The sequence below is a fragment of the Solanum dulcamara genome, chromosome 3 (genome assembly GCF_947179165.1).
Source record: "Solanum dulcamara chromosome 3, daSolDulc1.2, whole genome shotgun sequence".
In the NCBI taxonomy this organism is placed as follows: domain Eukaryota; kingdom Viridiplantae; phylum Streptophyta; class Magnoliopsida; order Solanales; family Solanaceae; genus Solanum; species Solanum dulcamara.
In genome coordinates this window covers 34,938,844-35,010,932 of record NC_077239.1, presented here as the reverse complement: position 1 = coordinate 35,010,932, position 72,089 = coordinate 34,938,844, and the positions used below count along the sequence as shown (strand labels likewise).

At 37.6% G+C, this 72,089-nt stretch overlaps 1 protein-coding gene and 1 non-coding gene across 2 annotated transcripts; both read left to right on the top strand.

Annotated features, from left to right (window-relative positions):
* Positions 1-31,103: 31,103 nt before the first annotated feature.
* LOC129882528 (protein DAMAGED DNA-BINDING 2) lies at positions 31,104-61,623 on the top strand. The gene is made up of 11 exons (XM_055956862.1): positions 31,104-31,417; positions 31,502-31,592; positions 31,689-31,807; positions 32,981-33,103; positions 33,213-33,301; positions 33,406-33,526; positions 50,273-50,364; positions 59,522-59,651; positions 59,820-60,068; positions 60,188-60,384; positions 61,188-61,623. Exons 1-11 carry the CDS (start codon positions 31,232-31,234, stop codon positions 61,405-61,407), a joined length of 1,617 nt encoding a protein of 538 aa, XP_055812837.1. The 5' UTR covers positions 31,104-31,231; the 3' UTR covers positions 61,408-61,623.
* On the top strand, positions 47,059-47,165 carry LOC129883781 (small nucleolar RNA R71). Its single transcript, XR_008765931.1, has one exon. It is a non-coding gene; the product is annotated as a small nucleolar RNA R71 (small nucleolar RNA).
* Positions 61,624-72,089: the final 10,466 nt, after the last annotated feature.

Genomic DNA, 72,089 nt, shown 5'->3' with positions numbered 1-72,089 from the left:
TACCTGTATCTTAGCACACGTAATCATATACATCATCATATGATGTGCCCAACCCTCTAATAAACTTAGGGTCATAATCATTTCCTCATATTCACATGTCATCGTATCATCATGCATTTTATTTCATCATATCATTGTATACGGCATCATATCATCGTATACGGTATAATCTTATCATGTATGTCATTGTATTACATCTGGTTCACTACGGGGCTCAGGGTCACAAATTTATCACTCTACTCTCATATGCATGCCTACATAAAGTGTCCGGCCTTTTAGTGAGGGACTCGGTGAATGGAGTGGTGTACGTCTATAGCATACCATCATAATATACATATTGTATCCGGCCCTCTAAGGAGGGACTCGGTGTTCCTTCCTTATTTCTCCACATATACCATCATATTACATCCAGCCTGGGACTCAGTGAATAATCGTATCGTCATAACATATAACATATATCACACCTCACGTACGGAATCGTCTCCTCGTGCGTGAAACTGTACAAATCCGACCCGGGACGCGGTGAAAGAAATAGTAAAACTGTGCACGATAACTATTCTCGGCCCATCGTGGGATGCAGTGAAGGATAGGTTATAGTATGCATGAGTAGAGTAGTGGGAAACCATATGCAACTAAGTCATTATCTGAGACTCGATGAAACAGTCAAGTGAACCATCACCTGAAGACTAGGGGAGTAATTATCCGAGGTACCCCTTTAGATGTCATTAGGGCTTACATCAGTTGGGGATTCAGGGATCACAGACATGCATCAAGATAATGCCACACAATTTATGCAATCAGAAATATAGTCTATGCAATCAGAAACACAATTTATCTAGTTAAAGACTCAACTTATGCAATTAGACGCATTTATCATTTCAGAGCCTTTAAAATTAAGAGCTGGTACCTCCACTTACTATTCATTATATAGCAGGCTCGAGAATAGTAATTTGATTACTTTTAGACTCTGAATGTTCAGAAGTGACTACATAACTGGAATTACCTCTAAATCCATATCATATATCATTTTACTTAAAATTAAGCCATTCCAAAGGAAAGAAGAGATAGGCTTTACATATACTATTTTTCATCACATAGAAGACTTAAAGGCAATAACCCAGCTATTGTAGGAGTTCTAACATCAAAAAGTAAACGAGAGTTTCATCTTATATTCAGGGCTTTATGAATGGATTGAATCCCAAATATCACATACATATCATTCATAACTTACATCTAAGACATGCCAAAAGAAAAGAAAGATAGCTCTACATACTTATTCCAAAAACACACCAAAAGAAAGCTTCACATACCTCGTATGAACTTCTCTTAATCACGTCCACATCGTCGTCCTCCAAACCTATTTAACATGGAAGAAAGGAGAGTATCAAAAACGTTAAACTTTTCAGCGCCTTCGATTGCACCTTAGTATTCACATAACTCATTTCCTCGCTCGCCTCTTCGACTAATTCCTTAACTCATTTAAAGAGTTACCGGAAATTGGGCATCATCTCCCCTATAATATACCCTATCCGAATTCCCAATTACATACCTAATTACCACATCCAACCAAAAACAACAACCTGCAGCTCATATACAAGTAGAACATGTCAGCATTACACAATATAAACTCCACCCAACTTGCTGAAAATTGTAATACCAAAATAGGGTTTCTAGTTTCTATTTTGCGAAACCTTTAACCATACGAAGAGTGGAATCCTGTGGCTGCAACCAGAAGCTCCAAAACCTATTTTAGAACACATTTAGACCCTCTAACACACACCACACAACCATAAGCAGCCTCCAAACACACCACGCCTCACTTCGACTACAATTTAACTACGGCGACTTCAATTTAGATTGTTTCTTTCGCTGAGCATCCCCACGATTTTTTCATACTTACAGCAGTATAAAAGGTACATAATACACTCCATAAAAACATTATAAAGTCCAAATTTAAAGGAGAAACCTTACCTTTTCCGAAATTGGCCAAAACACGCCAAAATCTGCCTCGGAAAATCTCTTGATGTGCTGAAATGGGGTGGACTGTTTGTTGTCCGTTTGGTTCTGCTCCGAACCTTACATTTACATTATAAACACCCTTATAAAATTTAAAAACCCTTAACAAAACGTGGGATAAGAGAATCAAGCCATAGCTTATCAAATGGCCTTCCAAACACGCTGAAAATTAACTTCGGAACCTCCTTGACGCGGATGAAATGTTGTGGCTGCTTGTTAATCGTTCTTGCTGCCCCAAATAGGTAAGCTACGTTTTTAACCACCTCCACTTGATATAATAATACCTTATCTAATTAATTTACAGTGCGAAATCGGGACGTACCTATTTTTCTCCTCCAAGCCGTCATGTTTTTCTCTCTTGTTCTAGGGTTTGTTCTTGAGTTTTTGCTGAAGCTTAATGGATCAGAACTGAAGTATAAGACACATATACATGTATATATGTGGTCCTAGGAGGTGACACATGTCATACCCATATGCTGACACGTGTCCAACCCCTATTAGGCCACGGATCCATGCCTTACCCCTAGGCTGCCACGTGTCCTTGTGGGCCCCACCTCCCAAGTAGGTGGGTCACCTACTTGACCCTAAGTAGGTGGGTCACCTTCTTGCTTGAGGGGATGCCACGTGTTGCTCCTCCATTGGCTTCCACGTGTCATCTTTTCCCCTTTCTCGTGGGTTCGTAATCTCGTCTTATTTTAGGAGCCTATGTAATCCATGCTACGTAAGCTTGGTATGTCCTTAAGCAACTCAAGTATGTAAGACGTCTAAGTTGGTAGCTTACGTAGGTAAATCGAGTCCTACGACTCATTATTTGGCCTCCAATTCCTTCCGAATTCTTATGACTCTATTTCCAACCTTCTCTACTATGGGGTAACACATTCTCCTTTTCTTGGAGTCGTTTGATAGTGTCGTAGCTTATACGGCTCACATGATAATGTCTAAAGAACTTAAGAGACAGTTTGAGCTCGAGAGTGTGGGGTGTAACACCTATAATCTATAGGTCCCATTCGTAGGTCACTCCAACAGCTTTTAATTTAGGGAAAAGTTCTCATCGCTTTATGATGTAGCCAGGGTTCCATACATGGATAATCAGGTTATAAAATATGCAGAGAGACGAGGATATGATACAGTACCAAGTAGATTGGGGAAGGAAATTGAACACAATTGAGACTGGACATAGAGACGTAGAGCAAGGGATAAGAAGATAAAGGTGTAAGTACCCTCTAAAGGGGGGAAGTCAATGAGAAAAATTTCAAAGGTAAGGTAAAGGCAACCGATATGGCAACATATTTGAGATGGGTAGTTAAGTTTCAATAAGAAACCGATTGAACCAAGTTAGGAAGGTCTGGAAGTCACCAATAATTGGATAGAAGTCAGAATGCTATGTAAGGCAGTGTCAAGAAGTTTTTAACAAGATATTGAATGACATCATGCTAGACCGAAAGCCAAAATATTAGCTATAGGGTTGGTCGCAAATGATGTTGTGATAGATAAATAACCAAGGAGAAGGAATAGAAAACCTCCTACGGTACGAGATGAGAAGAGCAAAGAGTGAATAAGGTAAAAGAAAGAAGTATAACAAGATGGAACAAGCAAGTCCCAATGTGAGTGAGATGTGTATAGTAGAATAAACCAAAAAATGGAAAGAGTACATCTACCACCTACAAGATACATCAGAATGGTTGTGCAACCTACGGATATGTATATATAAGCGTCAGGCTAAGTGAGTAAGTACATGATAAAAGGAATAGGGGCTTGATAATGACAAGGCAATTATGATATTTTGGATACCCCACTAAAAGCTACGAAGATAGGTTAAGCCAAACTATCAGGATGAAATTAGTACCACGGGCAAGGTAAGGCATGGTCACAATTGGACCAAAGGTCTATCCCAATACTGATTGTAAGATGAGGGGGAAAACAACAAGGTAACATACGAGACCTAGCGAGACAATGCTAAGGTATTTCTTGGATTAAGTTGAGCACCTTCTCGTATTCTCGTAAAAGTAAAGGATGACACGAGATAATGTATTTAAAGTGTTACAAGTGGGGACAAGCTGGGATAAGGAAATTGTGAAATGGTTTAACCAAGGGGAATAGGACTAATGGGTTACTAGAAGATGGTGGACTTATATGCCAGATTTCTTCATAATTATATCAGGTAAAGATAGACGGAGCACAGAATGACTATGAAAGCCAACTCTAAGGGTTAAAAAACAAAACCCAAAAGGTAGAGTGCCAGGTAAAGTTTTGAAAGGAGTCGAGAAGGACTATACGAGACTAAGGAGTCCTAAATTATCAACGTCACTATGAACCTATTTTATACTCTGCAAAAGTAGGGTGCTATGTGGGTTATTGTGAGTAAGCTAATGAATCAACCCATTTGCTTTCAATCAAGACCACCTATGTAGCTGAAACTAAGTGAAGTTATAGGTCGAGGAGGTAGTAAGACTCCATGAGGTTCCCCCAGCTATAATTAACATCTGGAGATCATTCCAAGAAGAGATCAGGAACACAGGTAGGTCTAAGTACCGCATTTTTCCCTTGAGCAGCTGGACAGACTGAGCGTACTATTAAAATGCTAGAAGATATATTGCGAGCCTGTGTGGTTGGCTTCAAGAGTAACTGGGATGATCGTCTACCACTTATTGAGTTGCCTACCATAATATCTACCACTCCAGTATCCAAATGGCCCATACAAGGCTGGTAGGGCAGGGCGTGTAAATCCTCTATTGGTTGGGTCGATGTTAAAAAGACTAAGCTAGTAGGCCCAAACATAATTGAGCAAGCTATGGACTAGCAGCCCAGAGTCGGCAAAAATGATATATAGATAATCGATATCAATATTCAGAATTCAAATTGATGATTGGGTATTCAGAACAGGGTCACCCAGAAAGGGAGTTATAAGATTCGGCAAGAAAAGAAAACTTAGCCGAAATGTATTAGACCTTATTAAGTTGCTCATGAGATGGACAATGCTGCCTGTAAGTTGGACTTACCACCTGATTAGGAAATTATATACCCAGTCCATCAGATATGGATGCTTCATATGGGTATTAGTAATCCACTCAGAGTATGTCCCATATATAATACCCACGAAATGGAATCCTGCGAAGAACAACCTATAGTCATCTTGGATAGCCAAATTAGAAGGTTGCGAACTAGGACGTGACTTCCGTTAAGGTATTATGGCAAAATAAAAACCAGAAAGAAGATAACCTGGAAAGTCAAAAAAATAGATAGAGAGAAGATATTCGTACTTGTTCCCTATACACAAAGGTAATCTAAACCCCTATGAGGTAAGTTAACATTCGAGGATGAATGTTTTCAAGGAGGGAAGGATGTTACACCCTACATTTCTGAGCTCGGAGTGTCTCTTAAGCTTCTTAGAAGTTATCAAGTGAGTCAGATAATCTACTACACTATCAAATAACTCTAAGTAAAGAAGAATGCGATACCCTATGGTAGGGAAGGTTCGAAATACGGTTATAAGAATTTGGAGGAAGTTGGAGGCCAAGTAACAAGTCATGGGACTCAAATTACCTACATAAGCTACTAACTTAAAATTCTTACATACCTAAGCTACTTGAGTATATACCAAGCTTACGTAGAAAGGATTACATGGATTCTTAAAACAAGACGAGATTACGAACCCACGAGGAAGAAGGGAAAATGACACATGGCAGTAAGAGAAAAGCACCATGTGGCAGTAGGAGGAGGTGCCACATGGCAGTTGTTGAAGCGAGCAGCTGACCCACCTGCCTTCTTGGAGGGGTGGACCCTACTGCCATGTGGCAGCCCTTAATTGGCAGCATGTATGTGTTGGCCCAATGGGGGCTGGACACATGTCGACCTTAGGAGATGACACATATCACCCCCTAAGGCAACATATATCTACATTTTAAATGACTCTTAGTCTCATTTGTTATCCAAAACTTCAGCCAAAGAGAGGAAAAAACGTGAAGAAGAAAAGAGAGGCAGCTTGGAGAAACTAAGGTAATTTCTCCAATTTTCTTCCGTAAATTAATTATCTACGATGTTCCTAAAGCACATGGATATGTATGTATATATATATATATATATATATATATATATATATATATATTATGATGTATACAAAATCATTTCTTCAGTTGTACACCCAGAAAAGTGAGAAAGGAAAAGAGAAAAACGTTAGGAGCACAAGAAGAGGGAGCTACGGGTTTGCTTCAAGAAAAAGGTAAGGCCCGATTTCGTTATGTGAATTAATTATTTAAGGTGTTAAAAATTTATATAATGGTGTTTGATAACATAAAATTCCATTTTGGGGCACAAAGGAAGTGATACAAACAATCCTCTCAATTTCAGCATGTTTAGAGAAGTTCTGAGTCATAATTTGGCAGTTTTGGCCAATTTTGGGTAAGGTAAGGTTACTCCTTTCAATTTGGACTTTATGGTGTTGTTATGTAGTGTGTTACACTCCCTATATGTTTATGGAAATGTGAAAATGTCATAAAAATGCTTGACGTTGAAGACAATCTAAATTGCAGCCATACGACCCCTCGTTTGGTATAATTAAAGGTTTTCCAAAATAAAGACTAGAAACCCTATTTTGGTATCGTAATATTCAGCAAGTTATTTGGAGATTATGTTGTGTAATGTTGCCATGTTTTATTTGTATATGAGATGCAGGTTGTTGTTGTTGGTTGACTGTAGTGATTAGGGATCTAATTGGAAATTCGGATAGGGCATGTTATAGGGGAGGTGCTGCATGATTTTCGTTAACTCCTTAACTAGCTAAAGAACTAGTCGAGAAGACGAGCAAGAAAATGAGTGCTATGAATACTCGTGTGCAACTTAAGATGCTGAAAAGTCAAGGGTGGTTGATATTCGTATTACTTCCATGTTGAATAGGTTCAAAGGACGATGAGGCGAATGTGATAAAGAATAGCCCGTCAGAGGTATGTGAAGCTTTCTCTTGGCATGCTTTTGGCATAAGTATGTAAAGCTAACTCTCTTTCCTTTTGGCACATCTTAGCCTTAAGTGAATTGTATGTGAATTGTGGGGATAATTCCATTCCCAGAACTCCAAGTACACCTCATAATCCCTATTCACTACTTAGTATTGGAACTCCTGCAATAATTGAGTATTGCCCAGTCAAGGCTTCTACGTGTTAAAAAGTAGTGTGTGGAAAGCTACCTCTCCTTTCTCTTGATATGTACTAGGTATGAAAATGAGATTATGATGCCATAGATGTTCACTGAGCCCCAAGATGGGCCGGGTACAAATTATGTACATGAGAACCACATGAAGGGAAGTATAGACTAAATAGAGCTTATTCTCTTTCTTGTTTTGGCATGTCTTAGTTGTAAGTTAAATATGATATGAGTTCCAGGGTAATTCCATTCTTAAGAATCTCCTATTTACTTTGGAAGATTGAACTCCTATAACAGTTGAACTATTTTCCTGGAAACTTCTATATGTTAAAGAAGTATCAAATGTACAGGCTCCAAGTCTTAAAGACTATATGATAACAAGTGTTTCTGATTCCATAAGCGACTTGGCCTTACGTTGGTACATCTTTAGGATCCCTAAGATTACAGTTGATATAGCCCATAATGACATTTAGAGGACACTCGAGATGACTACACCACTACTCGAGTCCTTAGGCAAAAGCTTAACTTTCTTATACGGTCGAGTGTCTAATAATGTTTTAAATTGCATATAGTTACTCACTACTCTACTCGTGCATATTGTAACCTTTCTATCACCGAGTCCTGGGCCGGGTATGTAGACGTGCGCAGTTCACTGCATTATCCACCGAGTCTCTCACTAAAGGGGCTGGGTACACTATATGAGAACATAATAATGCAATGACATAAAAACTCACTGAGTCCCTCACTAGAGGGACGGGTACGTATGTATATATATGATGATGTGTTGTAATATGGTAGTGATGGCGCCGGGGATATGATGGTCCTACAGATACATTCACCGGATCCCAAATAGGGCCGGCTATATTGTATAATTTGAGCATGCATGCTTTTACAATTCACAAGATACAGGTACAAGTTTCTGACTTGATATTTTATCCCCTGCTTCTCTATTTCAGATATGCTTCCAATTGTATTATATTATGTTTTACATACTCAGTATATATATCGTACTGACCCTCTTTCTTCGAGGGGATGCATTTCATGCCCGCAGGTACAAATACAGGTTTTGGGAGTCTATCAGCTTAGGATTCTGTTCAACTCACCTGGAAGAGGCTCCATTGTATCAGAGCCTAGATTTTGGCACTGGCCACTAATGTATACAATTGTTTTTATCTATTCAAGAGTACGGCGGGGGCCCTGTCCCACCATATATTGTTATTAATATTTTTAGAGGTCTACAGATATGTATATGTGGGTTGTGTATATCAGTTTGATTCAGCTGGGTCTATATGATGTATTGTACGTGTTATTATGTTATGGCAGCCTTGTAGGCTTACGTTCCCTTCATGTTATAATAAAAATGAAAGAGGCTACAGATATATGAAATGTTATGACCTATGGGGGTTCTCATATACGTATTATGTTGTTTGTAGTCCGGTTTAACTACACTTGATTTATAGGCATTATGTGCCTATAAATTTGGCTTGACCATAGCTGATAAATATGTATACGAGGGTCCAGGTCGGACTCCAGTCGCATCCTATGGAGTTGAGTCGTGACACCAAGAGCTATTATAAGTGATGGTAGATCTCATTTTTATAATCGTATGTCTGCATCATTACTAAGAAAGTATGGCATCACTCATAAGGTGGACACGCCATATCATCCATAAACTAACGGCCAAGTGGAAGTGTCGAATGGTAAAATCAAGAATATCTTGGCCAAAACCGTGAATAGCAATGGGTCTGATTGGTCCCAGAAGTTGGACAATGCTTTGTAGGCTTACCGAACTACATACAAAACACCGATTAAAATGTCTCCATATTAGCTGGTGTTCGGTAAAGCTTGTCACTTGCTGGTTGAACTATAATATAAAGCCTTGTAGGCATTGAAAGGAATAAACTTGAATTGGGATACTGCATCGAAGGGGAGAGTTAATCAACTTCAACCCTTAGAAGAAATTCGACTTTAAGCCTATGAGAGTTTTTCTATATATAAGGAGAGATAAAGTAAATGGCATGATGCAAATATCCTCAAACGAGACTTTAGAGTAGGGGATTTAGTGTTGCTTTTCAACTACCATCTCCACTTATTTCTCGAGAATTTAAAGTCTAAATGGTCTGGGCCCTTTATAGTGGTTCGTGTGTTTTCAAATGGTGATATTGAGGTTGAAAACAAATATAGATCAACATTGATTGTTAATGGGCAGTGCCTTGAGTTGTATTTTGGTGAATTCTCTAGTTTAGGAATAATTGAAGTGGTGTATTTGGACGACGCTTGAATGTGTGTCCACTTCATGCCACGATCTTAAATAAGGAGCTTCTTAAGAGGCAACCCAAGTTTATGTTTTTGAATAACTGTATGTGTGTTATGTAGGTTAAAGTTGGACTCTATGGAAGTGCCTCAGTGGGAGAGTAAAGGGAACCATTTGGCGAGCCTCCGAACCTAATAGGTGAACCCATTGAAGATCGCCTTCTAGGCGTTAGGGTGGCTAAATTATCTCTGGAGGTTTTGATCTTTTGGGCAATTCAAATTAACATTAGATGATCCGCCAAAGTACTAAGGCAAGCTCGCATGATATCACCTTTAAGACCTCCAGAGGACCTCAAATCTACTAGGTGTTCTAAAACTATTAGTGAGATGGTTCATATGTTAGCGACTTGCCTACTTGTGTCGTCGAGTTCCATCATTCTTGTTGACTCACTTAACTAAGACCATAAGGGTTATAGCACATTCAGCGAGCACAGGACAGCTTGGGCACCTCGTCATTCTCTTCGGCGACATTATGTGCTACTCGCCAACTTGAATGGCCACTTGGATTTAAAAGGAACCTATTTTATTTAAATTCCCAACTCTTTAAATTTTGCTCCTTTAACTTCCTACACTGTTCACCTTCCCAATCACCTCTATTTTAGTTTATTTTCTTTCATCTGATTCTCATTTTTACATATATCTATGTGGATTGCTCCAGTTCTCTCAGCCATCTCTCTCTTCATCAAATCTAAATTTTACAGGTGTGCTTCCTAGGTTTATGTTCTATTTTGCCTATATTGATTTGGTAATGCTATGAATAGCTTTCTAGCACGACATGTAGGTCTGAACGATCGTTTGGGGGTGAAGTCTGAGTAACCCAAAACCCATAAATTCCTAATTTTGCCTAATGATAGATGGGTGATGTCATTCATAAGGGCGAATCTTGTCGAATTATAGTGGGTTTGGTTAGTCTTGAGAGAAGTATGGGTACCTTGGTCTTTGGGTAATATGTGGGCTATATGAAATGACTACAAGGGGAGTTGCTACGTTAAAAGTTGGGATATTTCTTTTTGTGAGCCTTTACATGATCTTATGAGTGCTCGTCGAGGTGTTTGGTATGTCGCCAAATGGTTTAGCTTGCTCTCCCTTTTTTATCTCAATTGCTAGTTCTTTATGAACTATTGGGCGAGCTACAGATGGCTCATCTATACACCTTAGCGACTCGCCTTTCTGTTTTCTACTTTCTTTTTTATCCTTTACCCTGAGATTTTGGTCAAATTATTACTGCGATCTTTGGCAAACTAAATCTTGCTCGTTGAACTATTCTGGCATCTCACCAATTCAATATCTACAATGCCCAATGTGTTACCACTTAGACCTCCTAAGTTTAGCGAGCTCGACTGAGCCAACCTTTCTTCACTCGGCGACTCACTATTTCCTTTAGCGATTATCAGCCTTTCTTGGTTCATTTATTTTTCCCAATTGCATTGTTACTTGAGTTTGAACTAACCTATCACCCAATGTTCTCTACTAGTATATGTCTAGTATACAGGAATGGCCAGGGACAAGCACCCGGTACGTCATATTATTAATGAAGTTGATACTCTACCTAGAAATAGGGCTTGAGGTATCTCTATAAATAAACCATCCGAGCCTTGCCAATCTACTCAACGCCCACCTCAGCATGTGAGTATGAAGGAAAAAGGGAAAGAAAACTATTAAGTGGTTAATAACTCTAATTCTCATGACTCTTCATCTTATGATGAAATGTCACACGTCAAGATGAGGGGTCCACAATACCAGTGCATGCTCCTACCATGGTATCCCAGTCTGGTCCTTTGGATAAAAAGCAAGGCCATGAGCGTGCACGTATTAAAATGCACTCTAAAGCAGCTCATGACCCAATTGCTAATGAGGTAGTCCCTGTTGTTACTCCTTGCTCAATGAACAGGTTAAAGGTTGCTGGTCTTCGTACTATTTTAGAAGATAAAGGACTCTCTACTGATGGAGTAGTCGACAGATACCTGATATTTGGAGGATAATTCAGTTCCATTAATTTAAGAGGTTCACTAGAGCTCGAATTCCATATGGCGCATCGTGGGTTCACAAGTTTTATGTAGCCTATGCAAATGCGCTTTTGAAAGGCAAGGAAAAGGAGATTGCAGCAAACCCACTGGAAGTTGTTACTTTTCAAGGTAAAAAATTTAATTATAGCGATACAGACATCAACAATACATTGAGTTGTTCAATTAGAGTTCATCACGAGTTGGTAAATAAAATTTACCATCACACATTGGATGACTTGTAGGGTTGGTTGGCACCATTGATTTTCGATGTTACCCCTACATGGATTGAAGGAGGTGCTATGATTGAATAGAAGGACATCAACGTAGCAGTTCGTTAATAGTTTGGTTTCATCAGTAGTATGTTAATTCCTAGTAAAAATGAGTCTATCCTCTGTCGCCCCAAAGCAGTGTTGTTGGGGAGTATTATAGCTAGGGAGAAGTCGAACTTAGGTTCAATCATGTCCCTGACATCGTTTTTAGGGTTCGGCAGCAGCAGACATTATTACTATTCCCTATTTTAATTATAGATTTATACGAGTGAGAAGGAGTTCCATTTGTTGAGGCTACTAATGTAAGATTGGCTCCCACATTGTCCAGTGACATACGCCTGATTAAGTTGGATTACGTGCGTGATGTTAAGGTTAGAAAGAGGCCTCCCTCGGTTGACACTACACTAGTCATTGACACGGAGTCCTTAGATGCTGGACTGTGACTCCTACACCTGATATGTCGGGTCCATCATCTACCCCATCTTCTTCCATAGTTTCTCCATCTGGTACTACACGTCGGCCTCTATTGACACAGGCCATGATATACAAAATGGGCAATTTAACCTATTCAGCTAATATAAGAGCCTCGATATTAGAGACTTCTAGCCCCTTTATGATATCCACTGCGATTGAGGCTTCTCTTGCACCATTACGAGCGGAGGTAGTGGGTCAATTATCCAAATTGCTAGAGATAGCTGAAAAGTTAGCCACTCTCACCACTCGAATTGAGGAGTGTAAAAATATTAAGGGATATTCTACTGACTTGGATTCCATTTGGACGGATATTGTTGGGTTGAGAAAGGATGTGGATGAGCTTAGGTCCACAGATTTTTGATGTAATAGGGAAGTGTTGACGCCCATGAGGGACCAGTTCTGAGCTTCCTCCTTCTTAAGGTATAGTTGGTCCTACTGTCCTTCTAGCTTCCTTGGCCGGAACTGATCTTGTTGTTGTTATTGATGTTCCTCTTACTACTATGAACAGAGCTTATTCTATGGTTGGTGATGATGAGGAGAAGCCTCCTGAGGAAGATAAGAAGGATTTGGGGTCGACTGAGTTGAGGGCCAAGGATACTTATGAGGGTCTTACTGATTTTAAGGATGTGCAGCTTCAAGTAACTGTGGCGTGGTCCCTTGCCGGCTTAGCCCAATAGGGGGACACTTCTCTCATTCTCATTTACTTTATGTTTTTAATTTTTGCTTTGAGGACACTGCTTACTTTTTTTGGTAGAGTTAGGGTACCTTAGGTACCTAAACCAATTGGTTTTAGTAATTTTTTGAACTTTTTTCATTTTGGGTTGCAAATAATTTTTTGTTAAGTTGGTCGTTTGTATATATTTGATTTTGGAAAGTTGGTTGGAAACTTATGGATTGCACCCCTACTTAAATTTCTATGGTTGTGTCCATTGTTCACTTGCACATTTGAGAATCAGTTTTGATCAATATCGGTGACTTGAATAGTTCTCTTGATGAACGACATATTTTGTGCGATTCTAATGAGGCCAAAACTAGAACGCATAAGTCTTGTGTAAGCTCTTGGCATCTCATTGTAACTGATCGAATTTCAAGTGTAAGTCTTATAATGATTGGTGCATGCGAGCTGAAACTCTAAAGTTATGTTCTATATTCATAATTGGAATGCCATGTATGGTGAGATCTACTAGAAAGACATGCATGAGGACACCTAGAACTTGACATGTTAGTCCGATTAGTTATGATCGGTGATTGAAAAAAATGATCTTAGGGGTAATTTCGATGAGTGAGCCCGAAAACAGCCTTAAACTCTTATGATCCCTTTGTGAGCATATGAACCCAACTTGGCACCATTTGAGCCTAACGCTTTCCTTGGATGAAACTTATATCTAGACTACTGAGTCAACTTTGGAAATCCCTTTATTTTACCTACCTATAAACTCCTTAGAGCATTAGATATGTTGAAAAGCCAACTTAGTCCAACCTAAGTTGGGGGTGTGGTAAGATTGAGGAGGAAGACAGTAAAGTAGTGTGTGAGAGATCACCCTTGGAGGATCAATAGAAGAAAATGGAACCCCTCCATATATAAAAAAAAAGGAATAAATGAGGCAAAGTTTTTAGTCTTTTCAAATGAGTAATACAAAAGGAGTGTTCCAAATGAATAAGGCAAAGATTTGAGAGTTACACAAATGAAAAAGGGAGATCCATGATTTCAAAAGAGAAAAAGAAAGGAAGAAGAGAAATGTTTGAAATTGATCCATGCTCCTAGAAAGCTAAGTAACTAAACCAAACTGATCACACCTTGCACTCGACCCCATTAAAAGCCTTAAAAGCCCTTTTTGATCTTACATGATCCGATTAACTGATTGATTGGAAAATAAGGGCAAGCCTATGGGTGGAGTTATGTATATTTTTGTCATTTTGAGTGTGAGAGTAGTGTTTGATTCCTATGCTATAACCTATGAATGGCATGTTGAGAGTGTGGAAAGGAATCACTTTTTTGATGTTAGGGTATTCTAATATGGGCATTCGCATAAATTTGCAATCTGGAGCGAACATTTGAAAGCATTAACTTACATTGGGAATTGATTAGCCATCATTTGAGGCCTTGAGTGAATGATTGAACATTGCTTGCTAACTTGAACCTCGTTTGTACTTCTTGTGTTAAGTCTCAATTAACACTATTTGTAGTCTTTGGTTTTGAACTGATTGGCTTCTTGATTTACTTGAGAACAAGCAAAAGTTTAAGTTGGGGGTGTTGATGAGTCGGGAATTTGGACTCATTTAAATCTCAAAATGCAATAAATTACTAACCTTTTTGCCTTCATTATGTACAAAACAGACTTTAAAGTGATCATTAACAAATGCAAGGAGTTAAGGACCATTCATGGGCTAAATATTGAACAAAAGAGATAAAAAAGGATAAAATTTAGCAAAATGAAAGTTGAAGCTCGCAAAGAGCTATTTGTGAGTCACCGAATGCGTCAATAATTCGCCAATCATATCAGATCTCAAGGCTAACATCTTGAGCATTTTGGCAAAGAAAATGGAATTCGGCGATTTGCCGAGTTATTATGGGAAAGTTGCATCGTGCTCGCCTAAAATCCATTAAAAGATAACCATCAAAGGAATACTAAAAAGGGGAGAAGGTAAGAAACTCGGGGACTCACAGATCAGTAAGGCGAGCTTGTTTGATCTCGTCCAAAAGATCAGAACTTTAAGGAAAGAAAGTGATTAAAGAACTATACAAAGGGCAAAAAGGGAGACTCGCCTAATATGTCGGTGAGAGAGGTCAAGCTCGCCAAATTGGCTAATATGAACTGAAGGATAAATGCTCCAAAAGGGGAAAAATAAAACAGAAATATGACTCGCCGACCACTTCGGCGAGCACAACTAACGTCACCAAAGTGGTCCAAATTCACAGATTTTGCCTAAGTTTTGCACACGTATAAATAGAGTTTTCAAAGACAAATGAGACATGGTTTTACACTACTAAGACTCAGAGATACATACCTTGAAGATATCTTGGGGTTTTGATTTTATTTTTGAGATTTTGGCTTTGGAATTTGGAATTTAGAGTTCAAACTTTGCTGAATCGAATGAAGGATAATTACTTTGGTATAACTCCTTTAATTTTTGTAATGAGTGGCTAAACCCTCTACTTCTATGGGGTGCTATTGAGTTAAATTATTGTTCTAGATTTGGTTTTTTGTTACGGCTCATAAATTGTTAATTTAAAATGGGTTTTGCTAATTTGGTGTAGAATCAATTATGAATTATGATTGCAAGCATGTATCTATGTTAGATCTTCATTTTTAGGTTGAAATGGTAATATGAAGTGACTAAATTATCAAATAGCCATTGATTCTTATTTATCAATTATAACCTCTCTCATGAGAGGAGGTTTTGCTAAGGATCGAGTTAGCTTCGTTAGATCGCATGTTTAGGTTCGAAAGTGCTTGTATGTATAGACGAATAGCGATTGATAGATTCTATCTCATGCTATTCATTAACCTTTGCCTATCCATTGAGGATTAACAATGTTGAGTTGTGTATTTACCCTTATTAGAACAATAATTTTAACTTTGCACCTCTCCTAGAATCATTTGTTACAACCCAAATTGTTGTAATCATGCTATTATTGAATCTTGTTAACTCTCCAAACTTTGAAAATGAATCATATATATTTAATTTATTTCACAATTAAATTGTTTTTATGCTACAAAAGTCAAGAGCACGCTCTTACTCCTTGATCGAAGTCTATTTCTAACCGTTCCTTGTAGGATTCGACCCCAACCTTATACATTGGGTTTATATTGCTAACGATCGTCTTCACTCTGAATCATAAGAAGTGTAGTTTGAGCATTATCAGGCAACACTATTCCATTTGGGTGATTATTGACCGAATGACTAAGTCGGCACATTTCCTCCCAATTAAGACCTCATATTCAGTAGAGGACTATGCTAGATTGTATATTCGAGAGTTGGTGAAACTCCATGGTATTCCTTTGTTTATTATTTCTAATCGAGGTACTCAGTTTTGGAGATCATTCTAAAAGGGTCTAGGTACCCAAGTGAAGCTTAGTATCGCTTTTCACCCACAAATGGATAGTCGGGCTGAGCGCACCACTCAGACATTAAAGGATATATTGAGAGCATGTGTCATCTATTTTAAGGGAAATTGGGATACGAATTTTTCATTAATAGAGTTTGCTTATAATAATAATTATCACTCTAGCATTGAGATGGCTCCATTTGAAGCCTTGTATAGTAGGCGGTGTAGATCCCCTATCAGTTGGTTTGAGGTAGGTGAAGTGACTTTGATAGGACCCGAATTGGTATTTGAGGCTATGGAGAAGGTTAGACTCTTTAGAGATGGAATGAAAATGACCCAAAGTCGATAAAAGCCCTAGTTAGATATGAGAAGAAGGAAGCTTTAATTTGAATTCAATGATTGAGTTTCCTTGAAAATTTTACCCATGAAGGGTGTGATGCATTTTGTTAAGAAACGAAATCTAAGTCCTCGTTATGTTATACCATATTAGATTTTGAGGTAAATTGGTAAAGTGGATTATGATTTGGATTTGCCTTTAGATTTGGCATCGATGCATTCGGTGTTACGTACGTCATTATAGAGAAAGTTTGTTGGTGATCTTAGCTACATTGTGTCATTGGGCAACATTAAGATTTAAGAGAGTTTTTCTAATGAAGAGGTTTCAGTTGAGATTTTGGATCGACAAGTTAGTTAAGAAACAAAGAAATTGCTTCAGTTAAAGTGTTATGGAGGAATAAAGAGGTTGAGGGTGCTATATAGGAGGCCAAAGCCGATATGATGTCCCGATATCCTCATCTTTTTCTTTCTGTGCCTACTTGAGGTATTTAGTTCCATCATGATCCAACCAGCCCAAATCATGTGTTTTAGCTGTTCTCATACTTTCATATGCATTCATGTTCATGAAATGAGTTTTAAAGTTATGTTTTGAGTTTAGATTAAAGATTACATGTTTTATGCATTTTTGAGATGCTTTGCATTCATGTTGGGTTGTTATGTTCCTTTCCTATTCCATTCATGCTAGCATGAGTCCCATTCGAGGATAAATATTCTCAAGGGGGAGATATTGTAAGACTCCAAAAATTTGGAAAATTGGAAAATAAGGATCAAAACATGAAAATTCAGAAAACTACAATTTTGGCACCAGGTGATGACCAGGAAGGCCATCACGGGCCAGGGTAGGCACCACGGATCATCGTGAGACACCGTGGTGGTAACCCTGAGATTCAGTCCTACAATGTGAGGTCCAAGATAAGGCACCATGGGTCGTGAAGCCCTCCGTGGTAGCCCCTCCCCTAAGACCTCAAAAATGGATCCCAAGGCAAGGACCACGATTGACCACTACGTCCCATACAGAGCTTCACGGACCATGGTGGATTCTGTGGTAGTCACTCCTGCAGACCAACTTGCAGGGCCTACATCAAGCCAATGTTTCATGAGCCATAATGCACTCCACAAACTGTGAAGGGTTTCAGGGAGGAAGTTTTGAAACCTTTCCCCTGCAACTTCAGAATTCTAATTCCAAGTCAATCATCACGGACACCACCATGGGCCGTGATGGGAATCACGGACCGTGATGGTTCCTTTGTGGTGAGTTCCAGTTCTAGTTAAATGAAGGGTATTTTAGTCATTTCCCAATTCTTTCATTAATGTATATGGATGTTTTTGGGATTGGATTTGTTACAAAAATATCCTAAAATGCTCCTAAACCTATTATTCTGCCTCATTAATTCCCAATCAACTTTAAGACTTATCTCTCAAGGATTCATTTTATTCATCAAGTTTGGCTAGGGTTTCTTCAAGAACAAGTCTCCTTTTTCAATTCGAAGGTCAAATTCAATCAAGGTATGTAGGTATTGATCCATGGGTCCCTTTCACCCATAGATTCCCAAGGTTTCTACTCAAAATCTCATGAATTTCCATTGGGTTTGTAACCCTAATTTGATGAATTACATTAGGTTGTTTCAATTATATGTTTGATCAATATAGATGATTATTATAAGTATGTTATTACATGAATTACATGATTTTTAGTTCAATTATGATTGACCATGCATGAAGCTATTTTCTATGATGATATTATGAAGTATGATTATGAATTCAATAATTTAAAGGTTATAGCATGGTTTTCATTCAAATTGACTATGTATATGAGTTTTGCTCTAAATTCAAGAATGAATTATGATCATGAATTACAAGTATATTCAAGATATGAATTTCATACAAGTTTTGAAGTAAGGTGACTTAGGACCTATGTGGTGACCTAGGACCTAATTACATGAATTATGCAAGTATGATTTGTAATGATGAAAGGACAATACTCACATTGCAGTTATATTATGAAATGAGCTATTCTACGAAGTATGAAGTTTAAGAACAAGTTATGATATATTCTAACCATGTTTGCTATGTTATGTATCCATGGAATTTGACTTAGCACTGAGTGGACTTTGAGGTAGGGGCCCTACCAAAAGCCTTAGTAGCAACCTCAAGTCTCTTAAACTGTGTGCCACTATAGGTTTTCTTTATGTCTTAACTAATTAATCCACAAATAGTGTATGTACATGACCCGTCTAGCGGGGTAGAGTCTATCTTGACAAGTAGATTCCTCTTTCTTTCATTGTATGGGGAGAAATCGGGATTCCATATTATAGCTCGCATGGTCTTATTGCCGGTTATAGTTCTATCCCACATATGTATGTTCTTTTATTCTAAATCATGATTTCTAATATGTCCTTTTTATGCTTTGATCATTACGGCTTTCTCATGACTTTACTTATCCTCTTTATCATGTATTTAAAAGATTGATCATTACATCTTATAATTTATATTACATGCCATGCCCTCATACTTAGTACATTCAAAAGTACTAATGCATATTTTTTTCCTACATTGTCACATAATGTTGGGGTTGAGAATCACACTCTTATCACACATGGCCAGTAGAGTCCCTTATATGTGAAGTGTTTGGTGAGTCCTCATATACTAGGGAATAGTTATGAGTTGCTTGTTTCTTCTTTCAAAAACGTTTATTTCTTTCATGGTGATGGTAAGCTAGGGATATGTCTTAGCCCCCACCATTTTCATATAGTAGAGCCATGTTGTTTGGACATATGTTTAGAGTCTATGTTCTCGAATTCTCACTCTTTATGATTCATAATCTAGACTCCTTCTTATGTTATTTTCCTCACTTACTTTACCTTATGTATGCTTTATGATATGTCAAGAGGCTTGGTTGGAGCCTTCAGGGTTTCGATCATCGTGTTATGATTAGGCCCTAGGTTGGGTCATGACAAACTCTCCTTAAAGTTGATCTAACAAGTCATCAATTCTTGGAATGGGATACTTATTCTTAATAGTTGACCTAGCTCAACTGCCGATGGTCAATGCACATTCGAAGAGAACCATCCTTATTTCTAACAAAGAGAACCAGAGCACCCCATGGAGATATACTCGATCTAACAAAACCCTTATCCAATAAATCTTTCAATTCATCCTTCAATTTCTTAAATTCCGCCAAGGCCATTTAGTAAAGAGGAATAGAGATAGGTTGGATATCAAGGAGAAGATCAATACCAAATTCTATCTCTCTTACAGAAGGGGTACCTGGGAGATCATTGGAAAATACTTCCAGAAACTCATTAACAACCAAAACTGAGACTCAAGAGTAGGAGCTTCGGAATTCGTATCCCTAATGCGAACTGGATGATAAATACAACCTTTGAAAATCATTTTTCGAGCTTTAAGACACGAGATGAATTGTCCTTTAAATACATAATTGCTATCTTTCCATTCTAGGACTGACTCATTAGGAAATTGAAATTGACCACACAGTTTCTACAATATATGGAATCATAACATAAATAAAGCCAATCCATATCAAGAATAACATCAAAATCGGTCATATTAAGATCTATAATATCAATTAAGGTGATTTTATGAAAAACTGAGACTGGCAATTTCTGTAGACTCTTTAGGCACAACTGAACCACCAACAGGAGTATGGATCAAAAAAGACTCTAGCAAGATCTCGGGACTAATAATGAATTTTATAGCAAGATAAGGAGTAACAAATGATAGAGTAGCATCGGGTGTATCAATGCATATACATTAAATTCAAAGACTTTTAACATACCTTTAACAACATCAGGTGAATCCTCTAAATCCTGATGGGTCTGAAGGGTATAAAATCTGTTTTGGAGCAGACCGCCACATGAAGTAGTACCACACTAATTTGGTCGGCCCGTAGTAGTTTGAGCTTGAGTTTGGGCCTTAGGGTTGAACACCACCTCTACAATGGTTCACCTAATAACCCAACTTCCCATACCTATAACATGTATTCAATCCCACCAAGCATTTTCCCCGATGGTTCCTTTCATACTTCTTGCATAAAGGAATTACTTAGCCACTTGGAGCTCCTCCTTGAACCTTAGGGTTGGGCACCCTATCCTTGTGGAACTTGGGAGATAGAGAGTTTGAAGAATTTTGACTAAAGTACATTTGGCGAAATTGATGACAGCCACCATTTCTGAATTTACCATAAGAAAACTCTCCACTATCGGTTCGAGCCTTCTTAGACTCCCTTCTAGACCTTTCCTTCAACTTCTCTACTTCTATTTGTTATGCATGTGTCATGAGTCTAGAGATGTCCATATACTTGATGCACATGGCGGTTCTACATTTCTTGACCACTAAGTCCGACAATCCCAAAAGAACTTACTCTTACGAGCCTTTGGATCAGCAACCTAAAAGGAGCATATTTTGACAACTTAATGAACTTGAGGACTAACTCCATCATACTCATATTACCTTGTCACAAATTGATGAGCTCATGCACTTTAGCCTCCCTCAACTCTAAAGGGAAGAAGTGGTCAAGGAAAACACCCTTGAACTTTTCCCAATCAATAGGGCCATCATCTCTACCTCTCTTACTCTTCTATAGTAGGAAAGATTGAAAATATAGTTATAAGAATCCAGAAAAAGTTAAAGGCTAAGTAATGAGTCATAGGACTCGACTTATTTACGTAAGCTACCAACTTGAAAATCTTACATACTTAAACTACTTGAGTACATACCAAGCTTAAGTAGCAAGGATTACATAGGTTCGTAAAGCAAGATGAGATAATGAACCCACGAGAAGGAAAAGAGGGTGACATGTGGTAGCAAGACGAAGTACCATGTGGCAGCAGCTGGGAGTGCCACGTGGCATCATCTGCAGTAAGGGGGTGCATTGGCCCTATGAGGGCTTGACATGTGTCACCACTTAGGGGTTGATATGTGTCACCCCCTAAGGTGGACTATATATATATATATATGTTTTATGACTTTTCAATTCATTCTTATCCCATAAGTTTCATCTTTATTCAAGAAAATTCTAGAAAAGAAAAGAGAAGAGAAACTCTAAACTAGAGAGAGGGAACTACGAATTTGGGAGAAAAAAGGTAAGTTCTCCTATTTCGTTCCATGAATTAATTATATAGGGTATACCATGATGATATGAAGGTGTTAGTAATGAAAATTTATGGTTTGGAGCAGCACCAAAAGGATAACAAACAACCACGAAGTTTCAGCGCGCTAAAAGAGCTTCCGAGGTGAGTTTTGGCGAGTTTCGGGCAAGGTAAGGTTTTCCCTTTTAAATTGGAGTTTATGATGTTGTTATGAAGTATATTAAATTTCTTAAATGAGGTTGGAAGTGGAAAATATTCATAAGGATGCTTGACGTTAGAAATAAACTAAATTAAAGTCGTTATAGTTAAATCGAAGTCGAGTAGTGTGTTGTGATTGTGGTGTTGTGGTTGCAGCTGGGTTGGTTGTGTGTTTCAGGGCTGGAAATTGTTCTAAATAGGGTGTGGGTTCTGCTGGTTGCAGCCACACGACCCTCCGTTTCGAATGGTTAAAGGTTTTACGAACCAAAGATTAAAAACTCTATTTTAGTATCATAGTTTTGGACGAGCTGTGTAGAATTTTTACTTCATCGTATTGGAGTGATTTGATTGTATATAGCTGATGGTTTTTGTGGGTAATATGTCTAATAAGATTATAATTGGGATAGGGCAAGTTATAGGGGAGATGCTGCCCGATTTTCACCAACTTCGAAACTAGTAGTAAACTAGTTAAGGGAAATGGATAAGAAATAATTACTATGGATACTTGGTTGTGGATTTGGAAGTTGGACAGTGGAAGGTTATTAATCTTAGTATTGCTTCCATGTTAAATAGGTTCAAAATACGACGAGGCGAACGCGGTGAAGGGTAACCCATAAGAGGTATGTGAAGCTACCTTCTTTCTCTTGGCATGTTTTTGGCATAAGTATGTCAAGTTACCCTTCTTCTCTCTTGATATGTCTTTGACATCTGTTCTGATGTTATGATGAAATGTTTATGGTACCGAGTTCCTTGATGGTCCAAGTAGGATATATGTTACTATCTAAGGATCGGGCCGTATGTTCCACGGCACATATGTGTATGACGACTATGTGAGGGGAAGTAGAGAGTATGTAAAGCTTATCTCTTCTTTTCTCTTGGCATGTCTTAGTCATAAGTGATTGGTATATGTACTGTAGGGATAATTCCATTCATAGAACCCCGAGTATGGTTCATAAATCTTATTCACTTCTTGATGTTAGAACTCCTGCGATAGTTGAGTTATTATCTTGTAAGTCTTCTACATGACAAAAGGTAGTACACGTGAAGCCTATCCCTTCCTTCTCTTGAAATGACTTAATATAAGTGAAGCGGTATATGATATGAGTTAGAGTTAATTCCATTTATAGGTTCTAGGTGTAACTCATGGCTTGTACTCACTTCTGAATGTTAAAGGTCTTAAAGTAGTTGAACTACTACCCTCGAGCCTTCCATATGTTGGGTAGTAACTAGATACGCAAGCTCGTATTCCTAAGGGCTCTAGGGCGATGAATGTCTTTGATTACGTAAGCTATGTAACGTTACCTTGATGCACGTCTATGACGCCTGAGGCTCCACTTAATATGATCCCTAATGACCCTCAGAGGGTACTCAAGACAATTACTACCCGGATCTTCAAGTGACGGTTCACTTGGCTATTTCATGGAGTCTCAGATAATGATTTAACTTGCATATGGTTACTCACTGCTCTGCTCATGCATATGGTTAATATATCTTCCAACGATTCCCTCATAAGAGGGTCGGGCATGACCGAGTCTCATAAAGGGTTGGGTACGATATAAGATGATATAAGTATTCACCGAATCCCATAAAGGACCGGTATGACTAAGTTCCATAAAGGGCTGGGTATGACAGAGTCCCATAAAGAGTCGGGTATGATATATGTGTACGATGGTAAGATGACATGATTATTGACCGGGTCCCATAAAGATTCGGGTATGGTATATATACGCATATGATGATATAATGATATATTTGTAACACTGAGTCCCACAACGGGCCAGGTACGGAATATGACACTGAGATGCGTAACTTCATCTTACAAGATGCAGCTATAGTGATTTATTAATTGTTATACTTGTTCCATGTATCCCTATGTCAACTGTGCGCTCCTTGTGGTATTTATGCTTTACATACTTAGTACACATATCATACTGACCCCCTCTTTCTGGGGGGCTGCATTTTCTACCCGCAGGTACAGATACACACTTTAGGGATCCACCAGCGTAGAAGTCCCACTCAGCAGTTCAGAGGCGCTCCATTGTGCTGGAGCTTAGATTTTGGTACTAACCCTTGATGTATATATTTATTTGTTCACGGGTACGGGGGGGGCCCTGTCCCGCCTTGTGTTACTATTCTTAGTCTTAGAGGTTTGTGGACATATATTTGGGTTGTATATGTACGTGTGTACAGTTGTGCCTATATATCTTATGTTTTGGGTCATTCCCTTTATCGTGACAGCCTTGTCGGCTCGCGCGTGTGTTCATTATGGAATGACCCTACATGTTATGATAGCCTCGTCGGCTTATACGTTGTGTTGCCTTATGCTGTCTGTTGGTACGTTATAAATCAAATAGGAGGAAGGTTTACTTATAATTAGTAGGGGTACACGTGAGTGTCCAGTTAGAGAACCCGTCACGGCCCGCGGGGTTGGGTCGTGACAATATAAGAGAATGAATTCATAAGGAATAATGTGAAATATCAATGTCTTATCCTCGAATCATGTGGACTCACCAACGATAGAAGTAATTAAGCTCAACTATAGCCACGATTAAGAGGTGTGTGATGCTCGTTAGACCCTATATTATGATATAATGTAGGCAAAAACTATGTGTCAGTACATAAAATGCACTATGTATGTGAGAAGCATGCATGAACAATGATAATAGGACATAGTCAATATGAGCATGGGATGCATGACCAATATCTTAAAAGCATGAGTAAAACTTGAAAACATTTGAATATCAATCATAAACCACGTGGTCAATGCATCATAAACATCATGAGAACTTATATCATTTCATATACCTCTGTGTAGGATAGGATCTTAACCGACATTTAAGACTATGCGTGCTATAATATGGAATCTGATGTAACTCCCACATTGAGAGTAGAGGCTACTTGCCAAGGTAGACTCCGTGAGAACTTCTTAACTTGAGCTATCAGTGGATCTACTAAGTATGCCATATTGGCAAACCTACGCAGGCAACGTAGTTAGGGACTAAAGATTGCTACTAGAATTTCCGTGGGTCGCTACTTGAGCTTCTGGATTAAACCCCACCTTAAAGTCCTCTCGGTTCTTAGTCATTATCCCAATGAAATTCATGAAAACATAGTCATTAACATCATTAGAAAAGGTTATAATAAATGTCGATCCAATCATCATAAAATAGTCATAAGTGTAGCTCATTAACATGATTAATTCATACAAGAATAGGAAAACCTTTCAATCCTTATGAATTCGTAATTAGGTGAGAAAATATTTCACCTCTTTAACATGAGTGTGAGAATTACTTTTCACAAACATAGATACTTGCTTGAAATATCATTGAAATCATAATTCATCATCATCATAGCTTTTCATTAATACTTCATCAATTCATAATAATAACTTCATAGTGTCATACTTGAAAATAGCATAATGCATGGGTCCATAGAAATCAACTTGAAATCATGCAATTTAACTTGATTCATGCATAATTAAATCAATGATATCGAAATAAACCATAATTGAATTGACCCAATGCAATTTCTTAAGAATTAGGGCTTAGAAGGAGAATTTATAAAAAGAGAATTGAAGAAAACCTTGGGACTTCATGAATGAATTCCCACATACCTTAGACAATTAGAGTCCTAAATGCACTTGAATTGGAGAATTGAACTTGAATTTCCTTGAAACTTGCTTGAAGAGGAAGATGAATTTTGAGAGAGAAGATTTCTAGAGAAAGGATTTGTGTTTAGGGTGTTAGGGAGTGAATGAGGGATATAACAGATTTTGGAATAGTTATTAGAATAGGATTAATCCCCAAAAACCATCCAAATACATTAATAGAATAATAGGGAAAGATTAAAATACCCCTAAATAAAAGTTGGGCGAGGACACCTAGAGGAAGGTCACCACGGTCTATGGTGATGGCCTTGAGTAGGAGGAAAAATTCAGGCTTCAGAGGTTGACTTCTGCGGAGGCCACCATGGCCCGTATAGAGATCCATGGGTCATGGACCCAATCGTGGTCATCACTCGAGTTTGGGGTCTTGGGGAATTAATTTCGCGGATGAGTCTACAGTCCATGGAGTCCACCCCCCCCCCCCCCCGTAGACCCTATTGTGGACTTCTTCCCCTTTTCTTCAAATTTCCAGGACTCCACCGCGGTAGCCTTCCACGGCTGTGGTCCTTTCCACGACTCGTGAAGAGCTTCATGAAGGACCCCAAAAAGATGCAACTTTGAAAACTTTCCTTTTAACTCCGCTTTCCGACTTTCCAACTTTCAGGGTCTTACAGCATGTCATCACCAACACCTAAACAATAGCATCTAAACAACCAAATGTACATAACTAAAATCACACATAAACCCATAAATGCCTTGTAGCCGCTGCGGGAAAACTCAAAATGCTGGAAAAAAAGGAAAATTCATAAATGACTAGGAGGGTCATTATAAAGGGATTGTTGTGATCGGAATATTTTCTAAAAAAATATTTTTTTTCTTTTTTCTATTATTGAAATAATTTTTAAAATTAATTAAATACGTTTAAATAATTTTTTTTATTCTTATAATTAATTTGTTAATATTTGTGTGACCTAATATATCACATGCAATAAAATAATTGGCTACTTTATCGAGAAAATAAGCTAAAAGAGGCACATGAGAGTTTAAATAAATAAAATGGGGTTTTCATGATTTTTCTTATTTTCTTTATTAATTATATAGAGATGGGGTTGAATTAGAATATTTAAAAGTTTAGGGCAAAAATAAAAAAGATTAAAACCCACGCCCCAAAAGTCTTTTCTTTCATATTTAAAAATTCAAAATTTCTTACTCCCTTTCATCTCGTTTTTATTCATCTGCCTTTTTTTTCCTTTTTCCGTTCTTAAAATTGTGAAGAATATTTGGTGAAAAAAAATTCATATAATGAAGAAATTTTGTAGTTTGTTGAAAAATAATTGAGAATTGTTTAAACAATCAACAAATGTTGTTTAAACAAACGAAAGTTGTTTAAGTAATCGAGATATGTTGTTTAAACAATTGAGACTTGTTTAAACAATCCTAAGTTGTTTGGCTCAAACAATCAGAAGATGTTTAAACATCAGATAGATATTTAGGTGTTTTAAGCATCGATTGAATGTTTAGAAGTTTTTATGATTGTTTAATTAAAACATCGACAATTTTTTAACTATAAGCTAGTTGTTTGGAGAGATGTGGAAATATTTATTAGTTATTTTGGAGAGATGAAAATATTTGCTAGTTGTTTGGAAAGATGTTTAAATATATACTAAATTTTGGAGATGATGGTGACATGGAGGATGGGAGGTTGGGGGATGGGGAGGGGGAGGATGGGGCTGAGGGGTGGATGAGGAGCGGGGGAAAAAAAGTGTGAGAGACTTGAGAAAAGTAATTAAGAGTGACAAAAGAGTTTCAAAACTAAGAAAAAGTGATACAAGTCTTAATCATTGAGTCTATGTGACAAATTTAAAATTAGTGCTAATGACATTAATTTTAAAATCCTTAAATTTTATTATTTATAAAAAGCCCTATCTTCCTCATCCCACCCTCCCCTTCTCCACCCTTCTACCATTGTCATGCCCTCCCATTCTGACGTCGCCGTCATCACCACCACCTCCTCCTACTCCTCCATCACCTCTTTCTCTTCCTCCTCCTCCACCACCACTTCTTCCTCTTATTCCTCCATCATCACCACTTCCTCCTCTTCTTTCTCCTTCAACACCACTTTTTTCTCTTTTTCCTCCATCACAACCACTTCTTCTTCCTCCTCCTCCTCCTCCTCCACCACCACCACTTCCTCCTCTTCCACCATCATTATTACCACCTCCTCATTCTCTTTCATCGCTGCTGTCACAATAACCACCACCTCCTCCTTTGTTGTCACCATCAACACATTTTCTGCCACCATACCTACTCTCTCCTTCATCAATTCCTCCTTCACCTCACTTTCTGTTATAAATATAATAAATATGTTATTGTTGCTAGGCATGATGGTATATTATATCCTTAATGCATGTTTTAATTTTGGTATTGCTTTTAGTATTAAATCTATTCATTTAAAAAAATCTAGTTAAGGTATCATTACTCACTGATTTAGTGTTAATCAAGTACGTCCAGCTTCTTCAGAATATATGGATGTCTTTTAGATAAGAAATGTTCACAATGATACATTAGAAAAATATAAGAACAATTAAATTTCATTTTGTTTTAGAATGCATAACACACTTCTTTTTTCGATATGCTAAAAAGAAATTTTAAGAATATGGTTACACATCTTTTTCTACTCTTAAAAGAAATTCAAGGATGTGGTGACGCACTTTGGCCAAATGTTTTAATAATTATTTTTTAATTTTTTTTAATCAAGAGTTGTAAATAAAAATCATTAGGTGCGATTCAAAAAAGGCAGTTATGCCTCTAAATGTCAAGACCAAAAATGTAGTTACACATCTAGGTTGGGACTAATAAATTTCAATAATAAAAAATGCAAGCAAACTATACGATGTAATTATATATCCAAAAAACTAATAATTTAAGATAAGTATAAGTCGATAAAAGCGACCATGCCAGAACTACGGGACTCAAGGGATGCCTAATACCTTCCCCTTGATCAGCAGAATTTCTTACCCGATCTTTTGTTTTTGCAGACCAATATAAAGAGTCATTTTTTATTAGAAATTCAAAAAAGGTGACTTGGAACACCAAAATTCATTTTCAAGTGACAACTCAAATAAAAATAGTCCCTTTTCAATACCGTCACTTAAATTCGAAAAATTCATGCGAAAAGGGGTGGGACACATAGAGGATGGGAGGTTGGGGGAGGGGAGGATGGGGCTGGGGTGGATGAAGAGCGGGGGAAAAAGGTGTGAGAGACTTGAGAAAAGTAATTAAGGGTGACAAAAGAGTTTCAGCAGGCGTCTTTGTTTTGGCTCTCAAACAAGAACGATAAATAGGCGATGCACCATCCTTGCTGCTACATACATTTTCCTTGACTAAAGAATCAAGTTCAAGTACCGAAGAGATTTATTTGAAGAGCTTTGGTTATGAATGAATAGGCATGTGGGAACAACATTTTCGGTGTGTTCTTTGCTTAATTAAAGGGCATCCCCCTTCTACTCCGATGCACCTTTGGATACGAACACTATTCCATTCTCAGCGAAAACTCGCCTAAGAGATTGAACGACAATAAGATAAGTCAACATTCAATCTAAAACAGCAAAACTAAGAAAAAGTGAAACAAGTCTTAATCATTAAGTTGGTGTGTCAATTTTAAGTTTAGTGCTAATGAATTAATTTTAAAATCCTTAAATTTTATTATTTATAGAAAGACCCTATCTTCCTCATCCTACCCTCCCTCTCCCCACCCTTCTACCACTGTCATGCCCTCCCATTCTAACGCCGCCGTCGTCACCACTACCTCCTCCTACTCTTCCACCACTTTTTTTTCTTCCTCCTCCTCCACCACCACTTCTTCCTCCTCTTCCTCTATCACCACCACTTCCTCCTCTTCTTTCTCCTTCACAACCACTTTTTCCTCTTCTTCCTCCATCACAACCACTTCTTCCTCCTTCTCCTCCTCCACCACCACTTCCTCCTCTTCCACCATCATTGTTACCACCTCCTTATTCTCTTCCATCGCCTCCGTCACAAATAACCACCTCCTCCTTTGTTGTCACCATCAACACATTTTCTGCGACTATACCTACTCTCTCCTTCACCAACTCCTCCTTCACCTCACTTTCTGTCAGAAATATAATAAATATCGAAGTTGTCGCAATAAATGTTCTGAATGATGACCCCTTCCCCTTCCTCTTTTTTTCGTAACATAAATCCGTGCGCTCTAGGCCATTCACTTCTTAATGAAATATTGCTTTTTTACTCGAGAGCCCTTTCAACTGTTCCTGATGTCAAATAAGTTCATCATTACATTCATGCTTCACCTAAAATGCGGGAATGCACCGCTTCAACTTGACTGACTAGATATAAGGTCTCGACCTACGTGAATGTATGCTGCAAAAATTCGATAGCTTGATCGGCTCGACAAGCATTATTACATATCTAATAATAATACTCGAAGAGAGAAAAGTAGCTTCCTTTTACGGCTCGAGTCATGAGATCTAAACTGCCAATATTCAATGCCATGAATCAAGAAATTCAGGTGATATACATACGAAAGCATTGGTCCATAGGTGCCTTAGGGAAATCATCTACGGTAGTGTAAAAAAAAGAAATTCAACATTTTGACAATAGCATGGAGAAGAAAAGGAGTTGGCACTGTAACTATTTTAATAATTGGTGCAACAACTCAACTAATTGCTAAACTTGCTGCAACAATTCAAATAACTGCTGAAGTTGCTGAAACAATTACGATAGCTATTGCAATAACTATGATAGTTGCTGCAATAGCTATCTTAACAACTATTGTAGTTACATCAACAATTACTGTAGTTGCTGCAACAACTATTATAGTTGTTTGATTTTCTTCAGATCTGTTTCAATGTACTTCAAAAATTATTCTTCAAAATTTTTAAAATCAAAGAAAAACAATCCATAAAAATAAGGATAAAATGAGAAAAAGATGAAGAGTGCAACAAAAATGATGAATAGTGATAATGGCAACAACAAAAACGACAAAAAAGAAGAAGAATATGAAGAAAAAGATGAAGGAATAGAAAAAGAAAGAAATAAAGAAGAAGATGGAACACTGAAATCTTGAAAGACAAAGAAAGAGAGAGAAATAAAAAATTGAAAAGATAACGAAAGAGGGAGAAATTTCAAAATTTGATTTCTTAAAGGGGGTGGAAGACTTTTCACAATTTTTAAAATATTAATATACACCTCAAAGTTCTTAATTACTCTAATCAAATTCACTTTTTATTTAATCTCATTTGACCAAGTCAATTTCACTAATTTTAATTTGAAGACTTAAATGACACCATTTACTCATTTCTATCGCGAGACGTATTTGAATAGAGATGCTTTATAAATTTTTAAAATACATGATATTATCACTAATTAAAAAAAATCCATTTTACCATATAATTATTAAACTTTGTGTTCTATTTTTATAATTTTCACTCTCAAGGTTTCTTTTAATTTCAAGCCCCTTTGTCATTTTATTGATCAGTGTATTACACTTTTAATTTTGTTTTTATATATTTTTTGTAAATTGTCAATGGTAAGTGTACTAAATTTAGACGGTGGAAAATGGGAAGTCGTGTCAATTTGTTCCGCCATGGGTTAAGCTTTCCATTAGTTTTTGTAATGTAATGTAAAGTCGGTTGTTTGTATTTTTATGGCCCCAAATTCAAATGAATTAAGTGTCCAAAATGCGTAGAAGAAGTTTGTTTCCGCAAGTAGTGATCGATAGAGACACCGAGTCCGAGGAAAGCTCGTCGGATGATGAAGAAGAAGAAGGAGAAGCTAATGTAGTTTTACCTGAAGAGGAGACAATAGAAGAGTCTAAGAATAAAGGGAAAACATCCATCACTATTACTCTCAAGAAAGTTTGCAAAGTATACCCCTTTTTCATATTTGCACAGCCTTCACGGCTGCTTAACAGTATAGTTGTGGGGTTTCTGAACAATGTTTTTTTTCAGGTTTGCAAGAAAACTGGTCATGAAGCAGGCTTCAGGGGTGCAACTTATATTGATTGCCCAATGAAACCATGTTTTCTCTGCAAAATGCCTGGTACTTATTTACTTGTGTAACATTTTCTAGTTAGAAATATTATCACTATCGAGTTTCTTTTTCTACTTTACACTGTTTTCTTTATTGGGGTTGAAGGCCACACCACAGTGACTTGCCCCCACCGAGTAGCTACAGAATATGGGGTGCCACATAAGAACACAACTAATCCTTTGGAATTTGTTTTCCAACGCCAGCTTCACCCACGGGTTTCTCCAGTAAGTAACAATTCCATTATCATTGGAAATGCTATCGTCATATAATCACATCTTTCCTCTTGTATCTCTTCTGGTATATAATGAGGTATCATAGTATGCCAATAAAACTGATCTTGGATAATACTAGTTTGTAAGCTTTACAGTATGACTAAAAGGTTTCTCTATCTGTTTTCAGATAGATATCTATTCAGGTTAAATGGGCAATCTGTGAATCTATTTTCCTTCTTCACTATGAAAATAATCAGGCACTAGTTTTAGTTTCCCTCCATATATTTATGTTTGATTTCATGGTCTCATAATATTTATGTTTGATTTCATGGTCTCATAATATTTATGTTTGATTTCATGGTCTCATATTATGAGATTGACCTACTATAAAAGGGAAGCGGTGCACTAAAGCTCCCGCTATGTGCAGGGTCCGAGGAAGGGCCCGACCACAAGGGTCTATTGTACGCAGCCTTACCTTGCATTTCTGCCAGAGGCTGTTTCCAAGGCTTGAACCCGTGATCTCCTGGTCACATGACAACAACTTTACCAGTTACTCCAATGCTCTCCTTCGAGATTGACCTACTATGTTCCTCAAAAAATACTACATTGATATTCTAGCTGTCAGTAATGTACTTTTGTCAAATTTGGCTCATGGTTTTGCTCCTTTATACTCCCATTGTGCCATTTTATGTTGTACCCTTTCCTTTTTGACCCTCTTTAAAAAAGAATGACACCTTCGATATATAGAAGCTCTTAACATTAGGCTTCCCCTTTTACCCTTAATGATTTGTTTGTATAGCAGCATAAATGTTATGATATGTTTTTAAGGTCACAACTTTCAAAAGTCTTCATTTTTTAAATCTCTCTGTCAAGTAAAATAGTGCCACATAAAAATGGAACAGAGGGAACATGTTTCCAGGTTTTGTTCAAGTCTTCATATAATTTTATGTCTTGCATCTTGCATGTGATCATTGCCACATAAAGTATTTCGCAACATATGTGAAATATAGTTTTTACTTTGGTCTATGCTTATAGGGTAAATTTTCATTGTGACGTCTTGTACCTTAATTGATTACCATTCCTTGTTTATTATAGTGCAACATATTTTGTCCAAACAGTAAAGTTACACAATATGTATCTTCAGAAAATGTGCTTCATATTTTGCTTTCTTGGTTTCTTTAATAGATTAAACCAGCGTATGTGATCCCAGATCAAGTCCACTGTGCAGTTATCAGGTACCACAGTAGGCGAGTCACATGCTTGGAGTTCCATCCTACAAACAACAATATTCTTTTATCTGGTGATAAGGTCCAAGATCTCTCTGCAATATAGCTCTAAAGTGTGGCTATGAATTGAGTTCTCTGTTGCAAGGTCACATAATTTGTGGAGGTTAATGCTATATTACTTTGTGTTTCAGAAAGGCCAACTTGGTATCTGGGATTTTGGGAAAGTGCATGAAAAGACAGTATATGGGAACATACACAATTGTATCCTTAACAACATTAAGTGAGTATTTCTCTCTCGTCACATTTTTCGATATGTTTGCATTTAGATTTCACCTGCATTACTATGTCCTCAGTCAATAAATGAGTTGTTTTTGATTCATTTAGGTTCAACCCGACAAATGATGGATCGATATATGCTGCTTCATCTGACGGAACAATCAGTTGTACTGACCTAGAGACTGGGATTTCATTTTCACTAATGAACCTTAATCCAAATGGGTGGGAGGTGATTTTCTGAAATCATATTGTTCTGTTTATATGAATTATCCTGTTATTTCAGTTATTGTGGTTGGACGAGCCTACGGGATATTTTTTACCTTGTAAACATGGTGCTGGACACTTTTTATTTCTGAACTCCCTTGTCCCCTTTTCAGTGCCCATAGATACATTTTAGCAGCAAGGACACAGATCATTACATGAAATTTCAACCTTGCTTATATAATGAAAACCTATCACATTTGCATATTTGATTCTTTTTAACTTTCGTGTTATTATTGAGTTGTGTAAGCACAATATTACACAAAACCCTATTTATAGACGCTATAAAACAATCCTTTTCCAAGTAGGATACTATAAACTATTCTTATTTCTATTCCTATTCTAAGTAGTATTGTGTACACCTATTCCTATTCTAACACTCCCTGTCAAGCTGGAGCATACAAATTATATGTACCTAGCTTGTTACAAATATAATTAATACAAGGACCGGTGAGGGACTTGGTGAAGATATTTGCAAGTTGATCACTTGACTTCACAAACTTTGTAACAATATCTCCCGAGAGTATCTTTTCTCTGACAAAGTGAAAATCAATTTCAATGTGCTTAGTCCTCTCATGAAACACTGGATTTGATGCAATATAAATTATCACACATAAGTTCCATATGATCGGTTTCTCCAAATTTTAGTTCTGTCAGCAACTGTTTGATCCAAACTAGCTCACAAGTTGCCACAACAATTGCTCGATATTCTGCTTTTGCACTAGATCGAGCAACCACATTTTGTTTTTTACTTTTCCACGACACCAAATTACCTTCTACTAAAACACAATACCCATATGTGGAACGTCTATCAGAGGGTGATCCTGCCCAATCAACATCTGTATATCCAGTGATATGCTCATAGCTGTGATCCTCAAAGAGTAGTCCTTTACCGGGAGCCGACTTTATATATCGCATAATACGAATAACTGCAACCCAACGACTATCATAAGGAGAAGTCATAGACTGACTTACAATACTTATAGGAAAAGAGATGTCAGGTCTAGTCACTGTGAGATAATTCAACTTTCCAACTAGCCGTCTATACCTTTCAGGATTACTGAGTGTCTCCCCCTGTCCTGGAAGGAGTTTAACATTCGAATTTATAGGAGTGTCAATGGGTCTACATTCCGTCATTTCTGTCTCCTCAAGAATGTCCAAGGCATACTTGCGTTGAGAAATAACAATACCTGATCTACACTAAGCAACCTCAATACCTAGAAAATACTTCAGTCTGCCAAGGTCTTTAGTCTGAAAATGCTGAAAGAGATGTTGCTTCAAATTAGTGATACCATCTTGATCATTGCCGATGATAGTGATATCATCAACGTAAACAACTAAATAAATACACAGATTTAGTGCAAAATGCCAATTAAAAGACTTAGTGATCAACTCCACTATGAGTCATGCCAAACTGCTGAATTACTGTGTTGAACTTCCCAAATCAAGCTCGAGGAGACTGTTTCCGACCATAGAGTGACCTACACAATCAACTTACAAGGGTACTAGACTCCCCTGAGCAACAAAACCAGGTGGTTGCTCCATATAGACTTCTTCCTCAAGATCATCATGCAAAAAACCATTTTTAATGTCCAACTGATGAAGAGGCCAATGACGAACAACATCCATAGATAGAAAAAGACGGACATATGCTATTTTAGCCACGGGTGCGGAAGTGTCACTATAATCTAGCCCAAATATCTAAGGATACCCTTTGGCAACAACGCGAGCCTTCAGTCGATCCACCTGACCTTCTGGGCCAATTTTGACTGCATAAACCCAACGGCAACCAACTGTTGATTTACCTGCAGGAAGGAAAACAAGCTCCAAAGTATCACTCGTATGTAAAGCAGACATCTCATCAATCATAGCCTGCCTCCATCCAGAATGAGAAAGTGCTTCACCTGTAGTTTTAGGAATGGAAATAGAAGACAAAGATGATACAAATGCATAATGTGGTGAGGATAGACGATGATAACTCAAGAAAGTATAATGTGGGTTAGAATTTCGAGTGGATCGTATACCTTTTTGAAGTACAATCGGTTGGCTAGGAGGAGACAAGTCCACAGTAGGAGCAGGGTCTGGCACATGACATGAATCATCTGGGACTACAACTGGATGCAGACGATGATGATAAGTCAGGAGTGGTGGCACTACAACTGGAGATGTAGGAGAGACCGTAGATTCCTCAAAAGTTGGTACAGGTAAGACCTGAGGTATGGGTAAGACCTCAAATTCATAAGGATGATCATGAAGATGTATAGTAAGGTTGAGACTTAAAGAATGTGACATCGGTGGACATAAGGTATCGATGAAGTTCAGATGAATAACAACGATACCCTTTTTGAACTCGGGAGTAACCAAGGAAGACACATTTGAGGGCACGAGGTGCTAATTTATCTTTCCCTAGGGCTAAGTTATGAACAAAGCATGTGCTTCCAAAGACACGAGGGGGGATAGAGTAAAGATGTGACTGAGGAAACAGTATGGAATATGGAACCTGATTTTGAATAGAGGATGAGGGCATTCTATTAATTAAATAACAAGACGCAAGGACTGCATCTCCCCAAAAGCGGACCGGAACATCAAATTCAATGAGAAGAGTGCGAGCGGTCTCAATGATATGTCTATTCTTTCTTTTTGCTACACCATTTTGTTGAGGGGTGTACGGACAAGATGTTTGGTGAATAATTCCATGGTGAGTCATGAACTCCTGAAATTGGGAGGATAGGTATTCTAAGGCATTATCACTACGAAAAGTACCAATAGAAACACCAAATTAATTTTGTATTTCAGCAAAAAAAACTTTTGAATATAGAAAATAACTCAGAACGATCTTTCATTAAGAAAACCCAAGTGCGTCTTGAATAATCATCAATGAAACTAACAAAATAACGAAATTCTAAGGGTGAACTAACTCTACTAGGACCCCAAATATTAGAATGAACTAATTGAAAAATAGACTCGAAATGACCCCAAGTACTATGTGAAAATGTAGCACGAGTGTGTTTCCCAAGTTGATATGACTCACAGTCTAAACTAGACAAACTAGGCACCATCTTTTGTAGCTTGGATAGACTTGGATGTCCCAAACGTTTGTGAATTAGGTCTGGAGGATCTGTAACGGAGCATGCTGTAAAGGAGTTTGAAGAGGTAAGATAGTAAAGGCCTTGTGATTCATGCCCTGTGCCAATCGTCTGTCCCGTACTGCGGTCCTGCATGAGAAAAAAATCATCAAAAAAGAATATGCAACAATGTAAGGCACGCGTCAAACGACTAACGGATCCCAGATTAAAAGGAGAGCCAGGGACATAAAGAACAGAGTCTAGAGTGATAGAAGATAAGGGTTTGGCTTTGCCAACCCCTTTTGGTTTGTTTGGATCCCGGCAGAGATTGTGAATAAATAATATCAGACAAAAGTGATTTATTACCAGGGATATGATCGGAAGTGCTTGAGTCCATGACCCATGAACCAAGAGTACTAGATTGTGAAACACAAGCGGAAGAATTGCCCGCAACAGAAACATCAGGTTGTGCAACCGAAGCTACTTGTGGTGATGTTTGCTTACTTGCTCGATATTGGAGGAACTCATCATATTCTGTATGAGCAATATGAGCATTATTGGATGATTGATTAGGCTGAGCCACAGATGCTACTTGTGGAGATGTCTGCTTACTTTCACGATTTTGAAGGAACTCATTATATTCCTTTAGAGAAATAGGATCATAACTGGGTGCTGGACCATGCAAAATATAACATATGTCACGAGTATGCCCAAGTTTATGAAAATGACTACACTTGGATCGAGGTTTTTCAAAACGCCCTCCTCCTCGCCAATTCTCCATAGATTGATATGTTCGTTTTTCTATGGTTTGAGATGCAAGAACAGAGGAGTCAATAGTGGGTGATGAGGCTACTTTGTGATTGGGAGGCCCGACAAGACGAAGTAGACTAGAGAATAATTCATCAATTGTAGGAACTATAGGACTAGCTAGAATCTGATCATGCACTGAATCATGGTTAGTAGGAAGTCTAGCAAGTGTAAGAACTAGAAACGTCTATCTGTTCTCTTGTTGTTTTTCCACATTCGTAGTAACTGGCATTAACATTTCAAATTTCTCCATGTCTGCTTGTACCTGTCCTAAGTAAGTAGACGTATTAGAATCTTGTTTCTTTATGTTGGTCATTCAAGATATCACATCATAGAATCGAGATATGTAATTAGTGTATAAAGCACGAGTGACGAGCACAAACACAATATAAGTTTAGCGCTTCGCTTGTCAAAGATAGTATAGTATGAAGATCGTCTCCACAGGGATGATACAAATAATAATTCAAGGTTATGAACAACGTTTGTAGACTGATTAATGATTTAAAAACAATTAATATCTACAAAGTTTAATATCAATAATAAAAGATAGGGTATAAGACGAAACAAGTGCATAATGATAGTTGAGAATTGACCACGTTCATTTATCACCGCTAAAGTTCTATTGATTCTCTCGAATTCGATAGTTGATTAGAATATCATCAAGATTCAGATTTCCCTTCCGAATAAATCTCAAGTTAAAGAATAAACTAATTATAACCTAGTGATCTAAATAAGCATGAACATGTTATGGATTATTCTCAAGGAAGTAACGTCTTCTGACTATTTTTCCTGAGATTCAATCAATAAGTATCAACAAGCTCTTTCGATTACTTAAGAGATATATATTGATTTAATCCACAAAACTATGCAACAATATTAACTAAGATATTCTTCCTTCAAATAAATAAAATAATGAATAAGGTTGCAATTCAATTCAACTCCCATAACAAGTTCAAGCATAAGAATGACAATCAAAATCCCAACATATTCGTCAATACACAATGTTTGTCAAAATACCCTCTAAGAAACTACTCCATGGGAGAGAATAAATTAGCTAAGGACAAAGATGAAGGCAAACAAAAATCAAAATTCCAACTCTCGTTTTGGATTCGAGTCCTATACCGCGTGTTTCTTCTCCTCTCCTCGTAACCTAGCCTTTTTTTCCGCTCTTTTTCAATTATCTGGACTCTGGTCAAGTTCCAACATCATATAACATAGGGTTTCCCACAAAATTCGAATAATACCCTTTTTAAAAGTGTTTCCACGCTTCCACGCTGCGTGGGCGCGCCACTGGGCGTTTGGGTGAGCGACCGGCGCACGAGGACCAGTAGGGTGGGTTTTCGTTCTGCGGGCGTGTCGCTGGACACTTGAGCGTGCGATCGGCACGCGGAGCCAACAACTTGTCAAATGTTATTTCTTTGTCCTTTTTTTTCTCTTTAAGCATCTTTGTTGCATTTTTCATTAATCATGCTCAACACTTGAATTTGCCGCCCTACACATATGAAAATTAGACATTAGTTTCAAAATAAACATTTAAAACTTGTATAAAATCATCTCATTTCATTGCCTATCAAATACCCCCACATTTGAATCTTTGCTCATCCCGAGCAAATTAGAACAAACTTGATCCCCTCTAGACTTTGATGTACAAGTCACTAGAAACAACAATCGACTTCAACCATCTCTATAGGTGTATGCAACATTCATTGTTAAATGACTACTTCTTGACAATGAAATTTAAGCAACAATCAATCCATGAACTCTCTTACCACAAAGAAGATGCAGTTTTATCACAAACAAACTTATGCTTCTGCATCATAGACAGAACAGTCTCATTTCATTCACTCTCACAAAGAAGTACATCATGTTTTTCCAGAATACCATAGGCTTGGGAATCGAGTAATTTTTCACTAATGTAGGCTTTCTCAAGTTAAGATCATGTAGGACTTGTACGGGTGAATGTTGTGGTAAGGGTGTTGGTAGAAACTGAAAATAATTAAGCACATCCCCCTCTTTTTCACTTTTTGTTCTTGACTATCTTCTTCTCTTCTTTATATATATATATATATATATATATATTATTTGGAACCTTTGCCCAAGAACCTTTTCAACATTCTTATAGCAGCTTTCTTCTTTTTCTAGCTCACATCCAACAACTTTCATCAATTTTCTAAACACAAGTCATTTGTCTTTTTTTTCCCAACAGTTTCATAATCAATTCTCTACACTTCCGCATATAATTTCACATGAGAGAGTAACACACGGGGGTTAGGCTGGAGTGATGTATCGGTTAATCTAAGAAAATGGATTATGGTAAGGCTCAAAATGGCTAACTAAGGATACGTATAATCAAGGGTAGGTGAATTTAAGCCAAAAAGGGGTAATCAAAGAAAGACCACAATCATATCCTTCCTCAAAAAGTCCTAGAATTTCGCCTCAAAAAACTACCATGCCAAGTTCTAGATTCTTTCAAAAATGTGTACACATCAAAATATTCTCACCACACAATGTTCAAGGATTGATAATGCCTCAACTTCAAATGCCAATGAGTGCGCATATTCACAATAAGCGAGCAACACACCCTCTAGCTAGGAATCAGTCAATTTCTACCTCTAGCACTTATTCAACAATTATGCTACGACTACTATCCTAGAAAAATGTCTGATTCAAAAGAAATACAACTATGGTAAAAGAATCAGACAAGAAACCCATAAAAGTACAACAAAGAAGTTATCTTAGGAAGAAAAAAGCTATTTGTTTTTGAATTATCTTTACAACTCCTACACCCCCACACTTAAGCTATGACACGTCCCCATGGCATAAAACAAATGCAAAGGTAAAGGAAACTTCATCGACTCTCTTTAGTCGGTATCAGAGATAGTGTCGGGGTCCGGTGTGCATGCTCGGCCAAGTGCACTTAGCTATGCCATGATCTTTTTATCTGACATGTCTATTTTAACCGCGAGTGCATCCATCTTCCAATGCATGTCAGCCATCGAACATTACATTTCAGTTACTTGATTTTTAAGGAAGTGGAATCGCTCCTCCCATGATCGTCCCCTTGAATCTTAAGGGCCTTGAGCTGGTGGCATCACATGATTGGGCAACTCTTCCAATTCAATTAAGTTATCCTTGTTTGCCTCTTCAGGACGTGTTGGCTCTCTCACTTATTTCCCAATTGACATTCTGTCAGCTCGAAACTTTGGACCAGCCATAAGTGTGACATCTGACTTCTTGAATTTAACACCGGCGAGCCGACATAGCCTTGTGATAAGAGACGAAAAGAAATAACCATACTTTGGAGAGGTGGCTTTTTCTAACGTCTCTTCTTGAATTAATAGGCCAGGCTTGATAAGCAATTTCGTCATCAAACAATAGATAAGAGCTGCTCGAAAACCATGTACCTCAGTAGTATTGGTGGAAGGAAAGATACGGCTAGTGATTACATGAAACCAACATTTTGCCTCAGTGGTCAAACTCTTGGAGTGAAATTTATGGTTCACTTTCAATCACTGCACTGGTTGTCCCGGAATACAGATTACATTGGTGAACTTGTTCCATTGGTAAGGCTCCCTTTTGTATAAAAGGGCAGCCTGGTGCACTAAAGCTCCCGCTATGCACAGGGTTCGGGGAAGGGCCCGACCACAAGGCTCCCTTTTGTATGTCTAATGATATTTGTCAGTCTTGGTGTAGTTAAATTCTGGGAGATTATAGGCACGCCCAATGGCTTCTTGTGCAAAATTGACCTTCTTTCCCCGCACCGTGCACACAAGATTCTCATGTTCAAGCAAGTTGGCATAGAATTCCATTACCACTTGTCATATTAGCTTCTTCGAGCTGGTCAAAAAGAATTTCCCACTGGCGACACACAATTTCTCGATAAACCTCTTGGCATTCGCCTATCAATGAGTCCTTGTCAATTCCTTTTTCAACTATAGCTCTCTTGAATGATTTTACCTTAAAACGCCGTTGAGCCTCCCAAGAGACAAATCTTGTTGCATCAAATGTCTTCAACGGTTTCAGTTTTTTTCTTTTGAGGATGTTGAGCCTTTCCCCGTCGAGGAACTTGGATTAGTGTTTGGATCAATGCCTACATTCCTTCGCTTCCTTGGATTTTCCATCTCTAATTTCCTGCTAGTAAGAAAAACAAACCAACCCATCAATAATGCAATCTTAACATTTTGTTTTCTTGTTATTTTCCTTCATTTTTTCATTGAAGCATTTTATCAAACACATTGGGTGCATCCATGTGATTGCTCAACTTTAAACACAAGGAAAACAATTATTCACCCAACAATCAAACATACACTAATCATGACATTTTTTTTATATGCATCTTGATTCAGCCAACACCATTATATAATAAAAGAAATTCATAACCCATCTTCTTTCACACACTCCATCTTTAGTTAGACAACCATGAAATAACAAAAAGAGTAGTGGAGAACATACCTTGAATGGCAATGGAGGAATAAAGATTGACAGATTGCACACACTTGAGCACTTTAGAAAGAATGGAGAAAGGGATTAGGGTTCTTGAATAAGAGAGGAAAAAGAAGAAAGAAAATTGTAGGAGAAATAATGGGACAAGGGAAAGGGTTTTATAGTTTCCTGCTTTTTCTTCTCTTTTAATTTTTTTTTTAAAATTTAATGAACAAAGAAAGAGAAATAAGAATTTTTTTTTACTTATCTGGACGTCGCTCGCACGCTGGCTGCGTGGTTGAGGATTCCTCCCGCACGGTCGCGTGAAGAGGCAATAGGCTGCCTTTAGCCCGCGCTCTGGTCGCGCGCTTGGAAGACTTTTCCGCGCGGTCGCGCGGCGTGGCAGTGAGTCCCCCTTGCTGCTCCGCGTGGTCGCGCAGACGTCCAACCCTTTTTCATTTTTTTTTAAATTTTTATGTTGGGTTGCCTCCCAATAAGCGCCTGATTTAACGTCACGGCACGACACACTCAATCAACTCGCGCTATTCAATGATGATGTTAGAAGATTGTTTTTCAAATCCTCCAACAACATATTGCTTTAAACGATGCCCGTTAACCTTGAAGCTCTTAGATCCTTTTGCATTGAAGATTTCAATTGCACCATATGGACTCACATGCTTCACAACATATGGTCCCGTCCATCTTGATTTGAACTTTTCAGGGAAAAGACGCAACCTACTATTGTAAAGTAGTACCTTGTCCCCTTTCTTAAATTCTTTTGTCTTGATGAGACGATCATGCCATACCTTTGTTTTGTCCTTGAAAATTCTTGCATTCCCATATGCATCTCGTCTGAACTCCTCCAATTCATTCATCTGCACACACCTGTTCTCACCTGCAAGACTAAGATCAAGATTAAGCAATTTAATAGCCCAATATGCTTTGTGCTCAATTTCCACAGGCAAATGACATGCCTTTCCAAAAACTAGTTTATATGGTAATGTGCCTATTGGTGTTTTGAACGCAATTCTATATGCCCATAAAGCATCATCCAACCGTATTGACCAATCCTTGCGAGTTGCACTAACCGTTTTTTCAAGAATTCTTTTTAGCTCACGGCTAGCCACCTCAACTTGCCCACTAGTTTGAGCGTGATATGGGGTTCTTGTTTTATGAGTTACCCCATACTTACCCAATAGTGATGCAAATTGTTTGTTTACAAAATGAGATCCATCGTCACTAATAATGACTCGTGGTGTGCCAAATCTAGAAAAAATATTCTTTCGCAAGAACTCACACACCACATGAGCATCATTTGTCCTAGTAGGAATTGCCTCGACCCGTTTGGATACATAGTCAACTGCTACTAGGATACATTCAAAAGAGTGGGAAGAGGGAAAAAGGGTCCCATGAAATCGATTGAATTTTGGGGCATCTCATTTCGCTTGCTTATATTACCTGTTCTTTGGCAACTATCATACCGAGCTACATACTCCCGCGCGTCCTTGAATAGAGATGGCCAGAAGAATCCTGCTTCCAACACCTTTGAGGCTGTTTTATTTCCACCCTAATGTCCACTGACTGCATCGTCGTGACAATGAGACAGTATACTGGCCATCTCTTCTTCCGGCACACATCTTCGAATAATGTCATTTGCACAATTTTTTAACAAAAAATGGGTCATTCTAAAAATAGTGTCTTACCTCACTTCGTAGTTTCCTCTTCTGCTCATAGCTCAGGTCCTGAGGTACCCATCCGCTAACCAAATAATTGGCTATATTTGCACACCAAGGCGGTCTTTCGGATATAGAAGCAACAAAAAATAATTGCTCATCAGGGAATTCCTCTTTGATTGGTACCATTTCCACCGGAGGATTTTCAAGTCTTGACAAATGGTCAGCCACCTGATTTTCTGTTCCTTTTCAGTCAATGATCAGGAGTTCGAATTCTTGAAGCAAAAGAATCCACCTCAAAAACCTTGGTTTTGCTTCCTTCTTGTGCAACAAGTATTTTAACGCTGAGTGATCAGTGTGGACAATCACCTTGCTCCCAATTAGATATGATTAGAATTTGTCAAAAGCAAAAACCACAGCAAATAATTCCTTTTCAGTGGTAGCATAATTAACTTGTGCACTATTAAGAGTACGGCTGGCATAAAAAATCGGCCTGAACAAGTTATCTTTCTTCTATCTCAGCACTGCTCCCACAGAAAAATCACTGGCATCACACATAAGCTCAGATGGCTGATTCCAATCTGGAGTAACCATAATAGGGACACTAGTGAGCTTCTCCTTGACCTGGTTGAATGCCATTAGACAATCAGTTGTGAACAAAAACCGTGTCCTTTGTGAGCAAGGTAGTTAACGGCTTCGAGATGCTAGAGAAGTTTTGAATGAATCTCTTGTAAAATCCTGCATGTCCCAAAAAACTTTTTATGCTCTTCACAGATGTCGGTGGTGGTAGTTTAGAAATGATTTCCACCTTTGCCTTGTCTACTTCTATACCATCAGCCGAGACCTTGTGCCCTAATACTATCCCTTCTCTCACCATGAAGTGACATTTTTCCCAGTTCAGAACCAGGTGAGTTTCTTCACACAGCTTTAAAACTGCTTCAAGATTCTTCAGGCAACTATCAAAATCTTCACCAAACAGGGTGAAGTCATCCATGAAGACCTCTAAGCATTTTCCATTCAATTCTGCAAATATAGACATCATGCACCTCTGAAATGTTGCTGGTGCATTGCACAACCTAAACGACATTCTTCTATAGGCAAATATTCCTAAAGGACATGTAAAAGTGGGCTTTTCCATATCTTCAGGTGCAATGGGGATTTGATTGTAGCCAGAATACCCATCAAGAAAACAATAAAAGCCTTGGCCAGCTACCTTCTCCAGCATTTGATCAATGAAATGGAGCTGAAAATGGTCCTTCCGAGTTGCATCATTAAGCCTCCTAAAATCCACACACATTCTCCATCCTGTTACGGTTCTTGTCGGGATCAATTCATTATTATCATTCTTCACTACAGTCATTCCTCCATTCTTTGGTACCATATGGATTGAGCTGATCCAAGCGCTGTCAGAAATCGGGAATATGATTCCCCCATGAAGAAGTTTGAGAACTTCTTTTTGTACTACTTTTTCCAGCTTTTCATTCAACTTACGCTGTGGTTGTACTACCGGTTTACTATTCTCCTCCAACAGAATTTTGTGCATGCATAATGCAGGACTTGTTCCTTGAATATCAGCTATAGACCACCTGATAGCTTTCTTGTACTTCCTCAACAAATAAACCAACTTCCTTTCCTGTTCACCTGTAAGATGAATTGAAACAATCACTGGAAAACTATCAAGTTCAAGAAATACATACTTCAAGTGAGTGGGCAACACTTTAAGCTCAGAAGTAGATTTTGGCTTCTCTCTTTGTGTTTCCTTCTCAGTGTCATCTGTGTGGGATTTCAGTTCCTTCACTTTTTCTTGAGCCTATGGATATTCCTCCTCCTCATTACTCAATTTAGGCATGCATAGCTCCAATGAGTCCTCCAGCATATTATCATTTTTATACTCTTCAGCCAGGTCATCCAGAATGTCTACTTTAAAACAGGAGTAGACATTTTCCTCATCTGGAGGAAATTTCATCATCTTCTTGATGTTGAAAACTACCCTTTCTTCTCCAACTCTAAGGTTCAGTTGCCCTTCATACACATCAAGTATTGCTCTTCTAGTAGCCAAAAATGGTCTCCCAAGAATTAACGGCACCTCCTTGTTTTCTTCTATGTCCACCACTATGAAATCCGCTGGAAAAACAAACTTATCTACCCTAATCAAGACATCTTCAATTATTCCTTTCGGAATAATTGTGGATTGGTCTGCCAACTGTAAGGACACAGGAATGGACTTAATAATTCCAAGCTCTCCTTCCAATTTTTTGAAAATTGACAACGACATAAGATTTATAGAAGCTCCTGAGTCGCCAAAGATTTCTCAAATCTAACTTTCCCTATTGCACACGGGATAGTGAAATTACCTGGATCACCACAGTTCTGAGGTAGTTTATTTTGAAGTATGGCACTGCAATGAGCATTAAGCTTGACTACTGATGTTTCCTCAAATTTTCTCTTGCTAGACAGAATTTCCTTGAGGAACTTTGCATATGCAGGCATTTGTGTGACTACCTCTGTAAACGGAATATTCACATGTAGTTGTTTTAGCATCTCAAGGAACTTTCCAAAGTATTTATCAAGCTTCTCTCTTTTCATTTTCTGAGAAAAAGGCAATGCAGGCATGCATTTTGTATTCTCTTCAACTTCTGACTTGTCCCTGCCTTTCTTTTTTGCTTGCTAGGGTTCCTTGTGTCTCTTCTTGGCTTTCTGTTGATTTATTTTTTTGGACTATTGCAATTATCTTTCAACATCTTCCCATCACGCAATGTTACAACCTTCAAATCTTTTGGATTCCTCACTGTGTCACTTGGTAGAATTCCAGGAGCTTTTTCAAAAATTTGATTTGCAATCTGACCCACCTGCTTCTCCAAATTGCGAATTGAAGCACTCTGATTTTCAAATTTTTCTTCTACCTTAGTGATGAAACTTTTCATCATCTCTTCCAAACTTGATTGGTTCCCTTGTTGTACCTTTGAGGCTGTTGCGGATGATACTGCTGCCGTGGGTGATTTTGGTATCCCTGAGACACTTGTCCTTGTCCTCTCAGATTGTTCTGTTGCCACGCATTCAAACTACCATTTGGTGAACTCCATCAGAATCCAGGATGCCTCTGTCCCATTGAATTGAAGTTGTTTCCTCCTTGATAGTTACCTCTATTAAAGTTTACAACAGCATTCACCTCTTTTTCTGCAAGTGGCACCTGTTGACATTCATGAGTAGGATGGCTCCCTGCACAAAAATCACACATTATTGATTGTGTAATTTGAGCCTGAGCTATAGTCAACTGTTTTACATCTTTAGCAATCGATGCAATTTGCGCCTACAAGGCAGTGTAAGTATCAACTTGGTGCACCCCTGCAGTCTTTTTCCTTTCAAAATTCTCTGCAACCCATTGATTAGCATCCTCTGCAAGTTTATTTAGGATTTCAATTGCTTCTTCGGCTTTCTTTTTCATTATCGGTCCTCCCACTGCATTGTTTAGTATCCTTAGTGATGCAGGTGATAGCCCTTTCCAGAAATTTGTCAACTGTAACCATGGCTCTATTCCATTATGTGGACACTTACTCAATAATTCTTTGAACCTTTCCCATGCTTCAAACACCGTTTTTGATTCTAGCTGGCCAAAATTGCTGATCTCCTTCCTCATTCTGGCAGTTTTCGCTAGTGAGAAATACTTATCAAGAAACTTTGTTGTCATTTCAATCCAGGTGCGGATTGATCCAGAAGGTAAACTTCGTAACCAGATCTTAGCATCATCCTTCAAAGAGAAAGGAAATGCTCTCAAATATATCGCATCGTCTGATGCTCCATTATAATGGAAAGTGTTCATAATTTCATCGAAGTCTATCAGATGACTTGTTGGATCCTCATTCTGCTTTCCTTTGAACACACAATTATTTTGTATTGCTTGGAGAACGCTGTGCTTGATCTCAAAATTGTTTGCTGCAACAGGAGGACATCTCTCACTAGATTGCATTCCATTATAATTTAGCTTAGCATAGTCTCCTAGCAATCTCCCTGCCCTGCCATTATTTTGATCCATTTGATCTTCTGCTTCATTATGAGCGCTGTGGTATCTTCGATTAACAACCCCCGGATGTTCAGCATCATATTCGACCCCAGGCGGTCGATTTTGATTAACGGGGATGAGTGGGTCATTCAGGGTGATGTTACCACCATTATTAGCCATTGTATTATGACTTTGAGACTGCTCTGACACCCTCTCTGCAAGTTCCCTTTTAATCAAATGTAAAACTCTTTCCAACTCTCTTGAAACTACTTGTTGTCAATCCCCTGCAGCGATGCCAAAATTTGACGAGCACAAACACAATATAAGTTTAGCGCTTCTCTAGTCAAAGATAGTATAGTATAAAGATCGTCTCCACAGGGATTGGTATAAGTAATAATTCAATCAAATCTTGCTAACTATTATTCAGGTGATCAAAAGAATAGAGTTTTGTTGTGGTAATGAGCAACGTTTGTAGACTAATTAATGATTTAAAAACAATTAATATCTACAAGGTTTAATATCAATAATAAAAGATAGGATATAAGACGAAACAAGTGCATAATGATAGTTAAGAATTGACCACGTTCATTGATCACCTCTAAAGTTCTATTGATTCTCTCGAATTCGATAGTTGATTAGAATATCATCAAGATTCAAATTTCCCTTTCGAGTAAATCTCAAGTCAAAGAATAAACTAATTATAACCTAGTGATCTAAATAAGCATGAACATGTTATGGATTATTCTCAAGGAAGTAACGTCTTCTGACTATTTTTCCTGAGATTCAATCAATAAGTATCAACAAGCTCTTTCGATTACTCAAGAGATATAAATTGATTCAATCCACAAAACTATGCAACAATATTAACTAAGATATTCTTCCTTCAAATAAATAAAATAATGAATAAGGTTGCAATTCAATTCAACTCCCATAACAAGTTCAAGCATAAGAACAACAATCAAAATCCCAACATATTCTTCAATACACAATATTTGTCAAAATACCCTCTAAGAAACTACTCCATGTGAGAGAATAAATTAGCTAAGGACAAAGATGAACAAGAATACATGGCAAACAAACTCAAAATCCCAACTCCCGTTTTGGATTCGAGTCCTGTACCGCGTGTTTCTTCTCCTCTCTTCGCAAGCTAGCCTTTTTTTTCGCTCTTTTTTCAATCATCTAGACTCTGGTCAAGTTCCAACATCATATAGCATAGGGTTTCCCGCAAAATTCCAATAATACCCTTTTTAAAAGTGTTTCCACGCTTCCACGCCGCGCAGGCGCGCCACTGGGTGCCTGGGAGCGCGACAGGCGCACGAGGACTTGTAAGGTGGGTTTTCGTACTGCGCGGGCGCGCCGCTGGACACTTCAGCGTGCGACGGCGCGCGGAGCCAACAACTTGTCAAATGTTATTTCTTTGTCCCTTTTTTTTCTCTTTAAGCATCCTTGTTACATTTTTCACTAATCATGTTCAACACTTGAATTTGCCACCTTACACATATGAAAAGTAGACATTAGGTTCAAAATAAACATTTAAAACTTGTATAAAATCATCTCATTTCATTGCCCATCAACAAGCCTTTTCCCAAACTGAATAACATGTCTGGGATGGGCGAAACAAGGGCATCAACTTGGAATCGATAGATCTCCATAGGAGACTACATAATTGAGCATCAACATTCACCCCAACCGAGAAAAAAACCTCAAAAATAACTGATCAAAGAAGCCTCTCGCGCCGGCACGTGAACCAGATCTCGCCGGAAAATTTCACCTTCGAACGGCGTGTGACAGCGGTGAGGTGTTTTTTTCTGGTGGTTGTTGTTGGAGTTTGGTCGACTGAGCTTTCCGAGCTTTGTAATGGTGTTGGTTTTCTCACAACACCCACAGATCAAAAACTGACAAAACTCAGCCCCCAAAAGTCGCCGGAAAAATAATTGACGCACGGTGACTTGATGTTTCTCACCAACGCTACGATACCATGTGAGAAATATAGGAGAAAAATATTATTGAATTGTGTATGAACAATATTGCACAAAGACCCTATTTATAGACACTATAAAACAATCCTTTTTCCAGTAGAATACTATAAACTATTCCTATTTCTATTCCTATTCTAAGTAGGATTGTGTACATCTATTCCTATTCTAACAGGTGGGAGGTGATTTTCTGAAAACATGTTGTTCTGTTTATATGAATTATCCTGTTATTTCAGTTTTTGTGGTTGGACGAGCCTACGGTATATGTTTTACCTTGTAAACACAGTGCTGGACACTTTTTATTTCTGAACTCCCTTGTCCCCTTTCAGTGCCCATAGATACATTTTAGCAGCAAGGACACAGATCATTACATGAAATTTCAACCTTGCTTATATACTGAAAACCTATCACATTTGCATATTTGATTCTTTTTAACTCTCATGTTAACTTTTCTCCTTTGGTTTCCAGTCAGGTTTGTTGTTTGAATCATCTTGAGTGTTTGCTTTGTAATCTAGCTGAATACCTTTGAGTCCTTGAATATTTTTAAGTGTGTTCCCCGACTGTGTGTCATGATAAATGACGTCTTGATGCACCCATTGTGTTTCTAGAGACACCAATGAGCTTCTGGGTCTTGCTGATTACATCACTGAATTTATCTCTTTGGGGAATAGCAAAGAAAGGAGAGTGAAATACATGACACCAGCAAGTCAGTTGTAATGAAGTGGTTATGTGGTTTTATTCAAGTATAAGTCACAAATGATTTTCTTGTAGGGACCAAGCAGTTGGAGGATGCTTTATGGGTTGGATGTTAACTCAGACAGAAATGTTGTCCTTGTTGCCGATAATTTTGGATATCTTTACATGTAAGTGACTATTGAACTTTTTGAGTGGTCTATTGAATGTTATGCAAGTGTCGAAGATTAGAATTTCTTTCGCCTAAACCTTTGATAGATATGAAATCTTCTCCTTTGTCTGTGAAAATGAGAGGTAGATGGTATTTTGTCATGCGCATTATGTTAGGGGCCGTTTGGTAGCTGGTTTAAGCTAACACTTAATACGTGAATAACTTTGTTGTTCATGTATTAATTTTATACCATGTTTGGTCTGCAAATAAGATAAAAGCTATTTAGGTATTAATTTTATACAATGTTTGGTTGGTAGGTTTCCAAATGTTGTATAAAAGTTATTCATGTATTAATGTTATACGGTGTTTGGTTGCGCTTTTTGTAATCTTACATAATTAATACTTACATAACTTACGAGGGAATCTATGTATTAATTTTATACGGTGTTTGGTTGCGTTTTTGGTAATCCTACATAATTAATGCTTACATAATTTATGAGGGAATCTATGTATAATTTATGCGGGATAGAAGATGGAATAACTTATGTGGGTATTACTTTTATACATGTATTAAAATAGTAAATTACAGATTTACCCCTATCAATTTACCTTTAAAAGTATATCAATTTACAACAAATCAAATAATTAATATGTAAAAAGAGCACTATCAGTTTTTTTCGTTGGGTTTTTTGTCTTGTTTGGAAAAGGATTGTAATGCACTGTCCTAGTTGAAAAAAAGGAGTCTAATGTAGTGTCTCTAAACAGGGTCTCAATGCAATAACGTAGAGACACAATTCAATAATATTTTTCTCACAGTTATAGAGTGCTTTGTAACCTGAAACTGCTCGTCGTTTTGGTGAAGTTTATTTGAGAGAATTCTCGAAGGTGGTCGTGATTTTTGTTCCCTTAAGCAAGGAAGTTTTCCACATAAAATTATCTTGTTCAATTTATTTTTGCATTACTTATACAGCAGTAATTAGCTGAACCAGTACGAAAAAACAGCTCCTTATTCTAAAGTTCTGCGGACTGCAACTAAGGTTAGGTAAGAATTTTAAGGTAGAAAGTTCGGTACGACCAAATTCACCCCACTAGAGTCGTGTAGGTGCGCTATATAAACAGTCCAGTTCCCAGCCATTTCTCCTCTAATATAGTAAAAGAGACAGGATTTGCATCATAAGATAATCAGAATTCAGAGTGCACAAAAGTCCACTTGTATTACCGTAGATAGCTAAAATCATAGTCAGAGATCCCCCTTTTTTTTTAATGAAGCAAGTAGGAGCCCGTTTGGATAGGCTTAAAAAAAGTAACTTTTATGTATAAAGTGCTTTTAGAACTTTGAAGTGCTGAAAGTTATTTTTATAAATAAGCAGTTGAGTGTTTGGATAAAAGTGCTTATGATGTGAATTTTAGGGTTAAAAGAATAAAAAAAGGTAGTTTAAGAATTTAGTTAAAATATAAAGGATATAAAAGTAATTTCCATGGTCAAAGAAAATGACTTTAAGCACTTTGGAAAAAAATGTTAGAAATCCTAACTTTTCATTTCTGACTGACTTTAAGAACTTTATGGCTTAAAGTCAGCATTAGACAAACACGTCCAAAAGCTAAAAAGGGGTTTTAAGTTGATTTTGACCAACTTAAAGCCAAACCAAACGGGCTCTAGATCGATTTAAAGGCATCAAGAAGATGCAAGCTTTACAAGGATAGATCAGTTAAGCTCACAAAAATAAGGATTTGGCTCTTCTTCCTGAACTATAGAGCTAACAAACAGAGATCCCTAATGAAAGTTGTTTTTACAAAAGATGAGTAAACAATCCCTGATAATTTCCATTTGCCCAGTCAACCAGGTTAAAATTGTTTGTCACGAATGTATGAGACATACATTAAGGGGGTCATTTGGTAGCTGGTTAGAGTTATGCAAGTATTTGTTATGTAGAGTTAGAGTTATGCAGATATTAGTTATGTAGGGTTTAGTTATCCAGAGATTAGTTATATAGGGGCCGTTTTGTTACTGGATAAGAGTTGAGTTATTCAGGTATTACCATGTTTGGTAGCATTTTTGTGTAAGGTATAAAATTCAACACACATAATACTATGGTTAAAGAATTAGAAAATCATACAACTAATACTTGTATAAGTTATGAGTCAATCTATGTATTATTTTATGCGGGGTAGAAGGTGGAATAAGTTATGCCTGAATAAAAATACAAATTGACAACTTTATCCTTCACTCTCAATCAAATTTGTAAAGCCCGCTCCTCTGCTTCTGCTGGGGGAATTATTCGCAGGTTACATCAACATTCAACAGACGAAAATAATTGATTTTGAGTTTTTTATTGACCAGTCTACACCCGGATTTGAACTAGGGAAAAAAGCATTTGCAGCAGGAGTGAATTCAATCGTTTTTAATGGCTCTTAGATAGCTAATATCATTTGTATCGACAGCACAGTGGTGGGCACTGCTTGTAACAACTTTTTGTATGTGGTACTGATTAATTTGTCATTCCCTGTGGTGGGTTGATACTTGCCAATATTAGAAGATCAAAATTAAGTAGCTGTAGATATGGGTGTGGCGAAAGTTTGGAGGTATAGTTGTGGGGTATTGGCTAATACCCAGAAGCAGCATTTCTTGTTTAGCTGTTGGTTATGGAGATGACCGATCCCATGATCAAACATATGGACCTTGTGAAACTTTGTGATCCAAATTTTTGATTCAAGGATATAATGGCAACAAATAATTTATTTTTAAGAAGTATATGTTTATTAATTTTTAACATAACAAATCGACACACAAAGAAATTATTAAACAATGCATAACTTAACCCTACATAACTAAACCCTTCATTACTAATACATGTATAACTAAACCTTGCATTACTAATACCTGCATAACTAATACATGTATTACTAATACCTGCACAACTATAACCAGCAACCAAACGACCCCGTAGGGTTTAGCTATGTAGGGTTAGTTATGAATGGCTTAGCTATGTAGAGATTACAATACATTAGTGAGCTAATTTCTTATTTCTTAATTCCAAAAACATTTAGAGAGCTAATATTTATTATACCTAGTAAAGTATAAACAACTATCTAAATAACACATTAAAATAAAATAAATACCAATAGCTAATTAAGTAAATAACAATTAACTAGCGATTAAAAGTAATTTGTATTGAATAGGATTAAGCAATTAAAATTAAAGTAAATAACAAATAACTAAAAATAAATTAATACATGTATTTGCAGTGCATTCCATAGAAACTAAGCAAAGAAATTAATTAAATTAACAAGAAGACAACCTCTGCCTTACCGCCAAAGAAAATAATTAACAATAAATTAAGCAAAGAAACTAAAAGTAATTAGGATTCTATATACTGTTCTTGCTCCTAACACTCCCCTCAAGATGGTACACACATGTCCTATGTACCGAGCTTGTTACTGATGTGATTAGTATGAGGATCAGTGAAGGACTTGGTGAAGATATATGCAAGAAAACTGGTAAGGACTAAGGACAACTTTGGACGTCTGTGTAACCTCAGTTGAAAAGGACATATGTACCGAGCTTGTTACAGATGTGATTAATATGAGGACCAATGAAGAACTTGGTGAAGATATATGCAAGAAAAATAGTAAGGACTAAGGGCTGCTTTGGGCAACCTCAGTTGAAAAGGACCATACCGAAAAATTGTCAGGAATTGGAATAAAATATGTGGGTTGTCTTGAAATCAAGAGACAAGTAGATCTTGAAGAAGAAAACCGTTGAAAAATTGGATGGAACAGGATCACGCGCCGGCGCGTGGTTAGATCTGGTGGAGTTCTAAAAGATGCACAGAATTACGCAAATCAGATTTGAGGGATCATCAAAAAGACTCACGGTGCTAAACGGGTCAGATATGAGAAAGTAGTTTGGAAAGATGCACGGTACTACGTAAATTGGATATGAGAAAGTTGTCATTGGTGCTAACACAAATCAGATCTAAGAAGCCACCGGAAAGAAGCACGGCGACTACTTTCTTTGTCTCGGATGCTTTTCAAATCAGTCCTTCTCAGCATGATTATTTTTCATGCATATTGTATTGCCCCAACTTTTGCTAACATACTCATTGGTCAGACAAATGGCTATAGAAGTTATTGAATTGTGTCTCTACATTATTACATTGAGACTCTATTTATAGACACCACATTAGACTCATTTTCCAATTAGGATACTACATTACAATCCTTGTTCAAGTAGGATTCTATACCCTTATCTTGTCCTATTCCTATTCTATCAATAACCTAAGTGACTAAATCCTAGCTACTTGATTTAGTTACTCTGTTTGTAGCAAACTATCTTCAAGCTAACTCTAGCCTAATTTTTCAAGCTAACTATCAAGCTTAGAGCCCGTTTGGATGGGCTTAAAAAAAGTAACTTTTATGTATGAAGTGCTTTTAGAACTTTGAAGTGTTGAAAGTTATTTTTATAAATAAGCAGTTGAGTGTTTGGATAAAAGTAAGGCTGCGTACAATAGACCCTTGTGGTCGGGCCCTTCCCCAGACCCTGCGCATAGCGGGAGCTTAAGTACACCGGGCTGCCCTTTTTAGTGTTTGGATAAAAGTGCTTATGCTGAAAATAAGTTGTTGATGTGTTTGGTAAATAAGTGCTGTTAAGCACTTATTTTCTGTCAAAATGACTGAAATACCCTTAAAGCTGTTAACACCATAATAAGTTGATTTAAAAGATTTTTAAACTCTAAAGTTGATTTAAATCAAAAGTAATTTATAATGTAAAATCACTTCCACTATAAAATATTTATTTATGTTAATTTTTTATAAATACATGTTACTTAAGGGGAAAATGTGGTATCATTCGATTATTAACTAAACATTTTTATAAATAAGTTAATTTCTTGCTGATCTATTAACTACTTCCCTTCCCTTCGACACTCACCCTTAGGGATTAATAATTCAAAATTTAAATAATATGGTTTTCGATTAATGAAAAATAAAAGTTGAAGACGAAATGTTCAAACTCCTATAACGATATATGGAGTTTAAATTTTAAAAGGTTCAAATATTTAATGCAGATTATATGATATCACAAATTAGAGAAAATTGGCACATGAATGTCCAAATGAGCTTGCCCATGATTTGTTTTAAATTAAAACGTTGCTAGAATATGGGTTTATATTTCTTCATACTCGTGTTCTTATTTATTTTGTTGATAAAAGTTCAGAGGAAGCTCGTTACCTTTGTACTGACTGAGTAAATGTAATCTCGTCGGGGTGAGAGGATGCTGCAAATTCCTTTTGTGATTATCTACAAATTACTTTGCTATTTAATCCCAACAAGTTAAGGAGATTTTAAAAGGTTCAAGCTCGTGGCAGTTGTGGGAGCATCAAGCTCGTGGGAGCATCAAGCTCGTCTCATTGTCGGAATTGCCATAGCTGTGACGTCTCTGTTCTTGGTGGACTTCAGCGGAAGAAATGGGGAAAATGAGGGAATTTTAGGGTTAAAAGAATAAAAAGGGTAGTTTGGGAATTTAGTTAAAATATAAGGGATATAAAAGTAATTTCCATGGTCAAAGAAAATGACTTTAAGCACTTAGAAAAAAAAAGTTAGGAATCCTAATTTTTTATTTTTGACTGACTTTAAGAACTTTATGGCTTAAAGTTAGCATTAGGCAAACACGTCCAAAAGCTAAAAAGGGGCTTTAAGTTGGTTTTGACCAACTTAAAGCCCATCCAAATGGGCTCTTACTCTCTATGAAAATCCCCTCACAATAAAGCTTCTAGAATAAGCAAATAATGGAAGGAGCAAATAATGTTACAGCTTAAGCCTTATACATTGAATTAGACTGGACACAATGAATTTGACACTGCATCAGGGAGAAGGTTCTCTAATCTAGTTCGCACATTCCAACTTCCAATATCTGTTTTAGATTTTTGAACTCGTTTTCCTTCACTTTTCTCTCAATTTGCTTTGAAGAAATAATGGAAGTACCTACCTGCCGTGGAACAAAATTGGATTGTATATAGGCAATATGTTAGTAGCGTATAGAGTCCAATTATAAAAGACCTACTTAATAAAGAACTTACCGTATAGACCACATAGTTTTTCTTATTTGTTTCCTCCAATTCTAGTTCTTTTCGAGCTAGAAATCCATTTAATGTCCTGCAATTTCTTGCAGAATATATCCCTTAAAAGATCTTTCCATGAAATTCAAATTTTCCCCTCAAGATCTTTTCCAAACCTTACCAAAGTTGGCTCCTACTTTAATTCGAGTTCCTTTATCAATGAGAAATCAATTAATAGAACTTATTAGCATAAAAATATTTTATGGAAAACTTTCCATAAAAACAACTCATGCACGCACGTATTCTTTTCCCCCAAAGTTACCCGGATTAGAATATAACATTCCTATTTCTTTGGAGTTCAAGGAATAGGAAACACACATTGAACTTGGTTTTTCACTTGTTTTCAGCCGAAAATGACATAAGCCCAAAAAACATTTTATGGGCTAATATCAAATATGTACCAAAAAGTTACCAGTTTACAAAAAATATAGTCATGTTTTTATTTACACAAAAAATAGCCAAAAAGAGGTCATGGGCTGAACACTACAGGGCTCAATTCGGCCCAAGACCTTTTTTTCTTTCTTTTCTTTTCTTGTGTTCAGGGCTCAATTCGGCCCAATGCCATTAGGCCTTTTTTGCTTTCTTTTTCATTTTTCCTTTGCAGTGTTGATTTTTGTTAAAAAACAATAAAATATTTTGCTGTTTTTTTGGGGGGCGTTTTTTTAAATAAAAAATATCCACTTTTTTTTTTCTTCAAAACTTTTTTCATGGAATTTTTTTCATATATCAATATTGTATAAATGACGTAAAAACATGTATATATATAATATACAAATTATGTAGTGTATATGTAATGTGTCAATTTTTTATAAATAGTTATGTAATATATCGATATTGTATAAATAGTAATGTGTCAAAATGACTTGACACACTGCAGATTGCATCAGCTTATCACACATTTATCACACTTAAATGTTTTTCAACCATCTTAAGCATGTGACATTTTTATTCTTTCGAACTAAAAATGTTTCTAGTCAATCGCTGATAATCACTCAAAGTAGTTAATCTTGCTACAACATTAACTATTAGACGAATTTACAATTCGAATTATTGTTGTTAACTCTTTTCTCCAGGTTTTAGCCTTTTACTCAAAAAATCAAACCTAGGGCAGGATCTAATGTTTGCAACCATTATAAATCAGTTAATATGAAAGAATTAACAAGATGCACAATGCACTACTTAGGTCATTCCATACAAAACCCTAGATTTAGGTCAAATTGTCAAGGATTCCACAACCCTAGGTTGTGGGATTTAGTTACTCATGATTATGAAAACAAGAGATATTATTGCATTCATCTAAAGGAAAGAAACTTACAAAAGATGAAATAATCAACACTTTGATCTCGTAATTCATTGTTTTCGTTCAATAAACCACACTCCAAGCAATACTGCATTCCATGTGTTCTCCAAAAGCAAGATCATGAAATAAAATCTAAAAGTTCGTATTTATAGTCTCAGAAAATACAAATTCAAATGTCATAACAGGACTCTCCGACGTCCGCCTGACGGTGGATATGACAGCCCGTCACATACTCGACGGTCCGTCACTTGCACCGTCAGTGCTAACCAGTGCTGATAAGTGGGAACGCTTGTTCTGATGACGGAGATGACGGGGCATCAGAGGTGTGACGGTCCATTAGATATTTCGTCAGTACTCTTCCTCTTGGCTTCACTTTTGGTTAAGTCCGACGGCGAAATTGACAGCCCATCAGTGATGCGACGGTTCGTCAGAGCTGCCGTCATATTTATCAAATTTTTCCCCTCTTCTAGTTTAGCTTGACGATGGGGTTGACGGCCCGTCGTGAGTGTGACGGTCCGTCATACCTACCGTCAGGTCTCCATTTTTGCAACTCTTTGCTTTGTTTTGCCTTCTTATCCATTTCCTCTGATTTCCTACCTTGATTCAATAGAAAACTATTAAAATACCCTATAGATTCTTAAGAACTAGCATTTAATCCTTGTTAAATGCATTAGATGTGCCGTTGAAATGCCGGCACATCACAAGTCTTAACTCACCTCAAAGCTTTGGCTCATCCATGTCTTTTTAACTTCCCTGAGTGTTCCACGATTCACCACTTTACTACTTGCAAAGCGAAAACCACCTAACTTGCTTGATTATTGACGCATTGTTTCTACGAGTGAAGCTAACTCAACGTTGTTATATAGTCCCAATGTTTACTTCCAATGTAAGAGACACAATATGTAAATAAATTATCTTAAAATCCTTTGTGTCGATTTCACCAGCCACTATTCACTATAATAGATTTAGGGGGATGTATTTGGGTTGGAATTGAAGTGAATTCTATAAAGGAGCTAGTGGTGCTTTATCAGATAGTCACGTTTCACTTTCAATTATAGTTTCGGTGGAAACTATTGGTTGATTTAGTTCAAAACTGAAGGGGAGCCTTGGAGTAACTGGTAAAGTTGCTGCCATTTGACCAAGAGGTCACGGGTTCAAGCCTTAGAAACAGCCTCTGGCAGAAATGCAAGGTAAGACGGCATACAATAGACCCTTGTAGTCGGGCCGTTCCCCAGACCCTACGCATAGCGGGAGATTTAGTGTACCGGGCTGCTTTTTAGTTCAGAACTCTCTTCTTTTTTAATAAATTATGATGCTCACACAAATAAGATATAGGAAGTTGTTACCTTGAATTTCTTCATCTGCGTGAAGTTACAATGAAGATGTCCCGTAACAACGTTTAGAAATTCTTGGTTCTCCCTTCTGTGTTTCTGCTGCAGTTTGTGCAAAAGGAGTCCCCAAATTCCTTGCCTCTTTATTCTATTCTCCTCACCAAACAGGGGTGGGCTTGGCTCATTATGTCCTCCATTCTTTTAATTCTTTTTTCCATTTTCAAATATCAAATCACTTCAACGTCTACATGTGCACATTAGTGTATTCCCAAACACTTTGTTTACCTTGTGGATCCTTATATCTCTAGGACACCTTAATTATGTTATTAAGCCCATTATTTACTGAAATTGTAAGTCTAGAAACTAAAGGGGCTACATTGATCCAATTATGGTTCTATATATGTGGTTTCATTTAGTGGACATGTACAGGGCTGATATACGGAGCAATAACATAATGAACAAACCTACTTTGATTCACAAGAAAGGAACTAAAGTTGTTGGTCTAAACTGCAATTCTCTTCAACCAGATCTGCTTTTGAGCTGTGGGAATGATCACTTTGTAAGTACCATTTACTTGATTAGTCTATATGATCTGCTACTTGCTTTCCTCTTTGATTCATATAAATAGTGTAAGAGCTCGTTGCAGGAAAATACTTCTGTTTCTTCTTTATATGCATCAAATTAGTGGTGGTAATTTGACACAAGTGAAATATTTTGGTGCCAACAGGCTCGAATATGGGATATGCGCCGCTTGGAAGCTGGGTCTTCTCTTTATAATCTTGAACATAAACGTGTTGTTAGCTCTGCATATTTTTCTCCACTAAGTGGAAGCAAAATACTTACTACTTCACTGGATAATCGGATTCGTGTGTGGGACTCAATCTTTGGCAACCTTGATTATCCAAGCCGAGAAATTGTTCATAGTCACGATTTTAACCGATATCTTACAGCATTCCGAGCAGAATGGGATGCAAAGGCAAGCATGCACACAGAAGAGCTAATTTGTTAATTGCTGAATTCTTCATTTAAATCGTAATTGATTTCGGAATAGAAAAAGTGGAATAGGTTTATAACAATGGATGTTACTTTGGACAGGACTCATCAGAGTCTCTTGTTGTCATTGGGCGTTACATTAGTGAAAATTATGATGGAGCTGCTTTGCATCCCATTGACTTTATCAACATCAGTACTGGGCAGTTAGTTGCAGAGGTCATGGACCCAAACATAACAACTATTAGTCCAGTGAACAAGCTACATCCACGTGAAGATATTCTGGCGTCTGGTAGTTCAAGGTACGGATCAGTGATCTTTATTTATCGGTCTTCTCTTCTATGCGATATGTAGATTCTAGGCATTTATCTAACTTAGTTTTTAGGTTGGATTTGTGGCATATGGATGCCACTTTGCTTATATAAGATCAAATGATGGCTGTTCTCTGTTAAACAACAATAGATCGACCCTTTCTCCAATCAAACTGTTCTATTGTTTGAACATGTATACATTAGTGCAGAACATTCAAGGTTTCATTTGTTACCAAAATTCTTTTTTAATTTTCACGTCTTGTTATTAATTACTTTGCATCCAACATCATAGTTTAATGTTTCTAAATATTATTTTCCCCATCAATCGCAGTGATCCTTCCAGTGTTGCATGCTCTAAGGTGCATTCAGTGTACATCCCTTTGTCAGTTTTCGAAAAAAAAGGAGCCAGTGTTCCTCGAACAATCCAAATGTGGTTTTTGTAGTTTACTGGGATCTGAATTACACTTGACCAGCTAATTTGTAAGGGAATATGAGGTATTATAAGTTTGGCATGCCCCCTCATCGTTAACTCGGCCAAGAGAGATCATATGAGAGAGATCTTGTGATATATACCCCTCTCTTGGTTTCTCATACTAGTAAGCATTTAATACATCCGGATTGGAACTGGGAACAGTTCTCTGCCTTACCACTCTGCCATGTGGTCAACATGCTGCAAATACAAAATAGTAACTTTTTTTAAAAATTTGTACCTGCACTTGATGTCTGTTTTACTTAATTTTTCAAAAAGGTCGAAGAAATCCTAACCCTCTTTTTTGGTACTAAATGTATTTCAGGTCTCTCTTCATTTGGCGGCCTAAGAAGCTGGACATTGCACATCCTCGACAAGAAAAGAGGATGGTATTATGTGGGGAGGTTAGTAAAACACATAGCAAGCAGCATGGTGATAAGAGCGATGACGATTCTGAGAATGATATATTCAGAAGCAAGGATAATGGCCTCAAGCAGAAGAAACTTGCATCAAAATCATCTTCATATAGTTCCAGGGGAAGTTAACTTTAAGGGTGTGCAGTAGGAGGGAATATGTTTCTATGAAATTTATTTTTTTGAAAAAATTGTTCTCTATTAAAGTAAGTGGGTCTTTTTACTTCTACTTTTTTTGTGTTCATTATATATGCCTAAATATTAGCCTAAAATCATTTTACTCCCTTAGTTTATTTTTACTTGTTACATTTGAATTTGCACACCCATTAAGAAAATAATAATTGACATGACTATTTTATTATACCATTGTATTCATTGATGTTTAATATTAGGTCCTAGAAAATGATTTGAAAAATAAATAATTGATGAATAGGGTAAAACATGGAAAAAATAATTGTTTTTTTATATGATAAAGTAACAATTAAAAGAGAAAATCTATTTTTGAAATAATGAATAAGTAAAAATTAATAGACAGTATATATATTCTTAAAAAAAAACACTATGAGAGGTGGGGGTTGGATGGTGGGATGTGTGATGGTGATTATGGGGCGAGATTAATGTAAAGATGAGGTGTGTTAGGGGTGAAATTGACAATGTCTCTGAAGTTTCTTTACATGTCAATATTATGACTCGTCCTGGTGTCTACGAGTCTTCTTCTTGAATCATAGAACCTTACTCTTCCTCAACTCCTCTCTTTCACTTAGTATGATCTCTACGAGTCATTTCTACCACCCGTAGGAATACCTACGATTCGTAGGTTGAGTCGTACACTTGAGATCAATTCTATTTCCTAAAATTTTTCCTTCATTTCAACTTTACGACTTTTGGGGTCTTACACACCCGTTGCATAAGAAATATAAGATCTATGGGAGATATGTCTGTCCATGCAACTACCATGGTGTGTGGAACGTCCCTTGAAATCATATAGTATCTACCACGACATGTAGCACATCCCTTAAAATCATATAGTATCTACCACGGAGTATGGCATGCCCTTCGATATCCTCTCTGTCTTTCTTTTTCATTCATAACACTTGCTGAAATTATTACCCATCGGCATAATAAGGATAGAGATCACATAATAGAATTTCAGCAACATAGCAAGTACACAAGATCATAAGCACCATGAAAGGATAACAATTTCCATTTAATGAATCAAACGCTCCACTCATGGGGATAACACAACAAAGACATCATAATAGTCATCCCAAGCCACAAATGGCATCATATACAATAGTGACTCAAAGCACACAATTTAACCAATATGCTTGATTCTAGTGTTCGGGTGGATACTCATCAGTTTATCCACCCCATAATATTCTCCATTACTCCCAATCATAAATAATCAACATATTGTCATGACCCGACCTAGGGCCTAGTTGTAAAAGGATGATTGAAACCCTGAAGGGGATCCAACCAAGCCTCTTGTACATATCATAAGCATACATAAGGTAAAGTAAAAGAGAAAATATCATAAGAGAGTCTAAATCATGAATAGTAAATGAAGGATGTCACATGACAACATAAACTAGAAATATTTGTCCAACTAGATGCCTCTACTCACGAGCATGGGAGGGGGATAAGACATGTCTCTAGCTCACCCTCAATATGAAACATAATAAAAGTCTTTGAAAACAATAACAAACTTGATGACTAGTCCCCGATAAATAAGGACTCACCACAAACACCGCCGAATAGGAAAGCTTAACTAGCCACGTGGATGAATATGTTCTTCAATCTCAACCCCTACATTATGAGACAATGTAGGCAAAGAGTATGCATTAGTATATTGAAATGTACTAAGTATGAGGGCATGAAATGCAACGTAAATCGTGGGATGCAATGATCAAGTAAAACACATGATAAGATGAGATAAGTAAAGTCATGAGAAAATCATAATGAACAAAACATTTGAAAAGCATAATTGAGATCAGGAAAATACATATGAGATCATACATATGTGAGATAGGAACCATAACCAAAAATAAGACCATGCGAGTTATAACATAGAATACCGTTGTCTCTCCATACAACGAAGAAAAAGGAGAGTCTACTTGGCAAGGTAGACTCTACCCTGCTAGGTGAGTCATACATACGCTATTTGTGGATTCAACATCTAGGCCATGAAGGCAACCTACGGTGACATGTAGTTTAAGAGATATGAGGTTGCTACTAGGGCTTTGGTATGGCCCCCCCCTCAAGTCCACTCGGTGCTAAGTCAAATCTTACGGAATATATACATAGCATATTAATCATAATGAGGTATATCATAGTCATGATCATAGGTTTGAAATCATAGAGTAGCTCATTTTCATTACATAATTGTAATGTGAGAATTGTCCTTTTATCATTATAATCATATTTGCATAATTCATATAGTTAGGTCCTAGGTCACCACATAGGTCCCTAAGTCACCTTACTTCATAACTTGCATGAAATCCATACCTTGAATTTAGAGTAAAACTCAATTGCATAATCAATTGACTTGAAAATCATGAAATTACTTAAAAACATGCATGATCATATACTTTCTATTAGCCCATACATAATTCGTAAAGATGATATCACTAGGAAGTATAATTTAAAATACCCATAATTTACATAAATAACCCTAGAGATCAATATAGGAGAATTCATGAAAGAACTCTTCAATTCAATACAATAATCATTAATTTATATCAAAATAAACCCATAATCATAATTTGAATCATAATTAATGCAATTGGACTAGAGATCATAATACCCATAAAATAGCATACTTTAATTTGATAGAAAATTTGAGAAATTGATTGGGTTCATGGATGAAAGAATCCATGAATCAATACCCACATACCTTAAGTGAGAGAACCAAATAAATTTGAAGAACTTGAGAGTTTTGAGTAAATTTATTTGAAGTCTTCAATGGAGTCCTTGAGAGTCTTGTGGAGAGAGAAATATCTGAGTAGGTGAATTATAGAAGAATGAATAGAATTTGAGGTTTTGGTTAATTTATAGAGCTGAATTAGGTTCTAAAAAGGTCTAGGGTCATTAACTAACAATTAGGAAAAAAATCTAAAGTGCCCTTACTTAAAAACTAAATTTAAAAAATACTATCACCCAGGTCCGCGATGCGGAGGTGTTCCCTGATAGGAAAATTTGAGCGAATGAGATTTTGGTCAAATTTTGACTCGGAAAAAATTGTACCGAACGGGAGCAAGTCTACGACGCGGACTTGACATGAACTTTACTATTTTGTGTAGTTTCTTCAAAAAATCTATCATTCGATATACGGGTCCTAAAAATCCACCGAGACCATTTTTCCACAGGTTTTGACCCCCTGATCGATATTCTAGAATCAGATTTGCCAAAAAGATTAAGGATAATGCATTATGTGAGCAGCCTATTCCTAAGGCATTCTTAAGGCACTAGTGAGTATTTTGAGGAATGTTACAATATCTCCCCCTTGGGAACATTTTTCCTCGAATTAGATTCAACTAATATAGGAAGGACATGGAAAAAGGACTAGCAACCCAACATGAATACGAAGCCACTTTGAAAAAAATGTATAAAATATGTAAACTTCATACTTAACATAAGAGATAGTCCTTGAGAAAAAGAATTATTTTTCACGAATCATGCATACGTATGAATGACATATGGAACTGAAACGTAGGAGTTTAATCGATTTGATCATGAATAACTTAGTACCTTTAGTTTTGAGTGGAAGGAAAGAGATACGCATAACGCTTCATCATATCCGATTCTGCTTCCCATACTCTCTACTTGTTGATTCCTCCATAACACCTTGACGGACGCAATGTCTTTATTTCTTAACCTCTTCCATTGCCAGTCCAAAATATCAATCGAGATCTTCTCATAAGCAAATTCTCTTGAATACTCACATTCTCCATTGACACAATAGAATTTGGATCACCCACAAACTTTCTCAACATTGACACATGAAATATCGGATGAACCAAAGCCAACTCAAGTGGCAAGTCTAACTCATATGCTACTTTGCCAATACACTTTATTATACTATAGGGTCCTATATATCCAGGACTCAACATTCCTTTCTTAAAAAACCACATTACTCCTTTCATAGGTGAAATATTCAAATACACCATATCATCCACATTAAATTCAAGCTCTCTCCTCCTCGTGTTCGAATAGGACTTTTGACGACTGTGAGCCGTCTTCAATATTTCTCTTATGATCCTTACTTTCTTCAATGCATCAACTACCAAATCTGGACCAATCAATGCCATCTCACCCACTTCAAACCACCCCACCGGATACCTATACCTTCTCCCATACAAGGCTTCAAAAGGAGCGATTTGGATGCTATGATAACTATTATTGTAAGCAAACTCAATCAATGGAAAATGCTCATCCAAACTTCATCTAAGATCAATCACACATTCCCTTAATATATCCTTCAAGGTTTGAATTATTCTTTTAGCTTGTCCATTGGTTTGAGGATGGAAAGCGGTACTTAACTTGACTCTAGTACCAAGACCTTTCTAAAATGACTTCCAAAAATATGAAGTGAATTAGGTACCTCTATCCGATATAATCGACAAAGGAACAACATGAATTTTCACGGCACCATAAGATGACTTGACTGATAGAAAATGCACCGATTTGGTCATCCGGTCCACAATGACCCAAATAGAATCATGTTGTCTTCTAGTATGAGGCAAACCCATGAAAAAGTCCATATTCACATCTTCCCACTTCCAAGTAGGGATTTCGATCTCTTGAGCTAGACCTCCCAGCCTTTGATGTTCAAATTTCACTTGTTGGCAATTAGGACACTTAGGCACGAACTCCTCTATGTTCTTCTTTATTCCATTCCACCAATATACTTCCCTTAAATCACGTTACATCTTGGTGGATCTTGGATGAATTGAATACCAATAACTATGGGCCTCATTCAATATCAACTCTCTTAATACATAAACATTTGGAACACACAAAGGACCTTGGCAACATAGTACCCCATCTTCCCCTAGGGAGAAAGCCTCAATGGCGTTTTCGGCAACCAACTTCTTCAATTTAACCAAAATCGAATCATTGTCTTGTTTGGCCTTGACGTCTGTCGTAAGAGACGGTTCTGAACCATTATGTACAAGAAATCCTTCATCATTGGAATCAACCAAATACACGCCTAAGCGTGCCAATCTATGGACCTCTTTAACCAATTCCCTCTTGCCTTCCTCAACATATGCAACACTATCCATAGATAACCGACTAAGAGCATTGGCTACAATATTTGCCTTACTCAGATGGTACAATATGCTCATATCGTAGTCTTTTAGGAGTTCAAGCCACCTCCTTTACCTAAGGTTCAAGTCCTTTTGGCTAAACACATATTGCAAGCTTTTGTGGTCGGTAAACACATCAACATGCACCCCATAAAAATAATGGCGCTAAATTTTCAAAGCAAACACAACCACTGCAAGTTCAAGATCATGGGTTGAATAGTTCCTTTCATGCACTTTAAGTTGTCTAGAGGCATAGGCTATAACCTTAACATGTTTCATCAAGACAAAACCCATACCAACACGTGAAGCATCACAATAAATAGCAAACCCATTTGAACCTTCGGGCAATGTCAAAATAAGAGTCAACGTGAGACGATCCTTTAATATTCAGAAACTTTTCTCACATTCATCCGACCATTGAAATTTCACCTTCTTTTGTATCAACTTAGTTAAAGTTGAAGCAATAGACGAAAATCCTTCAACAAACCTTTTGTAGTGTCCGGTTAAGCCTAAAAAGCTTCTAATGTACGAAGGAGATAATGGTCTAGTCAAATTGTTAACCGCCTCCATTTTTTTGGGTCTACTTTAATCCCATTACCGAACACCACATGGCCAAGAAATGCAACTTTCCTCAGCCAAAATTTGCAATTACTAAATTTACCGAATAATTTCTTCTCTCTCAATGTTTGCAACACAATCCTCAAGTGACCCATATCTTCCTCATTTCGAGAATAAATCAAGATGTCATCAATAAACACCACTACAAACATGTACAAGTATGGCTTAAAAATATGATTCATCAAATCCATGAATATAGCGGGAGCATTAGTCAAAGCAAACGACATTACTACAAATTCAAAATGACCATACCTTTATTCGTGGTATCCAACCCTATAGCCCAAAACAACAGAATCTCTCATCTCTAACGGTCATCTCCTCCTTCTCTATCTCACACTGTTCATCTCCGGTCAGTTCTAAATGGCTTCACCGCCGCCGGTGAAGCTCCCGTGGCCACCGAATATAGATCAACAAACATTGCTAGCTAATGACACTCTGAATCTGCAAAATAATACTGCAATTTTAAGTGAAGCTGGTTTGAATCAACAACAATCGGCAATCACTATCTCTGAAGAGGAGCTGAGAATTGCACACAAGATCATCAATTTTCAGAAACATGGTTTGATTCGAGTATCAAGAACCATGGTAGATGATTCCTTATCTTTTGGACTACATATAGTCCAAAAATTGGATCAAACCACTGCACCATTTGAGAGCAGTGATCAGGCGACACCTGAGAGAAACATCGCAGAGTCACCGGAGTTGCGCCTTCATATTCGAAGGGGCTCCGGTGACTTTCGAGACGGCGGACCCCCTGGGGTTTGTTCCCCAACTCATGGCGCTCCTACCACCAAAATTTCAACCCAAATGGATGGTGAAATTGTTGGGGACGATGGTACCGGCGAGGTTGCCGGAGCTCAGGCGACATTTTCAGGTGGAAACCAATGCAAAACACCCCACCAGCAACTCACAAACACTAGAGAAGGACTCAAATCCTCTCAAATTAGCTCGAAGTTGCCAAATCTATAGGGTCACTGTCAGAGTGCCGGCGCCGGAGCTCCGGCGAACCATTTGTCACAAGATCAAATCCAAAATGTCCTTAAGGGCAATGCGCAACTTTCCATCCACAAGAGGTGTCTCGAATCAGCAATAACAAATTCAAATTCAAAAAGTCGTCGAGACACTCGTCAAGGTGATATGCACATTTTCACTGATAGTCAAGCTGATGAACACACATTGGTTCAAGACCAATATCAACAATATGGTCAATTCAATCAACTAAAGGATAATATGCAAACAATTGATAATGCAAAGTTGATGCATCCTTTTTCCAAAAATGATAAACATGCCTCAGGAACTTCACAGCAATGTAACAGTGCCAATGTTATAGACCCCCAAGGTAAGACCAATCCTTCCAACTTGATATACTCTGAGACTTCCAACTTGATATCCAGTGGAGTTCCTTTGCAACCTAATGCAAATGTAATTCCTAGTAATGCTGTAGGTAACTCCTTGTAGGGCACTGATCATACCAAAGTCACTTCTAAAAGCAGCCCTGAAATTCCTACCAAAATGCCTAACAATTCTATTCCTCAAACTAGCAACCAGCTACACACTCAACAACCTACCACCACCCACAATAGCTTTCCTAAGGTGTCTAGTAATTTTGACATCCAGGTTCAAACTAGCCAACCTAAGGTGCCTATCAGCTATGCAAATGTTGTTCCTAGACATGTTGGACCTAAATCAGTCAATACCCAACCTCAACCAAATTCCACTAACCAAAACCCCCAGAAAAATATTTTTCCCAACTTAAAGGACCAGGTCCTTCAGCCTGCCCCTTACACTGTAGTTCAGACCTTTGCTGCCAAGCTCAGAAATAATCAAGCAAAAAATGAGGCTCCTATTGAATTAGCCACCCCTGAATACACAACCAAACAGGGCTTGCCTGCTGTGTTTTTTGAAAAAGAAGACTTTATGCACAAACTAGCTCAAAGATGCAAATACACCTTGGTTGGCAAATTTACCCACACCATGCCAAAGATAGAGTTGATAAGAAGGAGCTTTATCATTCAAACTCAGCTCTCAAGAAGTGTAAAAATTGCTCATTTCAATACTAGACATGTCTACATTGACTTGGACAATGAGTTAGATTACAATACTGTCTGGACCAAACAAAGAATGACAATAGAGGGCCAACTCATGAGGATTCAGACATGGACACCTACTTTTAAACCGGATGAAGAAACCCCAATAGTGCCAATCTGGGTAGCCTTACCAGAACTACCTTGGCATTGCTATAACATGGAGTTCACCACTGCCCTGCTAGCCTCTGTAGGGAAGGTACTTTATCTGGACACTGCTTCCATACAAAAAACAAGGGGAAGTATAGCCAAGGTGAGACTTCAAGTGAATCTCACCAATAAAAGACCTCCCCATATTTGGCTGGGATATGACAAAACTGATAAAACTCTAGGGAGGTGGCAAGCTATTTTATATGAAAATGTACCTGATTACTGCATGTACTGCAAACATCAGGGTCACTTGATACATGTTTGTAATATTCAAAGAAGGGATGAAGAACAAAAAAAGAAGAAAAGAAGAAGAAACAGCAAAAATGAACAAAAACAAGGAGGGCATGCTAACCAAGGATCATGATGACACAAATATCAATACATCTGTAAAAGATTCTCCTGCTCAGCCACAACAAACACTTGACAATGCAAAAGAACTGTTGTGGCAAGTTCAGAGAAAGAAACAATCTAAGGGACAAAACAAGCCCCAACAAACAAATGTGATCACCTCTATTCAACCACAGTAGAACAGGGGAGTTGATAAACCTCATCAAAACATCACAGGTCCAGGTAAGTCCTCTACTCCTATTTATACTCCCAATAATTATGTTGATCTTGTTACCCAGGATCAAACCAATAACCAAGATGCAGGAGAACCAAGTAACCAAAGGAATTCCACTTTGAAGAATTCAGCAAAAATGCAGGAAAACACCATAATTCAATAACAAGGTACTACTCAAGGGAGCAATGTACCAATGAATGCAGGTATTGACTTATTACTCCCCATACCCCTTACACCCCCACATCATACTTCTACTGTTGTTGGCTGTGTAGTTGATGGAGGAAGGGTTGGAGGAGTAATGGAGAACCCCACTAATCTGCAGGATGGGGAACCCAAAAGGGGAGGGATTTTGTCTCATTTTCTGCATGAGAATATCACTGACCTTAGGAGTGCCCTTACAGCCCCTGCTACCCCTGCACACAAGGCTCAAAATGACATACCAAATACTGAATCCATCAGAAGAGATCCCCCTACTGATGATTCTACCATGCAAAACATCTTAGGCTCTATGGCCAAGGATTTGGGATCTTTTGCAAGCAGTAGTGGCAAAGACTCTAATGCAAAAAAGAACAAGTTAAGCAAAAAAAGGAGAGAGGCCATCAAAAAGAAAACAAACCTTTCTGAGAAATACCAAACTCTTTTAACTGACAGTGTTGCAATGCAACAAAGTGAATAGGGATGTCAATAATTTGTACTTGCTGATGACCAGGTGGGTATAGATATCACCCCTCTTCAAAATCCAGAGGTAGCTACAGATCACTTCACCTGCAACACCAACATACAGGACCCTATTGATGAGTATGCTGTATGTGATTCAGAAAATGAAGAAGATAATAATTATCAGCCCTTGCATGATCAGGAGGAAGATGATATTATAAGTGAGCATTTAATCAAAAACATCAACCCCTCTTCTGAGAATATATATGAGGAAGATATCCAACAGGTGGCTAGTTTACAGGGTCTATCTCCTAGAGGGATACATAGGATCAGATTTAGCAACAAGGCAAAAATTTCTATAAAAACTGCCCCCACAGGCAGACCAAGTACCAGGTCCCATACTTCAAGAATTTCTCAATGATTAGTACCCTTAGCTGGAATGTAAGGGGTATAAATACCCAAGGAGCCATGGATAGAATAAAACTTCTTACAAATATCTATCAAATTTCTCTTATAGCTCTAATGGAACCTTTTTCTGATAACTCTCAGTTACAATACTTCAGAAACCAGCTCAATATGGACCATGCCATCCACAATCCCAATGGTAAGATTTGGATTTTCTGGACCAAAGATGTGAATTGCAAGATTTTGGAGAATGATGAGCAACTAATCACTTGTGAACTCAATCATGTTTTGATCCCAGATCAATTCATCACTACCTTTGTCTATGCTAAATGTAAAGATCATCTCAGAAGACCTTTATGGGACAGCCTTCTACAGCAGTCTACTACATCCAATCCATGGTGCACTATAGGAGACTTTAATGTTATTGTAGACCCTGAAGAAAAATTAGGGGGTGTCCCCTATAATATGAGAAAGAGTTTTGAGTTCATTAGCATTATTGAGGCTTCAGGTCTTCAAGACCTTGGTTTTTCAGGTCAGAAATACACCTGGTCCAACCTGAGGGGTATCAACTTTAGAATTTGGAAGAGACTTGATAGAGGGATGGTTAATGACAACTGGCTAGAAACCATGCCCCATACCAGCATTACTCATCTTCCTTCAGTGGGTTCTGATCACTGCCCCTTGCTCTTAGAAATGATTGACCAACAACACAACCCCATCAAGTATTTCAAATTCCTGAACTGCTGGCCTGAGCAACCTTCCTTCATGGATACTGTCAAGAATTGCTGGAGCAGACCTTCTAATGGAAATCCAATGTGGAGTTTTCATCAGAAAATAAAAAGACTTACTGCTACTCTTAGCAGCTGGTCAAGAAATCAATTTGGAGACATCTATGCTAAAGTCAAAGAATATGAGGAGAAGGCTAGACAAGCTGAAGAGAATCTGATCAGTCTGAACACCAATGAAAATAGGTCTCAACTGCATGCTATCAATGCTGAGTACATTAGATACATGAAGATGGAGGATTCTATC

What these genes read in the sequence shown, in the direction of transcription:
- LOC129882528 (XM_055956862.1), top strand. Translation starts at nt 31,232, where the DNA reads ATGCGTAGAAGAAGTTTGTTTCCGCAAGTAGTGATCGATAGAGACACC. An exon ending in TTTTCTCTGCAAAATGCCTG is followed by an intron (nt 31,593 to 31,688) that starts GTACTTATTTAC and finishes TTGGGGTTGAAG; the next exon opens with GCCACACCACAGTGACTTGC. An exon ending in TTCTTTTATCTGGTGATAAG is followed by an intron (nt 33,104 to 33,212) that starts GTCCAAGATCTC and finishes TTTGTGTTTCAG; the next exon opens with AAAGGCCAACTTGGTATCTG.